Here is a 72,089-nt window from a genome sequence, read left to right as displayed (position 1 = left end):
CCGCCTCTGATTCCCCGTGTCTGATTCCCTGCCTTTGATTCCCCGCCTCTGATTCCCCGCCTCTGATTCCCTGCCACTGATTCCCTGCCCCTGATTCCCCACCTCTGATTCCCCACATCTGATTCCCCGCCTCTGTTTCCCCGCCTCTGATTCCCCGCCTCTGATTCCCCATATCTGATTCCCTGCCTCTGATTCCCCAACTCTGATTCCCCGCCTCTGATTCCCCAGCTCTGAATCCCCGCCTCTGATTCCCCGCGTCTGATTCCCTGCCTCTGATTCCCCGCCTTGATTCCCCATCTCTGATTCACAACCTCTGATTCCCCACCTCTGATTCCCTATATTTGATTCCCCGCCTCTGTTTCCCCGCCTCTGATTCCCCGCCTCTGATTCCCCATATCTGATTCCCCGCCTCTGATTGCCCACCTCTAATTCCCAGCCTCTGATTCGCCAGCTCTGATTCCCCGCCTCTGATTCCCCGCATCTGATTCCCTGCCTCTGATTCCCCGCCTCTGATTCCCCATCTCTGATTCACCGCCTTTGATTCGCCACCTCTGATTCCCCATATCTGATTCCCCACCTCTGATTCCCGGCCTCTTATTCCCAGCATCTGATTCCCGGCCTCTGATTCCCCACCTCTGATTCCCCATATCTGATTCCCCGCCTCTGTTTCCCCGCCTCTGATTCCCCGCCTCTGTTTCCCTATATCTAATTCCCCACCTCTGATGCCCCAACTCTGATTCCCCGCCTCTGATTCCCCAGCTCTGATTCCCCGCCTCTGATTCCCTGCATCCGATTCCCCATATCTGATTCCCCGCCTCTGTTTCACCGCCTCTGATTCCCCGCCTCTGTTTCCCCATATCTGATTCCCGCCTCTGATTCCCAACTATGAATCCCCTCCTCTGATTCCCCAGCTCTGATTCCCTGCCTCTGATTCCCCGCGTTCTATTCCCTGCCTCTGATTCCCCGCCTGTGATTCCCCATCACTGATTCACCACCTCTGATTCCCTACCTCTGATTCCCCATATCTAATTCCCCGCCTCTGTTTGCCCGCCTCTGATTCCCCGCCTCTGTTTCCCCATATCTGATTCCCCGCCTCTGAATCCCCAACTCTGATTCCCTGCCTCAGATTCCCCAGCTCTGATTCCCCGCCTTTGATTCCCCCCGTCTGATTCCCAGCCTCTGAATCCCCGTGTCTGATTTCCTGCCTCTGATTCCCCGCCTCTGATTCCCCATCTCTGATTCTCCGCCTCTGATTCCCCACCTCTGATTCCCCCTCTCTGATTCCGCACATCCAATTCCCTGCCTCTGATTCCCCAACTCTGATTACCCACCTCTGATTCCCCAGCTCTGATTCCCCGCCTCAGATTCCCCGCGTTTGATTCCCTGCCTCTGATTCCCCGCCTCTGATTCCCTGCCTCTGATTACCCATATCTGATTCCCCGCCTCTGATTCCCCAACTCTGATTCCCCGCTTCTGATTCCCCAGCTCTGAATCCCCGCCTCTGATTCCCCGCGTCTGATTCCCTGCCTCTGATTCCCCGCCTCTGATTCCCCATCTGTGATTCACAACCTCTGATGCCCCACCTCTGATTCCCCATATCTGATTCCCTGCCTCTGTTTCCCCGCCTCTGATTCCCCACCTCTGTTTCCCCATATCTGATTCCCCGCCTCTGATTCCCCAACTCTAATACCCCGCCTCTGATTCCCCAGCTCTGATTCCCCGCCTCTGATTCCCCGCATCTGATTCCCTGCCTCTGATTCCCCGCCTCTGATTCCAGGCCTCTGATTCCAAGCATCTGATTCCGGCCTCTGATTCCCGGCCTCTGATTCCCTGCTTCTGATTCTGATTCCCTGCCTCTGATTCCCCATCTCTGATTCCGCACATCTGATTCCCTGCCTCTGATTCCCCACCTCTGATTCCCCATATCTGATTCCCCGCCTCTGTTTCCCCGCCTCTGATTCCCCGCCTCTGTTTCCCAATATCTGTCCCCACCTCTGATTCCCCAAATCTGATTCCCCACCTCTGATTCCCCAGCTCTGATTCCCCGCCTCTGATTCCCCGCATCTGATACCCTGCATCTGATTCCAAGCCTGTGATTCCCTGCCTCTGATTCCCAACCTCTGATTCCCCACCTCTGATTCCCCATATCTGATTCCCCGCCTCTGTTTCCCTGCCTCGGATTCCCCGCCTCTGTTTCCCCATATCTGATTCCCGGCCTCTGATTCCCCGCCTCTGATTCCCCATATCTGATTCCCTGCCTCTGATTCCCCAACTCTGATTCCCCGCCTCAGATTCCCCAGCTCTGAATCCCCGCCTCTGATTCCCCGCATCTGATTCCCTGCCTCTGATTCCCCGCCTTGATTCCCCATCTCTGATTCACAACCTCTGATTCCCCGCCTCTGATTCCCTGCCTCTGATTCCCCATCTCCGATTCCGCACATCTGATTCCCTTCCTCTGATTCCCCGCCTCTGATTTTCCGCCTCTGATTCCCTGCCTCTGATTCCCAACCTCGGATTCCCCACCTCTGATTCCCCATATCTGATTCCCCGCCTCTGTTTCCCCGCCTCTGATTCCCCACCTCTGATTCCCAACTCTGATTCCCCGCCTCTGATTCCCCAGCTCTGATTCCCCGTGTTTGATTCCCTGCCTCTTATTCCCTGCCCTGATTCCCCATCTCTGTTTCACCGCCTTTGATTCGCCACCTCTGATTCCCAATATCTGATTCCCCGCCTCAGTTTCCCGGACTCTGATTCCCTGCCTCTGATTCCCAACCTCTGATTCCACACCTCTGATTCCCCATATCTGATTCCCCGCCTCTATTTCCCCATATCTGATTCCCCGCCTCTGATTCCCCAACTCTGATTCCCTGCCTCTGATTCCCCAGCTCTGATTCCCCGACTCTGATTCCCGGCATCCGATTCCCTGCCTCTGATTCCACGCCTCTGATTCCCCATCTCTGATTCCCCGCCTCTGATTCCCCGTGTCTGATTCCCTGCCTTTGATTCCCCGCCTCTGATTCCCCGCCTCTGATTCCCTGCCACTGATTCCCTGCCCCTGATTCCCCACCTCTGATTCCCCACATCTGATTCCCCGCCTCTGTTTCCCCGCCTCTGATTCCCCGCCTCTGATTCCCCATATCTGATTCCCTGCCTCTGATTCCCCAACTCTGATTCCCCGCCTCTGATTCCCCAGCTCTGAATCCCCGCCTCTGATTCCCCGCGTCTGATTCCCTGCCTCTGATTCCCCGCCTTGATTCCCCATCTCTGATTCACAACCTCTGATTCCCCACCTCTGATTCCCTATATTTGATTCCCCGCCTCTGTTTCCCCGCCTCTGATTCCCCGCCTCTGATTCCCCATATCTGATTCCCCGCCTCTGATTGCCCACCTCTAATTCCCAGCCTCTGATTCGCCAGCTCTGATTCCCCGCCTCTGATTCCCCGCATCTGATTCCCTGCCTCTGATTCCCCGCCTCTGATTCCCCATCTCTGATTCACCGCCTTTGATTCGCCACCTCTGATTCCCCATATCTGATTCCCCACCTCTGATTCCCGGCCTCTTATTCCCAGCATCTGATTCCCGGCCTCTGATTCCCGGCCTCTGATTTCCCGCTTCTGATTCTGTTTCCCTGCCTCTTATTCCCCATCTCTGATTCCGCACATCTGATTCCCTGCCTCTGATTCCCCACCTCTGATTCCCCATATCTGATTCCCCGCCTCTGTTTCCCCGCCTCTGATTCCCCGCCTCTGTTTCCCCGCCTCTGTTTCCCTATATCTAATTCCCCACCTCTGATGCCCCAACTCTGATTCCCCGCCTCTGATTCCCCAGCTCTGATTCCCCGCCTCTGATTCCCTGCATCCGATTCCCCATATCTGATTCCCCGCCTCTGTTTCACCGCCTCTGATTCCCCGCCTCTGTTTCCCCATATCTGATTCCCGCCTCTGATTCCCAACTATGAATCCCCTCCTCTGATTCCCCAGCTCTGATTCCCTGCCTCTGATTCCCCGCGTTCTATTCCCTGCCTCTGATTCCCCGCCTGTGATTCCCCATCACTGATTCACCACCTCTGATTCCCTACCTCTGATTCCCCATATCTAATTCCCCGCCTCTGTTTGCCCGCCTCTGATTCCCCGCCTCTGTTTCCCCATATCTGATTCCCCGCCTCTGAATCCCCAACTCTGATTCCCTGCCTCAGATTCCCCAGCTCTGATTCCCCGCCTTTGATTCCCCCCGTCTGATTCCCAGCCTCTGAATCCCCGTGTCTGATTTCCTGCCTCTGATTCCCCGCCTCTGATTCCCCATCTCTGATTCTCCGCCTCTGATTCCCCACCTCTGATTCCCCCTCTCTGATTCCGCACATCCAATTCCCTGCCTCTGATTCCCCAACTCTGATTACCCACCTCTGATTCCCCAGCTCTGATTCCCCGCCTCAGATTCCCCGCGTTTGATTCCCTGCCTCTGATTCCCCGCCTCTGATTCCCTGCCTCTGATTACCCATATCTGATTCCCCGCCTCTGATTCCCCAACTCTGATTCCCCGCTTCTGATTCCCCAGCTCTGAATCCCCGCCTCTGATTCCCCGCGTCTGATTCCCTGCCTCTGATTCCCCGCCTCTGATTCCCCATCTGTGATTCACAACCTCTGATGCCCCACCTCTGATTCCCCATATCTGATTCCCTGCCTCTGTTTCCCCGCCTCTGATTCCCCACCTCTGTTTCCCCATATCTGATTCCCCGCCTCTGATTCCCCAACTCTAATACCCCGCCTCTGATTCCCCAGCTCTGATTCCCCGCCTCTGATTCCCCGCATCTGATTCCCTGCCTCTGATTCCCCGCCTCTGATTCCAGGCCTCTGATTCCAAGCATCTGATTCCGGCCTCTGATTCCCGGCCTCTGATTCCCTGCTTCTGATTCTGATTCCCTGCCTCTGATTCCCCATCTCTGATTCCGCACATCTGATTCCCTGCCTCTGATTCCCCACCTCTGATTCCCCATATCTGATTCCCCGCCTCTGTTTCCCCGCCTCTGATTCCCCGCCTCTGTTTCCCAATATCTAAGTCCCCACCTCTGATTCCCCAAATCTGATTCCCCACCTCTGATTCCCCAGCTCTGATTCCCCGCCTCTGATTCCCCGCATCTGATACCCTGCATCTGATTCCAAGCCTGTGATTCCCTGCCTCTGATTCCCAACCTCTGATTCCCCACCTCTGATTCCCCATATCTGATTCCCCGCCTCTGTTTCCCTGCCTCGGATTCCCCGCCTCTGTTTCCCCATATCTGATTCCCGGCCTCTGATTCCCCGCCTCTGATTCCCCATATCTGATTCCCTGCCTCTGATTCCCCAACTCTGATTCCCCGCCTCAGATTCCCCAGCTCTGAATCCCCGCCTCTGATTCCCCGCATCTGATTCCCTGCCTCTGATTCCCCGCCTTGATTCCCCATCTCTGATTCACAACCTCTGATTCCCCGCCTCTGATTCCCTGCCTCTGATTCCCCATCTCCGATTCCGCACATCTGATTCCCTTCCTCTGATTCCCCGCCTCTGATTTTCCGCCTCTGATTCCCTGCCTCTGATTCCCAACCTCGGATTCCCCACCTCTGATTCCCCATATCTGATTCCCCGCCTCTGTTTCCCCGCCTCTGATTCCCCACCTCTGATTCCCAACTCTGATTCCCCGCCTCTGATTCCCCAGCTCTGATTCCCCGTGTTTGATTCCCTGCCTCTTATTCCCTGCCCTGATTCCCCATCTCTGTTTCACCGCCTTTGATTCGCCACCTCTGATTCCCAATATCTGATTCCCCGCCTCAGTTTCCCGGACTCTGATTCCCTGCCTCTGATTCCCAACCTCTGATTCCACACCTCTGATTCCCCATATCTGATTCCCCGCCTCTATTTCCCCATATCTGATTCCCCGCCTCTGATTCCCCAACTCTGATTCCCTGCCTCTGATTCCCCAGCTCTGATTCCCCGACTCTGATTCCCGGCATCCGATTCCCTGCCTCTGATTCCACGCCTCTGATTCCCCATCTCTGATTCCCCGCCTCTGATTCCCCGTGTCTGATTCCCTGCCTTTGATTCCCCGCCTCTGATTCCCCGCCTCTGATTCCCTGCCACTGATTCCCTGCCCCTGATTCCCCACCTCTGATTCCCCACATCTGATTCCCCGCCTCTGTTTCCCCGCCTCTGATTCCCCGCCTCTGATTCCCCATATCTGATTCCCTGCCTCTGATTCCCCAACTCTGATTCCCCGCCTCTGATTCCCCAGCTCTTAATCCCCGCCTCTGATTCCCCGCGTCTGATTCCCTGCCTCTGATTCCCCGCCTTGATTCCCCATCTCTGATTCACAACCTCTGATTCCCCACCTCTGATTCCCTATATTTGATTCCCCGCCTCTGTTTCCCCGCCTCTGATTCCCCGCCTCTGATTCCCCATATCTGATTCCCCGCCTCTGATTGCCCACCTCTAATTCCCAGCCTCTGATTCGCCAGCTCTGATTCCCCGCCTCTGATTCCCCGCATCTGATTCCCTGCCTCTGATTCCCCGCCTCTGATTCCCCATCTCTGATTCACCGCCTTTGATTCGCCACCTCTGATTCCCCATATCTGATTCCCCACCTCTGATTCCCGGCCTCTTATTCCCAGCATCTGATTCCCGGCCTCTGATTCCCGGCCTCTGATTTCCCGCTTCTGATTCTGTTTCCCTGCCTCTTATTCCCCATCTCTGATTCCGCACATCTGATTCCCTGCCTCTGATTCCCCACCTCTGATTCCCCATATCTGATTCCCCGCCTCTGTTTCCCCGCCTCTGATTCCCCGCCTCTGTTTCCCTATATCTAATTCCCCACCTCTGATGCCCCAACTCTGATTCCCCGCCTCTGATTCCCCAGCTCTGATTCCCCGCCTCTGATTCCCTGCATCCGATTCCCCATATCTGATTCCCCGCCTCTGTTTCACCGCCTCTGATTCCCCGCCTCTGTTTCCCCATATCTGATTCCCGCCTCTGATTCCCAACTATGAATCCCCTCCTCTGATTCCCCAGCTCTGATTCCCTGCCTCTGATTCCCCGCGTTCTATTCCCTGCCTCTGATTCCCCGCCTGTGATTCCCCATCACTGATTCACCACCTCTGATTCCCTACCTCTGATTCCCCATATCTAATTCCCCGCCTCTGTTTGCCCGCCTCTGATTCCCCGCCTCTGTTTCCCCATATCTGATTCCCCGCCTCTGAATCCCCAACTCTGATTCCCTGCCTCAGATTCCCCAGCTCTGATTCCCCGCCTTTGATTCCCCCCGTCTGATTCCCAGCCTCTGAATCCCCGTGTCTGATTTCCTGCCTCTGATTCCCCGCTTCTGATTCCCCATCTCTGATTCTCCGCCTCTGATTCCCCACCTCTGATTCCCCCTCTCTGTTTCCGCACATCCAATTCCCTGCCTCTGATTCCCCAACTCTGATTACCCACCTCTGATTCCCCAGCTCTGATTCCCCGCCTCAGATTCCCCGCGTTTGATTCCCTGCCTCTGATTCCCCGCCTCTGATTCCCTGCCTCTGATTACCCATATCTGATTCCCCGCCTCTGATTCCCCAACTCTGATTCCCCGCTTCTGATTCCCCAGCTCTGAATCCCCGCCTCTGATTCCCCGCGTCTGATTCCCTGCCTCTGATTCCCCGCCTCTGATTCCCCATCTGTGATTCACAACCTCTGATGCCCCACCTCTGATTCCCCATATCTGATTCCCTGCCTCTGTTTCCCCGCCTCTGATTCCCCACCTCTGTTTCCCCATATCTAATTCCCCGCCTCTGATTCCCCAACTCTAATACCCCGCCTCTGATTCCCCAGCTCTGATTCCCCGCCTCTGATTCCCCGCATCTGATTCCCTGCCTCTGATTCCCCGCCTCTGATTCCAGGCCTCTGATTCCAAGCATCTGATTCCGGCCTCTGATTCCCGGCCTCTGATTCCCTGCTTCTGATTCTGATTCCCTGCCTCTGATTCCCCATCTCTGATTCCGCACATCTGATTCCCTGCCTCTGATTCCCCACCTCTGATTCCCCATATCTGATTCCCCGCCTCTGTTTCCCCGCCTCTGATTCCCCGCCTCTGTTTCCCAATATCTAAGTCCCCACCTCTGATTCCCCAAATCTGATTCCCCACCTCTGATTCCCCAGCTCTGATTCCCCGCCTCTGATTCCCCGCATCTGATACCCTGCATCTGATTCCAAGCCTGTGATTCCCTGCCTCTGATTCCCAACCTCTGATTCCCCACCTCTGATTCCCCATATCTGATTCCCCGCCTCTGTTTCCCTGCCTCGGATTCCCCGCCTCTGTTTCCCCATATCTGATTCCCGGCCTCTGATTCCCCGCCTCTGATTCCCCATATCTGATTCCCTGCCTCTGATTCCCCAACTCTGATTCCCCGCCTCAGATTCCCCAGCTCTGAATCCCCGCCTCTGATTCCCCGCGTCTGATTCCCTGCCTCTGATTCCCCGCCTTGATTCCCCATCTCTGATTCACAACCTCTGATTCCCCACCTCTGATTCCCTATATTTGATTCCCCGCCTCTGTTTCCCCGCCTCTGATTCCCCGCCTCTGATTCCCCATATCTGATTCCCCGCCTCTGATTGCCCACCTCTGATTCCCCGCCTCTGATTCGCCAGCTCTGATTCCCCGCCTCTGATTCCCCGCCTCTGATTCCCCGCATCTGATTCCCTGCCTCTGATTCCCCGCCTCTGATTCCCCATCTCTGATTCACCGCCTTTGATTCGCCACCTCTGATTCCCCATATCTGATTCCCCACCTCTGTTTCCCCGCCTCTGATTCCCCGCCTCTGATTCTCCATATCTCATTCCCCGCCTCTGTTTCCCCGCCTCTGATTCCCCGCCTCTGATTCCCCAACTCTGATTCCCCGCCTCTGATTCCCCAGCTCTGAATCCCCGCCTCTGATTCCCCGCGTCTGATTCCCTGCCTCTGATTCCCCGCCTTGATTCCCCATCTCTGATTCACAACCTCTGATTCACCACCTCTGATTCCCTATATTTGATTCCCCACCTCTGATGCCCCAACTCTGATTCCCCGCCTCTGATTCCCCAGCTCTGATTCCCCGCCTCTGATTCCCCGCATCCGATTCCCCATATCTGATTCCCCGCCTCTGTTTCCCCGCCTCTGATTCCCCGCCTCTGTTTCCCCATATCTGATTCCCCGCCTCTGATTCCCAACTATGATTCCCCGCCTCTGATTCCCCAGCTCTGATTCCCTGCCTCTGATTCCCTGCGTTCTATTCCCTGCCTCTGATTCCCCGCCTGTGATTCCCCATCACTGATTCACCACCTCTGATTCCCCACATCTGATTCCCCATATCTAATTCCCCGCCTCTGTTTGCCCGCGTCTCATACCCCGCCTCTGTTTCCCCATATCTGATACCCCGTCTCTGAATCCCCAACTCTGATTCCCTGCCTCTGATTCCCCAGCTCTGATTCCCCGCCTTTGATTCCCCCCGTCTGATTCCCAGCCTCTGAATCCCCGTGTCTGATTTCCTGCCTCTGATTCCCCGCCTCTGATTCCCCATCTCTGATTCACCGCCTCTGATTCCCCACCTCTGATTCCCCATCTCTGATTCCGCACATCCGATTCCCTGCCTCTGAATCCCCAACTCTGATTCCCCGCCTCTGATTCCCCATCTCTGATTCCCCACCTCTGATTCCCCGTGTCTGATTCCCTGCCTCTGATTCCCCGCCTCTGAATACCAGCCTCTGATTCCCCATATCTGATTCCCCGCCTCTGATTCCCTGCCTCTGATTCCCCAGCTCTGATTCCCCGCCTTTGATTCCCCCCGTCTGATTCCCAGCCTCTGAATCCCCGTGTCTGATTTCCTGCCTCTGATTCCCCGCCTCTGATTCCCCATCTCTGATTCACCGCCTCTGATTCCCCATCTCTGATTCCCCACCTCTGATTCCCCGTGTCTGATTCCCCGTGTCTGATTCCCTGCCTCTGATTCCACGCCTCTGATTCCCCATATCTGATTCCCTGCCACTGATTCCCCGCCTCTGATTCCCCATCTCTGATTCACCACCTCTGATTCCCGGCCTCTGATTTCCCACCCCTGATTCCCCGCCTCTGATTCGCCAGCTATGATTCCCCCCCTCTGATTCCCCGCGTCTGATTCCCCGCCTCTGATTCCCCAACTCTAATACCCCGCCTCTGATTCCCCAGCTCTGATTCCCCTCCTCTGATTCCCCGCATCTGATTCCCTGCCTCTGATTCCACGCCTCTGATTCCAGGCCTCTGATTCCCAACCTCTGATTCCCCACCTCTGATTCCCAATATCTGATTCCCCGCCTCTGTTTCACCGCCTCTGATTCCCCGCCTCTGTTTCCCCATATCTGATTCCCCGCCTCTGATTCCCCAACTCTGATTCCCCGCCTGTGATTCCCCAGCTCTGATTCCCCGCCTCTGATTCCCCATATCTGATTCCCATCCTCTGATTGCCCACCTCTGATTCCCCGCCTCTGATTCGCCAGCTCTGATTCCCCGCCTCTGATTCCCCGCATCTGATTCCCTGCCTCTGATTCCCCGCCTCTGATTCCCCATCTCTGATTCCCCGCCTGTGATTCCCCAGCTCTGATTCCCCGCCTCTAATTCCCCAGCTCTGATTCCCAGCCTCTGATTCCCCGTGTTTGATCCCCTGCCTCTGATTACCTTCCTCTGATTCCCGGCCACTGATACCCCGCTTCTGATTCTGATTCCCTGCCTCTGATTCCCCATCTCTGATTCACCACATCTAATTCCCTGCCTCTGATTCCACGCCCCTGATTCCCCACCTCTGATTCCCCATATCTGAATCCCCGCCTCTGTTTCCACGCCTCTGATTCCCTGCCTCTGATTCCCAACCTCTGATTCCCCACCCCTGATTCCCCATATCTGATTCCCCGCCTCTGTTTCCCTGCCTCTGATTCCCCGCCCCTGTTTCCCCATATCTGATTCCCCGCCTCTGATTCCCCAACTCTGATTCCCCGCCTCTGATTCCCCAGCTCTGATTCCCCGCCTCTGATTCCCCGTGTTTGATTCCCTGCCTCTGATTCCCCGCCTCTGATTCCCCATCTCTGATTCACCGCCTTTGATTTGCCACCTCTGATTCCCCATATCTGATTCCCCACCTCTGTTACCCCGCCTCTGATTCCCCGCATCTGATTCCCCATATATCATTCCCCGCCTCTGAATCCCCATCTCTGATTCCCGGACTCTGATTCCCCACCTCTGATTCCCGGCCTCTTATTCCCGGCATCTGAATCCCGGCCTCTGATTCCCGGCCTCTGATTCCCCGCTTCTGATTCTGATTCCCTGCCTCTGATTCCCCATCTCTGATTCCGCACATCTGATTCCCTGCCTCTGATTCCACACCTCTGATTCCCCATATCTGATTCCTCGCCTCTGTTTCCCCGCCTCTGATTCCCCGCCTCTGTTTCCCCATATCTAATTCCCCACCTCAGATGCCCCAACTCTGATACCCCGCCTCTGATTCCCCAGCTCCCATTCCCCGCATCTGATTCCCCGCATCCGATTCCCCATATCTGATTCCCCGCCTCTGTTTCCCCGCCTTTGATTCCCCGCCTCTGTTTCCCCATATCTGATTCCCCGCCTCTGATTCCCAACTATGATTCCCCGCCTCTGATTCCCCAGCTCTGATTCCCCGCCTCTGATTCCCCGCGTTCTATTCCCTTCCTCTGATTCCCCGCCTGTGATTCCCCATCTCTGATTCACCACCTCTGATTCCCCACCTCTGATTCCCCATATCTAATTCCCCGCCTCTGTTTGCCCGCCTCTGATTCCCCGCCTCTGTTTCCCCATATCTGATTCCAAGTGTCTGATTCCCTGCCTCTGATTCCCCGCCTCTGTTTCCCCGCCTCTGATTCCCTGCCACTGATTCCCTGCCCCTGATACCCCACCTCTGATTCCCCATATCTGATTCCCTGCCTCTGTTTCCCCGCCTCTGATTCCCCGCCTCTGATTCCCCATATCTGATTCCCCGCCTCTGATTCCCCAACTCTGATTCCCCGCCTCTGATTCCCCAGCTCTGAATCCCCGCCTCTGATTCCCCGCGTCTGTTTCCCCGCCTCTGATTCCCCGCCTCTGTTTCCCCATATCTAAGTCCCCGACTCTGATTCCCCAACTCTGATTCCCCGCCTCTGATTCCCCGCATCTGATTCCCTGCATCTGATTCCCAGCCTCTGATTCCCTGCCTCTGATTCCCAACCTCTGATTCCCCACCTCTGATTCCCCATATCTGATTCCCCGCCTCTGTTTCCCCGCCTCTGATTCCCTGCCACTGATTCCCTGCCCCTGATACCCCACCTCTGATTCCCCATATCTGATTCCCTGCCTCTGTTTCCCCGCCTCTGATTCCCCGCCTCTGATTCCCCATATCTGATTCCCCGCCTCTGATTCCACAACTCTGATTCCCCGCCTCTGATTCCCCAGCTCTGAATCCCCGCCTCTGATTCCCCGCGTCTGTTTCCCCGCCTCTGATTCCCCGCCTCTGTTTCCCCATATCTAAGTCCCCGACTCTGATTCCCCAACTCTGATTCCCCACCTCTGATTCCCCAGCTCTGATTCCCCGCCTCTGATTCCCCGCATCTGATTCCCTGCATCTGATTCCCAGCCTCTGATTCCCTGCCTCTGATTCCCAACCTCTGATTCCCCACCTCTGATTCCCCATATCTGATTCCCCGCCTCTGTTTCCCCGCCTCTGATTCCCCGCCTCTGTTTCCCCATATCTGATTCCCGGCCTCTGATTCTCCGCCTCTGATTCCCCGCCTCTGATTCCCTGCCTCTGATTCCCCATCTCCGATTCCGCACATCGGATTCCCTGCCTCTGATTCCCCGCCTCTGATTCCCCGCCTCTGATTCCCTGCCCCTGATTCCCTGCCCCTGATACCCCACCTCTGATTCCCCATATCTGATTCCCTGCCTCTGTTTCCCCGCCTCTGATTCCCCGCCTCTGATTCCCCATATCTGATTCCCCGCCTCTGATTCCCCAACTCTGATTCCCCGCCTCTGATTCCCCAGCTCTGAATCCCCGCCTCTGATTCCCCGCATCTGTTTCCCCGCCTCTGATTCCCCGCCTCTGTTTCCCCATATCTAAGTCCCCGACTCTGATTCCCCAACTCTGATTCCCCACCTCTGATTCCCCAGCTCTGATTCCCCGCCTCTGATTCCCCGCATCTGATTCCCTGCATCTGATTCCCAGCCTCTGATTCCCTGCCTCTGATTCCCAACCTCTGATTCCCCACCTCTGATTCCCCATATCTGATTCCCCGCCTCTGTTTCCCCGCCTCTGATTCCCCGCCTCTGTTTCCCCATATCTGATTCCCGGCCTCTGATTCTCCGCCTCTGATTCCCCGCCTCTGATTCCCTGCCTCTGATTCCCCATCTCCGATTCCGCACATCGGATTCCCTGCCTCTGATTCCCCGCCTCTGATTCCCCGCCTCTGATTCCCTGCTTCTGATTCCCAACCTCTGATTCCCCACCTCTGATTCCCCAGCTCTGATTTCCTGCCTCTGATTCCCCGCGTTCTATTCCCTGCCTCTGATTCCCCGCCTGTGATTCCCCATCACTGATTCACCACCTCTGATTCCCTACCTCTGATTCCCCATATCTAATTCCCCGCCTCTGTTTGCCCGCCTCTGATTCCCCGCCTCTGTTTCCCCATATCTGATTCCCTGCCTCTGATTCCCCACTTCTGATTCCCCATATCTGATTCCTCGCCTCTGTTTCCCCGCCTCTGATTCCCCGCCTCTGTTTCCCCATATCTAATTCCCCACCTCAGATGCCCCAACTCTGATACCCCGCCTCTGATTCCCCAGCTCCCATTCCCCGCCTCTGATTCCCCGCATCCGATTCCCCATATCTGATTCCCCGCCTCTGTTTCCCCGCCTTTGATTCCCCGCCTCTGTTTCCCCATATCTGATTCCCCGCCTCTGATTCCCAACTATGATTCCCCGCCTCTGATTCCCCAGCTCTGATTCCCCGCCTCTGATTCCCTGCGTTCTATTCCCTGCCTCTGATTCCCCGCCTGTGATTCCCCATCTCTGATTCACCACCTCTGATTCCCCACCTCTGATTCCCCATATCTAATTCCCCGCCTCTGTTTGCCCGCCTCTGATTCCCCGCCTCTGTTTCCCCATATCTGATTCCCCGTGTCTGATTCCCTGCCTCTGATTCCCCGCCTCTGTTTCCCCGCCTCTGATTCCCTGCCACTGATTCCCTGCCCCTGATACCCCACCTCTGATTCCCCATATCTGATTCCCTGCCTCTGTTTCCCCGCCTCTGATTCCCCGCCTCTGATTCCCCATATCTGATTCCCCGCCTCTGATTCCCCAACTCTGATTCCCCGCCTCCGATTCCCCAGCTCTGAATCCCCGCCTCTGATTCCCCGCGTCTGTTTCCCCGCCTCTGATTCCCCGCCTCTGTTTCCCCATATCTAAGTCCCCGACTCTGATTCCCCAACTCTGATTCCCCACCTCTGATTCCCCAGCTCTGATTCCCCGCCTCTGATTCCCCGCATCTGATTCCCTGCATCTGATTCCCAGCCTCTGATTCCCTGCCTCTGATTCCCAACCTCTGATTCCCCACCTCTGATTCCCCATATCTGATTCCCCGCCTCTGTTTCCCCGCCTCTGATTCCCCGCCTCTGTTTCCCCATATCTGATTCCCGGCCTCTGATTCTCCGCCTCTGATTCCCCGCCTCTGATTCCCTGCCTCTGATTCCCCATCTCCGATTCCGCACATCGGATTCCCTGCCTCTGATTCCCCGCCTCTGATTCCCCGCCTCTGATTCCCTGCTTCTGATTCCCAACCTCTGATTCCCCACCTCTGATTCCCCATATCTGATTCCCCGCCTCTGTTTCCCCGCCTCTGATTCCCCGCCTCTGATTCCCCAACTCTGATTCCCCGCCTCTGATTCCCCAGCTCTGAATCCCCGCCTCTGATTCCCCGCGTCTGATTCCCTGCCTCTGATTCCCCGCCTTGATTCCCCATCTCTGATTCACAACCTCTGATTCACCACCTCTGATTCCCTATATTTGATTCCCCACCTCTGATGCCCCAACTCTGATTCCCCGCCTCTGATTCCCCAGCTCTGATTCCCCGCCTCTGATTCCCCGCATCCGATTCCCCATATCTGATTCCCCGCCTCTGTTTCCCCGCCTCTGATTCCCCGCCTCTGTTTCCCCATATCTGATTCCCCGCCTCTGATTCCCAACTATGATTCCCCGCCTCTGATTCCCCAGCTCTGATTCCCTGCCTCTGATTCCCTGCGTTCTATTCCCTGCCTCTGATTCCCCGCCTGTGATTCCCCATCACTGATTCACCACCTCTGATTCCCCACATCTGATTCCCCATATCTAATTCCCCGCCTCTGTTTGCCCGCCTCTGATACCCCGCCTCTGATTCCCTGCGTTCTATTCCCCAGCTCTGATTCCCCGCCTTTGATTCCCCCCGTCTGATTCCCAGCCTCTGAATCCCCGTGTCTGATTTCCTGCCTCTGATTCCCCGCCTCTGATTCCCCATCTCTGATTCACCGCCTCTGATTCCCCATCTCTGATTCCCCACCTCTGATTCCCCGTGTCTGATTCCCCGTGTCTGATTCCCTGCCTCTGATTCCACGCCTCTGATTCCCCATATCTGATTCCCTGCCACTGATTCCCCGCCTCTGATTCCCCATCTCTGATTCACCACCTCTGATTCCCGGCCTCTGATTGCCCACCCCTGATTCCCCGCCTCTGATTCGCCAGCTATGATTCCCCCCCTCTGATTCCCCGCGTCTCATTCCCCGCCTCTGATTCCCCAACTCTAATACCCCGCCTCTGATTCCCCAGCTCTGATTCCCCTCCTCTGATTCCCCGCATCTGATTCCCTGCCTCTGATTCCACGCCTCTGATTCCAGGCCTCTGATTCCCAACCTCTGATTCCCCACCTCTGATTCCCAATATCTGATTCCCCGCCTCTGTTTCACCGCCTCTGATTCCCCGCCTCTGTTTCCCCATATCTGATTCCCCGCCTCTGATTCCCCAACTCTGATTCCCCGCCTGTGATTCCCCAGCTCTGATTCCCCGCCTCTGATTCCCCATATCTGATTCCCATCCTCTGATTGCCCACCTCTGATTCCCCGCCTCTGATTCGCCAGCTCTGATTCCCCGCCTCTGATTCCCCGCATCTGATTCCCTGCCTCTGATTCCCCGCCTCTGATTCCCCATCTCTGATTCCCCGCCTGTGATTCCCCAGCTCTGATTCCCCGCCTCTAATTCCCCAGCTCTGATTCCCAGCCTCTGATTCCCCGTGTTTGATCCCCTGCCTCTGATTACCTTCCTCTGATTCCCGGCCACTGATACCCCGCTTCTGATTCTGATTCCCTGCCTCTGATTCCCCATCTCTGATTCACCACATCTAATTCCCTGCCTCTGATTCCACGCCCCTGATTCCCCACCTCTGATTCCCCATATCTGAATCCCCGCCTCTGTATCCACGCCTCTGATTCCCTGCCTCTGATTCCCAACCTCTGATTCCCCACCCCTGATTCCCCATATCTGATTCCCCGCCTCTGTTTCCCTGCCTCTGATTCCCCGCCCCTGTTTCCCCATATCTGATTCCCCGCCTCTGATTCCCCAACTCTGATTCCCCGCCTCTGATTCCCCAGCTCTGATTCCCCGCCTCTGATTCCCCGTGTTTGATTCCCTGCCTCTGATTCCCCGCCTCTGATTCCCCATCTCTGATTCACCGCCTTTGATTCGCCACCTCTGATTTCCCATATCTGATTCCCCACCTCTGTTACCCCGCCTCTGATTCCCCGCCTCTGATTCCCCATATATCATTCCCCGCCTCTGAATCCCCATCTCTGATTCCCGGACTCTGATTCCCCACCTCTGATTCCCGGCCTCTTATTCCCGGCATCTGAATCCCGGCCTCTGATTCCCGGCCTCTGATTCCCCGCTTCTGATTCTGATTCCCTGCCTCTGATTCCCCATCTCTGATTCCGCACATCTGATTCCCTGCCTCTGATTCCCCACCTCTGATTCCCCATATCTGATTCCTCACCTCTGTTTCCCCGCCTCTGATTCCCCGCCTCTGTTTCCCCATATCTAATTCCCCACCTCAGATGCCCCAACTCTGATACCCCGCCTCTGATTCCCCAGCTCCCATTCCCCGCATCTGATTCCCCGCATCCGATTCCCCATATCTGATTCCCCGCCTCTGTTTCCCCGCCTTTGATTCCCTGCCTCTGTTTCCCCATATCTGATTCCCCGCCTCTGATTCCCAACTATGATTCCCCGCCTCTGATTCCCCAGCTCTGATTCCCCGCCTCTGATTCCCCGCGTTCTATTCCCTGCCTCTGATTCCCCGCCTGTGATTCCCCATCTCTGATTCACCACCTCTGATTCCCCACCTCTGATTCCCCATATCTAATTCCCCGCCTCTGTTTGCCCGCCTCTGATTCCCCGCCTCTGTTTCCCCATATCTGATTCTACGTGTCTGATTCCCTGCCTCTGATTCCCCGCCTCTGTTTCCCCGCCTCTGATTCCCTGCCACTGATTCCCTGCCCCTGATACCCCACCTCTGATTCCCCATATCTGATTCCCTGCCTCTGTTTCCCCGCCTCTGATTCCCCGCCTCTGATTCCCCATATCTGATTCCCCGCCTCTGATTCCCCAACTCTGATTCCCCGCCTCTGATTCCCCAGCTCTGAATCCCCGCCTCTGATTCCCCGCGTCTGTTTCCCCGCCTCTGATTCCCCGCCTCTGTTTCCCCATATCTAAGTTCCCGACTCTGATTCCCCAACTCTGATTCCCCACCTCTGATTCCCCAGCTCTGATTCCCCGCCTCTGATTCCCCGCATCTGATTCCCTGCATCTGATTCCCAGCCTCTGATTCCCTGCCTCTGATTCCCAACCTCTGATTTCCCCACCTCTGATTCCCCATATCTGATTCCCCGCCTCTGTTTCCCCGCCTCTGATTCCCCGCCTCTGATTCCCCATATCTGATTCCCGGCCTCTGATTCTCCGCCTCTGATTCCCCGCCTCTGATTCCCTGCCTCTGATTCCCCATCTCCGATTCCGCACATCGGATTCCCTGCCTCTGATTCCCCGCCTCTGATTCCCCGCCTCTGATTCCCTGCCCCTGATTCCCTGCCCCTGATACCCCACCTCTGATTCCCCATATCTGATTCCCTGCCTCTGTTTCCCCGCCTCTGATTCCCCGCCTCTGATTCCCCATATCTGATTCCCCGCCTCTGATTCCCCAACTCTGATTCCCCGCCTCTGATTCCCCAGCTCTGAATCCCCGCCTCTGATTCCCCGCGTCTGATTCCCTGCCTCTGATTCCCCGCCTTGATTCCCCATCTCTGATTCACAACCTCTGATTCCCCACCTCTGATTCCCTATATTTGATTCCCCACCTCTGATGCCCCAACTCTGATTCCCCGCCTCTGATTCCCCAGCTCTGATTCCCCGCCTCTGATTCCCCGCATCCGATTCCCCATATCTGATTCCCCGCCTCTGTTTCCCCGCCTCTGATTCCCCGCCTCTGTTTCCCCATATCTGATTCCCCGCCTCTGATTCCCAACTATGATTCCCCGCCTCTGATTCCCCAGCTCTGATTCCCTGCCTCTGATTCCCTGCGTTCTATTCCCTGCCTCTGATTCCCCGCCTGTGATTCCCCATCACTGATTCACCACCTCTGATTCCCCACATCTGATTCCCCATATCTAATTCCCCGCCTCTGTTTGCCCGCCTCTGATTCCCCGCCTCTGTTTCCCCATATCTGATTCCCCGTCTCTGAATCCCCGCCTCTGATTCCCTGCCTCTGATTCCCCAGCTCTGATTCCCCGCCTTTGATTCCCCCCGTCTGATTCCCAGCCTCTGAATCCCCGTGTCTTATTTCCTGCCTCTGATTCCCCGCCTCTGATTCCCCATCTCTGATTCACCGCCTCTGATTCCCCATCTCTGATTCCCCACCTCTGATTCCCCGTGTCTGATTCCCCGTGTCTGATTCCCTGCCTCTGATTCCCCGCCTCTGTTTCCCCATATCTGATTCCCCGCCTCTGATTCCCAACTATGATTCCCCGCCTCTGATTCCCCAGCTCTGATTCCCTGCCTCTGATTCCCTGCGTTCTATTCCCTGCATCTGATTCCCCGCCTGTGATTCCCCATCACTGATTCACCACCTCTGATTCCCCACATCTGATTCCCCATATCTAATTCCCCGCCTCTGTTTGCCCGCCTCTGATACCCCGCCTCTGATTCCCTGCGTTCTATTCCCCAGCTCTGATTCCCCGCCTTTGATTCCCCCCGTCTGATTCCCAGCCTCTGAATCCCCGTGTCTGATTTCCTGCCTCTGATTCCCCGCCTCTGATTCCCCATCTCTGATTCACCGCCTCTGATTCCCCATCTCTGATTCCCCACCTCTGATTCCCCGTGTCTGATTCCCCGTGTCTGATTCCCTGCCTCTGATTCCACGCCTCTGATTCCCCATATCTGATTCCCTGCCACTGATTCCCCGCCTCTGATTCCCCATCTCTGATTCACCACCTCTGATTCCCGGCCTCTGATTGCCCACCCCTGATTCCCCGCCTCTGATTCGCCAGCTATGATTCCCCCCCTCTGATTCCCCGCGTCTGATTCCCCGCCTCTGATTCCCCAACTCTAATACCCCGCCTCTGATTCCCCAGCTCTGATTCCCCTCCTCTGATTCCCCGCATCTGATTCCCTGCCTCTGATTCCACGCCTCTGATTCCAGGCCTCTGATTCCCAACCTCTGATTCCCCACCTCTGATTCCCAATATCTGATTCCCCGCCTCTGTTTCACCGCCTCTGATTCCCCGCCTCTGTTTCCCCATATCTGATTCCCCGCCTCTGATTCCCCAACTCTGATTCCCCGCCTGTGATTCCCCAGCTCTGATTCCCCGCCTCTGATTCCCCATATCTGATTCCCATCCTCTGATTGCCCACCTCTGATTCCCCGCCTCTGATTCGCCAGCTCTGATTCCCCGCCTCTGATTCCCCGCATCTGATTCCCTGCCTCTGATTCCCCGCCTCTGATTCCCCATCTCTGATTCCCCGCCTGTGATTCCCCAGCTCTGATTCCCCGCCTCTAATTCCCCAGCTCTGATTCCCAGCCTCTGATTCCCCGTGTTTGATCCCCTGCCTCTGATTACCTTCCTCTGATTCCCGGCCACTGATACCCCGCTTCTGATTCTGATTCCCTGCCTCTGATTCCCCATCTCTGATTCACCACATCTAATTCCCTGCCTCTGATTCCACGCCCCTGATTCCCCACCTCTGATTCCCCATATCTGAATCCCCGCCTCTGTATCCACGCCTCTGATTCCCTGCCTCTGATTCCCAACCTCTGATTCCCCACCCCTGATTCCCCATATCTGATTCCCCGCCTCTGTTTCCCTGCCTCTGATTCCCCGCCCCTGTTTCCCCATATCTGATTCCCCGCCTCTGATTCCCCAACTCTGATTCCCCGCCTCTGATTCCCCAGCTCTGATTCCCCGCCTCTGATTCCCCGTGTTTGATTCCCTGCCTCTGATTCCCCGCCTCTGATTCCCCATCTCTGATTCACCGCCTTTGATTCGCCACCTCTGATTCCCCATATCTGATTCCCCACCTCTGTTACCCCGCCTCTGATTCCCCGCCTCTGATTCCCCATATATCATTCCCCGCCTCTGAATCCCCATCTCTGATTCCCGGACTCTGATTCCCCACCTCTGATTCCCGGCCTCTTATTCCCGGCATCTGAATCCCGGCCTCTGATTCCCGGCCTCTGATTCCCCGCTTCTGATTCTGATTCCCTGCCTCTGATTCCCCATCTCTGATTCCGCACATCTGATTCCCTGCCTCTGATTCCCCACCTCTGATTCCCCATATCTGATTCCTCGCCTCTGTTTCCCCGCCTCTGATTCCCCGCCTCTGTTTCCCCATATCTAATTCCCCACCTCAGATGCCCCAACTCTGATACCCCGCCTCTGATTCCCCAGCTCCCATTCCCCGCATCTGATTCCCCGCATCCGATTCCCCATATCTGATTCCCCGCCTCTGTTTCCCCGCCTTTGATTCCCCGCCTCTGTTTCCCCATATCTGATTCCCCGCCTCTGATTCCCAACTATGATTCCCCGCCTCTGATTCCCCAGCTCTGATTCCCCGCCTCTGATTCCCCGCGTTCTATTCCCTGCCTCTGATTCCCCGCCTGTGATTCCCCATCTCTGATTCACCACCTCTGATTCCCCACCTCTGATTCCCCATATCTAATTCCCCGCCTCTGTTTGCCCGCCTCTGATTCCCCGCCTCTGTTTCCCCATATCTGATTCTACGTGTCTGATTCCCTGCCTCTGATTCCCCGCCTCGGTTTCCCCGCCTCTGATTCCCTGCCACTGATTCCCTGCCCCTGATACCCCACCTCTGATTCCCCATATCTGATTCCCTGCCTCTGTTTCCCCGCCTCTGATTCCCCGCCTCTGATTCCCCATATCTGATTCCCCGCCTCTGATTCCCCAACTCTGATTCCCCGCCTCTGATTCCCCAGCTCTGAATCCCCGCCTCTGATTCCCCGCGTCTGTTTCCCCGCCTCTGATTCCCCGCCTCTGTTTCCCCATATCTAAGTCCCCGACTCTGATTCCCCAACTCTGATTCCCCACCTCTGATTCCCCAGCTCTGATTCCCCGCCTCTGATTCCCCGCATCTGATTCCCTGCATCTGATTCCCAGCCTCTGATTCCCTGCCTCTGATTCCCAACCTCTGATTCCCCACCTCTGATTCCCCATATCTGATTCCCCGCCTCTGTTTCCCCGCCTCTGATTCCCCGCCTCTGATTCCCCATATCTGATTCCCGGCCTCTGATTCTCCGCCTCTGATTCCCCGCCTCTGATTCCCTGCCTCTGATTCCCCACCTCCGATTCCGCACATCGGATTCCCTGCCTCTGATTCCCCGCCTCTGATTCCCCGCCTCTGATTCCCTGCCCCTGATTCCCTGCCCCTGATACCCCACCTCTGATTCCCCATATCTGATTCCCTGCCTCTGTTTCCCCGCCTCTGATTCCCCGCCTCTGATTCCCCATATCTGATTCCCCGCCTCTGATTCCCCAACTCTGATTCCCCGCCTCTGATTCCCCAGCTCTGAATCCCCGCCTCTGATTCCCCGCGTCTGATTCCCTGCCTCTGATTCCCCGCCTTGATTCCCCATCTCTGATTCACAACCTCTGATTCCCCACCTCTGATTCCCTATATTTGATTCCCCACCTCTGATGCCCCAACTCTGATTCCCCGCCTCTGATTCCCCAGCTCTGATTCCCCGCCTCTGATTCCCCGCATCCGATTCCCCATATCTGATTCCCCGCCTCTGTTTCCCCGCCTCTGATTCCCCGCCTCTGTTTCCCCATATCTGATTCCCCGCCTCTGATTCCCAACTATTATTCCCCGCCTCTGATTCCCCAGCTCTGATTCCCTGCCTCTGATTCCCTGCGTTCTATTCCCTGCCTCTGATTCCCCGCCTGTGATTCCCCATCACTGATTCACCACCTCTGATTCCCCACATCTGATTCCCCATATCTAATTCCCCGCCTCTGTTTGCCCGCCTCTGATTCCCCGCCTCTGTTTCCCCATATCTGATTCCCCGTCTCTGAATCCCCAACTCTGATTCCCTGCCTCTGATTCCCCAGCTCTGATTCCCCGCCTTTGATTCCCCCCGTCTGATTCCCAGCCTCTGAATCCCCGTGTCTGATTTCCTGCCTCTGATTCCCCGCCTCTGATTCCCCATCTCTGATTCACCGCCTCTGATTCCCCACCTCTGATTCCCCAACTCTGATTCCGCACATCCGATTCCCTGCCTCTGAATCCCCAACTCTGATTCCCCGCCTCTGATTCCCCATCTCTGATTCCCCACCTCTGATTCCCCGTGTCTGATTACCTGCCTCTGATTCCCCGCCTCTGAATACCAGCCTCTGATTCCCCATATCTGATTCCCCGCCTCTGATTCCCTGCCTCTGATTCCCCAGCTCTGATTCCCCGCCTTTGATTCCCCCCGTCTGATTCCCAGCCTCTGAATCCCCGTGTCTTATTTCCTGCCTCTGATTCCCCGCCTCTGATTCCCCATCTCTGATTCACCGCCTCTGATTCCCCATCTCTGATTCCCCACCTCTGATTCCCCGTGTCTGATTCCCCGTGTCTGATTCCCTGCCTCTGATTCCACGCCTCTGATTCCCCATATCTGATTCCCTGCCACTGATTCCCCGCCTCTGATTCCCCATCTCTGATTCACCACCTCTGATTCCCGGCCTCTGATTGCCCACCCCTGATTCCCCGCCTCTGATTCGCCAGCTATGATTCCCCCCCTCTGATTCCCCGCGTCTGATTCCCCGCCTCTGATTCCCCAACTCTAATACCCCGCCTCTGATTCCCCAGCTCTGATTCCCCTCCTCTGATTCCCCGCATCTGATTCCCTGCCTCTGATTCCACGCCTCTGATTCCAGGCCTCTGATTCCCAACCTCTGATTCCCCACCTCTGATTCCCAATATCTGATTCCCCGCCTCTGTTTCACCGCCTCTGATTCCCCGCCTCTGTTTCCCCATATCTGATTCCCCGCCTCTGATTCCCCAACTCTGATTCCCCGCCTGTGATTCCCCAGCTCTGATTCCCCGCCTCTGATTCCCCATATCTGATTCCCATCCTCTGATTGCCCACCTCTGATTCCCCGCCTCTGATTCGCCAGCTCTGATTCCCCGCCTCTGATTCCCCGCATCTGATTCCCTGCCTCTGATTCCCCGCCTCTGATTCCCCATCTCTGATTCCCCGCCTGTGATTCCCCAGCTCTGATTCCCCGCCTCTAATTCCCCAGCTCTGATTCCCAGCCTCTGATTCCCCGTGTTTGATCCCCTGCCTCTGATTACCTTCCTCTGATTCCCGGCCACTGATACCCCGCTTCTGATTCTGATTCCCTGCCTCTGATTCCCCATCTCTGATTCACCACATCTAATTCCCTGCCTCTGATTCCACGCCCCTGATTCCCCACCTCTGATTCCCCATATCTGAATCCCCGCCTCTGTTTCCACGCCTCTGATTCCCTGCCTCTGATTCCCAACCTCTGATTCCCCACCCCTGATTCCCCATATCTGATTCCCCGCCTCTGTTTCCCTGCCTCTGATTCCCAGCCCCTGTTTCCCCATATCTGATTCCCCGCCTCTGATTCCCCAACTCTGATTCCCCGCCTCTGATTCCCCAGCTCTGATTCCCCGCCTCTGATTCCCCGTGTTTGATTCCCTGCCTCTGATTCCCCGCCTCTGATTCCCCATCTCTGATTCACCGCCTTTGATTCGCCACCTCTGATTCCCCATATCTGATTCCCCACCTCTGTTACCCCGCCTCTGATTCCCCGCCTCTGATTCCCCATATATCATTCCCCACCTCTGAATCCCCATCTCTGATTCCCGGACTCTGATTCCCCACCTCTGATTCCCGGCCTCTTATTCCCGGCATCTGAATCCCGGCCTCTGATTCCCGGCCTCTGATTCCCCGTTTCTGATTCTGATTCCCTGCCTCTGATTCCCCACCTCTGATTCCCCACCTCTGATTCCCCAGCTCTGATTCCCCGCCTCTGATTCCCCGCATCTGATTCCCTGCATCTGATTCCCAGCCTCTGATTCCCTGCCTCTGATTCCCAACCTCTGATTCCCCGCCTCTGATTCCCCAGCTCTGATTCCCCGCCTCTGATTCCCCGCATCTGATTCCCTGCCTCTGATTCCCCGCCTCTGATTCCAGGCCTCTGATTCCCAGCATCTGATTCCGGCCTCTGATTCCCGGCCTCTGATTCCCTGCTTCTGATTCTGATTCCCTGCCTCTGATTCCCCATCTCTGATTCCGCACATCTGATTCCTTGCCTCTGATTCCCCACCTCTGATTCCCCATATCTGATTCCCCACCTCTGATTCCCCAGCTCTGATTCCCCGCCTCTGATTCCCCAGCTCTGATTCCCCGCCTCTGATTCCCCGCATCTGATTCCCTGCATCTGATTCCCAGCCTCTGATTCCCTGCCTCTGATTCCCAACCTCTGATTCCCCACCTCTGATTCCCCATATCTGATTCCCCGCCTCTGTTTCCCCGCCTCTGATTCCCCGCCTCTGTTTCCCCATATCTGATTCCCGGCCTCTGATTCTCCGCCTCTGATTCCCCGCCTCTGATTCCCTGCCTCTGATTCCCCATCTCCGATTCCGCACATCGGATTCCCTGCCTCTGATTCCCCGCCTCTGATTCCCCGCCTCTGATTCCCTGCTTCTGATTCCCAACCTCTGATTCCCCACCTCTGATTCCCCATATCTGATTCCCCGCCTCTGTTTCCCCACCTCTGATTCCCCGCCTCTGATTCCCCAACTCTGAATCCCCGCCTCTGATTCCCCAGCTCTGATTCCCCGCCTCTGATTCCCCGCATCTGATTCCCTGCCTCTGATTCCCCGCCTCTGATTCCAGGCCTCTGATTCCCAGCATCTGATTCCGGCCTCTGATTCCCGGCCTCTGATTCCCTGCTTCTGATTCTGATTCCCTGCCTCTGATTCCCCATCTCTGATTCCGCACATCTGATTCCTTGCCTCTGATTCCCCACCTCTGATTCCCCATATCTGATTCCCCGCCTGGGTTTCCCCGCCTCTGATTCCCCGCCTCTGTTTCCCAATATCTAAGTCCCCGCCTCTGATTCCCCAAATCTGATTCCCCACCTCTGATTCCCCACCTCTGATTCCCCATATCTGATTCCCCGCCTCTGTTTCCCCGCCTCGGATTCCCCGCCTCTGTTTCCCCATATCTGATTCCCTGCCTCTGATTCCCCATCTCCGATTCCGCACATCGGATTCTCTGCCTCTGATTCCCCGCCTCTGATTCCCCGCCTCTGATTCCCTGCTTCTGATTCCCAACCTCTGATTCCCCACCTCTGATTCCCCATATCTGATTCCCCGCCTCTGTTTCCCCGCCTCTGATTCCCCGCCTCTGATTCCCCAACTCTGAATCCCCGCCTCTGATTCCCCAGCTCTGATTCCCCGCCTCTGATTCCCCGCATCTGATTCCCTACCTCTGATTCCCCGCCTCTGATTCCAGGCCTCTGATTCCCAGCATCTGAGTCCGGCCTCTGATTCCCGGCCTCTGATTCCCTGCTTCTGATTCTGATTCCCTGCCTCTGATTCCCCATCTCTGATTCCGCACATCTGATTCCTTGCCTCTGATTCCCCACCTCTGATTCCCCATATCTGATTCCCAGCCTGGGTTTCCCCGCCTCTGATTCCCCGCCTCTGTTTCCCAATATCTAAGTCCCCGCCTCTGATTCCCCAAATCTGATTCCCCACCTCTGATTCCCCAGCTCTGATTCCCCGCATCTGATTCCCCGCATCTGATTCCCTGCATCTGATTCCAAGCCTCTGATTCCCTGCCTCTGATTCCCAACCTCTGATTCCCCACCTCTGATTCCCCATATCTGATTCCCCGCCTCTGTTTCCCCGCCTCGGATTCCCCGCCTCTGTTTCCCCATATCTGATTCCCGGCCTCTCATTCCCCGCCTCTGATTCCCCGCCTCTGATTCCCTGCCTCTGATTCCCCATCTCCGATTCCGCACATCTGATTCCCTTCCTCTGATTCCCCGCCTCTGATTTTCCGCCTCTGATTCCCTGCCTCTGATTCCCAACCTCGGATTCCCCACCTCTGATTCCCCATATCTGATTCCCCGCCTCTGTTTCCCCGCCTCTGATTCCCCACCTCTGATTCCCAACTCTGATTCCCCGCCTCTGATTCCCCAGCTCTGATTCCCCGTGTTTGATTCCCTGCCTCTTATTCCCTGCCCTGATTCCCCATCTCTGTTTCACCGCCTTTGATTCGCCACCTCTGATTCCCAATATCTGATTCCCCGCCTCAGTTTCCCGGACTCTGATTCCCTGCCTCTGATTCCCAACCTCTGATTCCACACCTCTGATTCCCCATATCTGATTCCCCGCCTCTATTTCCCCATATCTGATTCCCCGCCTCTGATTCCCCAACTCTGATTCCCTGCCTCTGATTCCCCAGCTCTGATTCCCCGACTCTGATTCCCGGCATCCGATTCCCTGCCTCTGATTCCCCGCCTCTGATTCCCCATCTCTGATTCCCCGCCTCTGATTCCCCGTGTCTGATTCCCTGCCTTTGATTCCCCGCCTCTGATTCCCCGCCTCTGATTCCCTGCCACTGATTCCCTGCCCCTGATTCCCCACCTCTGATTCCCCACATCTGATTCCCCGCCTCTGTTTCCCCGCCTCTGATTCCCCGCCTCTGATTCCCCATATCTGATTCCCTGCCTCTGATTCCCCAACTCTGATTCCCCGCCTCTGATTCCCCAGCTCTGAATCCTCGCCTCTGATTCCCCGCGTCTGATTCCCTGCCTCTGATTCCCCGCCTTGATTCCCCATCTCTGATTCACAACCTCTGATTCCCCACCTCTGATTCCCTATATTTGATTCCCCGCCTCTGTTTCCCCGCCTCTGATTCCCCACCTCTGATTCCCCAGATCTGATTCCCCGCCTCTGATTGCCCACCTCTAATTCCCAGCCTCTGATTCGCCAGCTCTGATTCCCCGCCTCTGATTCCCCGCATCTGATTCCCTGCCTCTGATTCCCCGCCTCTGATTCCCCATCTCTGATTCACCGCCTTTGATTCGCCACCTCTGATTCCCCATATCTGATTCCCCACCTCTGATTCCCGGCCTCTTATTCCCAGCATCCGATTCCCGGCCTCTGATTCCCGGCCTCTGATTCCCCGCTTCTGATTCTGATTCCCTGCCTCTTATTCCCCATCTCTGATTCCGCACATCTGATTCCCTGCCTCTGATTCCCCACCTCTGATTCCCCATATCTGATTCCCCGCCTCTGTTTCCCCGCCTCTGATTCCCCGCCTCTGTTTCCCTATATCTAATTCCCCACCTCTGATGCCCCAACTCTGATTCCCCGCCTCCGATTCCCCAGCTCTGATTCCCCGCCTCTGATTCCCTGCATCCGATTCCCCATATCTGATTCCCCGCCTCTGTTTCACCGCCTCTGATTCCCCGCCTCTGTTTCCCCATATCTGATTCCCGCCTCTGATTCCCAACTATGAATCCCCTCCTCTGATTCCCCAGCTCTGATTCCCTGCCTCTGATTCCCCGCGTTCTATTCCCTGCCTCTGATTCCCCGCCTGTGATTCCCCATCACTGATTCACCACCTCTGATTCCCTACCTCTGATTCCCCATTTCTAATTCCCCGCCTCTGTTTGCCCGCCTCTGATTCCCCGCCTCTGTTTCCCCATATCTGATTCCCCGCCTCTGAATCCCCAACTCTGATTCCCTGCCTCAGATTCCCCAGCTCTGATTCCCCGCCTTTGATTCCCCCCGTCTGATTCCCAGCCTCTGAATCCCCGTGTCTGATTTCCTGCCTCTGATTCCCCGCCTCTGATTCCCCATCTCTGATTCTCCGCCTCTGATTCCCCACCTCTGATTCCCCCTCTCTGATTCCGCACATCCAATTCCCTGCCTCTGATTCCCCAACTCTGATTACCCACCTCTGATTCCCCAGCTCTGATTCCCCGCCTCAGATTCCCCGCGTTTGATTCCCTGCCTCTGATTCCCCGCCTCTGATTCCCTGCCTCTGATTATCCATATCTGATTCCCCGCCTCTGATTCCCCAACTCTGATTCCCCGCTTCTGATTCCCCAGCTCTGAATCCCCGCCTCTGATTCCCCGCGTCTGATTCCCTGCCTCTGATTCCCCGCCTCTGATTCCCCATCTGTGATTCACAACCTCTGATGCCCCACCTCTGATTCCCCATATCTGATTCCCTGCCTCTGTTTCCCCGCCTCTGATTCCCCACCTCTGTTTCCCCATATCTGATTCCCCGCCTCTGATTCCCCAACTCTAATACCCCGCCTCTGATTCCCCAGCTCTGATTCCCCGCCTCTGATTCCCCGCATCTGATTCCCTGCCTCTGATTCCCCGCCTCTGATTCCAGGCCTCTGATTCCAAGCATCTGATTCCGGCCTCTGATTCCCGGCCTCTGATTCCCTGCTTCTGATTCTGATTCCCTGCCTCTGATTCCCCATCTCTGATTCTGCACATCTGATTCCCTGCCTCTGATTCCCCACCTCTGATTCCCCATATCTGATTCCCCGCCTCTGTTTCCCCGCCTCTGATTCCCCGCCTCTGTTTCCCAATATCTAAGTCCCCACCTCTGATTCCCCAAATCTGATTCCCCACCTCTGATTCCCCAGCTCTGATTCCCCGCCTCTGATTCCCCGCATCTGATACCCTGCATCTGATTCCAAGCCTGTGATTCCCTGCCTCTGATTCCCAACCTCTGATTCCCCACCTCTGATTCCCCATATCTGATTCCCCGCCTCTGTTTCCCTGCCTCGGATTCCCCGCCTCTGTTTCCCCATATCTGATTCCCGGCCTCTGATTCCCCGCCTCTGATTCCCCATATCTGATTCCCTGCCTCTGATTCCCCAACTCTGATTCCCCGCCTCAGATTCCCCAGCTCTGAATCCCCGCCTCTGATTCCCCGCGTATGATTCCCTGCCTCTGATTCCCCGCCTTGATTCCCCATCTCTGATTCACAACCTCTGATTCCCCACCTCTGATTCCCTATATTTGATTCCCCGCCTCTGTTTCCCCGCCTCTGATTCCCCGCCTCTGATTCCCCATATCTGATTCCCCGCCTCTGATTGCCCACCTCTGATTCCCCGCCTCTGATTCGCCAGCTGTGATTCCCCGCCTCTGATTCCCCGCCTCTGATTCCCCGCATCTGATTCCCTGCCTCTGATTCCCCGCCTCTGATTCCCCATCTCTGATTCACCGCCTTTGATTCGCCACCTCTGACTCCCCATATCTGATTCCCCACCTCTGTTTCCCCGCCTCTGATTCCCCGCCTCTGATTCTCCATATCTCATTCCCCGCCTCTGAATCCCCATCTCTGATTCCCGGACTCTGATTCCCCTCCTCTGATTCCCGGCCTCTTATTCCCAGCATCTGATTCCCGGCCTCTGATTCCCGGCCTCTGATTCCCCGCTTCTGATTCCCTGCCTCTGATTCCCCATCTCTGATTCCGCACATCTGATTCACTGCCTCTGATTCCCCACCTCTGATTCCCCATATCTGATTCCCCGCCTCTGTTTCCCCGCCTCTGATTCCCCGCCTCTGTTTCCCTATATCTAATTCCCCACCTCTGATGCCCCAACTCTGATTCCCCGCCTCTGATTCCCCAGCTCTGATTCCCCGCCTCTGATTCCCTGCATCCGATTCCCCATATCTGTTTCCCCGCCTCTGTTTCCTCGCCTCTGATTCCCCGCCTCTGTTTCCCCATATCTGATTCCCGCCTCTGATTCCCAACTATGATTCCCCGCCTCTGATTCCCCAGCTCTGATTTCCTGCCTCTGATTCCCCGCGTTCTATTCCCTGCCTCTGATTTCCCGCCTGTGATTCCCCATCACTGATTCACCACCTCTGATTCCCTACCTCTGATTCCCCATATCTAATTCCCCGCCTCTGTTTGCCCGCCTCTGATTCCCCGCCTCTGTTTCCCCATATCTGATTCCCTGCCTCTGATTCCTCACCTCTGATTCCCCATATCTGATTCCTCGCCTCTGTTTCCCCGCCTCTGATTCCCCGCCTCTGTTTCCCCATATCTAATTCCCCACCTCAGATGCCCCAACTCTGATACCCCGCCTCTGATTCCCCAGCTCCCATTCCCCGCCTCTGATTCCCCGCATCCGATTCCCCATATCTGATTCCCCGCCTCTGTTTCCCCGCCTTTGATTCCCCGCCTCTGTTTCCCCATATCTGATTCCCCGCCTCTGATTCCCAACTATGATTCCCCGCCTCTGATTCCCCAGCTCTGATTCCCCGCCTCTGATTCCCTGCATCCGATTCCCCATATCTGATTCCCCGCCTCTGTTTCACCGCCTCTGATTCCCCGCCTCTGTTTCCCCATATCTGATTCCCGCCTCTGATTCCCAACTATGAATCCCCTCCTCTGATTCCCCAGCTCTGATTCCCTGCCTCTGATTCCCCGCGTTCTATTCCCTGCCTCTGATTCCCCGCCTGTGATTCCCCATCACTGATTCACCACCTCTGATTCCCTACCTCTGATTCCCCATATCTAATTCCCCGCCTCTGTTTGCCCGCCTCTGATTCCCCGCCTCTGTTTCCCCATATCTGATTCCCCGCCTCTGAATCCCCAACTCTGATTCCCTGCCTCAGATTCCCCAGCTCTGATTCCCCGCCTTTGATTCCCCCCATCTGATTCCCAGCCTCTGAATCCCCGTGTCTGATTTCCTGCCTCTGATTCCCCGCCTCTGATTCCCCATCTCTGATTCACCGCCTCTGATTCCCCACCTCTGATTCCCCCTCTCTGATTCCGCACATCCAATTCCCTGCCTCTGATTCTCCAACTCTGATTACCCACCTCTGATTCCCCAGCTCTGATTCCCCGCCTCAGATTCCCCGCGTCTGATTCCCTGCCTCTGATTGCCCGCCTCTGATTCCCTGCCTCTGATTACCCATATCTGATTCCCCGCCTCTGATTCCCCAACTCTGATTCCCCGCTTCTGATTCCCCAGCTCTGAATCCCCGCCTCTGATTCCCCGCGTCTGATTCCCTGCCTCTGATTCCCCGCCTCTGATTCCCCATCTCTGATTCCCCGCCTGTGATTCCCCAGCTCTGATTCCCCGCCTCTAATTCCCCAGCTCTGATTCCCAGCCTCTGAATCCCCGTGTCTGATTTCCTGCCTCTGATTCCCCGCCTCTGATTCCCCATCTCTGATTCACCGCCTCTGATTCCCCACCTCTGAATCCCCCTCTCTGATTCCGCACATCCAATTCCCTGCCTCTGATTCCCCAACTCTGATTACCCACCTCTGATTCCCCAGCTCTGATTCCCCGCCTCAGATTCCCCGCGTCTGATTCCCTGCCTCTGATTCCCCGCCTCTGATTCCCTGCCTCTGATTACCCATATCTGATTCCCCGCCTCTGATTCCCCAACTCTGATTCCCCGCTTCTGATTCCCCAGCTCTGAATCCCCGCCTCTGATTCCCCGCGTCTGATTCCCTGCCTCTGATTCCCCGCCTCTGATTCCCCATCTGTGATTCACAACCTCTGATGCCCCACCTCTGATTCCCCATATCTGATTCCCTGCCTCTGTTTCCCCGCCTCTGATTCCCCACCTCTGTTTCCCCATATCTGATTCCCCGCCTCTGATTCCCCAACTCTAATACCCCGCCTCTGATTCCCCAGCTCTGATTCCCCGCCTCTGATTCCCCGCATCTGATTCCCTGCCTCTGATTCCCCGCCTCTGATTCCAGGCCTCTGATTCCAAGCATCTGATTCCGGCCTCTGATTCCCGGCCTCTGATTCCCTGCTTCTGATTCTGATTCCCTGCCTCTGATTCCCCATCTCTGATTCCGCACATCTGATTCCCTGCCTCTGATTCCCCACCTCTGATTCCCCATATCTGATTCCCCGCCTCTGTTTCCCCGCCTCTGATTCCCCGCCTCTGTTTCCCAATATCTAAGTCCCCACCTCTGATTCCCCAAATCTGATTCCCCACCTCTGATTCCCCAGCTCTGATTCCCCGCCTCTGATTCCCCGCATCTGATACCCTGCATCTGATTCCAAGCCTGTGATTCCCTGCCTCTGATTCCCAACCTCTGATTCCCCACCTCTGATTCCCCATATCTGATTCCCCGCCTCTGTTTCCCCGCCTCGGATTCCCCGCCTCTGTTTCCCCATATCTGATTCCCGGCCTCTGATTCCCCGCCTCTGATTCCCCATATCTGATTCCCTGCCTCTGATTCCCCAACTCTGATTCACCGCCTCAGATTCCCCAGCTCTGAATCCCCGCCTCTGATTCCCCGCGTCTGAATCCCTGCCTCTGATTCCCCGCCTTGATTCCCCATCTCTGATTCACAACCTCTGATTCCCCACCTCTGATTCCCTATATTTGATTCCCCGCCTCTGTTTCCCCGCCTCTGATTCCCCGCCTCTGATTCCCCATATCTGATTCCCCGCCTCTGATTGCCCACCTCTGATTCCCCGCCTCTGATTCGCCAGCTCTGATTCCCCGCCTCTGATTCCCAGCCTCTGATTCCCCATCTCTGATTCACCGCCTTTGATTCGCCACCTCTGATTCCCCATATCTGATTCCCCACCTCTGTTTCCCCGCCTCTGATTCCCCGCCTCTGATTCTCCATATCTCATTCCCCGCCTCTGAATCCCCATCTCTGATTCCCGGACTCTGATTCCCCTCCTCTGATTCCCGGCCTCTTATTCCCAGCATCTGATTCCCGGCCTCTGATTCCCGGCCTCTGATTCCACGCTTCTGATTCCCTGCCTCTGATTGCCCATCTCTGATTCCGCACATCTGATTCACTGCCTCTGATTCCCCACCTCTGATTCCCCATATCTGATTCCCCGCCTCTGTTTCCCCGCCTCTGATTCCCCGCCTCTGTTTCCCTATATCTAATTCCCCACCTCTGATGCCCCAACTCTGATTCCCCGCCTCTGATTCCCCAGCTCTGATTCCCCGCCTCCGATTCCCTGCATCCGATTCCCCATATCTGATTCCCCGCCTCTGTTTCCTCGCCTCTGATTCCCCGCCTCTGTTTCCCCATATCTGATTCCCGCCTCTGATTCCCAACTATGATTCCCCGCCTCTGATTCCCCAGCTCTGATTTCCTGCCTCTGATTCCCCGCGTTCTATTCCCTTCCTCTGATTCCCCGCCTGTGATTCCCCATCACTGATTCACCACCTCTGATTCCCTACCTCTGATTCCCCATATCTAATTCCCCGCCTCTGTTTGCCCGCCTCTGATTCCCCGCCTCTGTTTCCCCATATCTGATTCCCCGTGTCTGATTCCCTGCCTCTGATTCCCCGCCTCTGTTTCCCCGCCTCTGATTCCCTGCCACTGATTCCCTGCCCCTGATACCCCACCTCTGATTCCCCATATCTGATTCCCTGCCTCTGTTTCCCCGCCTCTGATTCCCCGCCTCTGATTCCCCATATCTGATTCCCCGCCTCTGATTCCCCAACTCTGATTCCCCGCCTCTGATTCCCCAGCTCTGAATCCCCGCCTCTGATTCCCCGCGTCTGTTTCCCCGCCTCTGATTCCCCGCCTCTGTTTCCCCATATCTAAGTCCCCGACTCTGATTCCCCAACTCTGATTCCCCACCTCTGATTCCCCAGCTCTGATTCCCCGCCTCTGATTCCCCGCATCTGATTCCCTGCATCTGATTCCCAGCCTCTGATTCCCTGCCTCTGATTCCCAACCTCTGATTCCCCACCTCTGATTCCCCATATCTGATTCCCCGCCTCTGTTTCCCCGCCTCTGATTCCCCGCCTCTGTTTCCCCATATCTGATTCCCGGCCTCTGATTCTCCGCCTCTGATTCCCCGCCTCTGATTCCCTGCCTCTGATTCCCCATCTCTGATTCCGCACATCGGATTCCCTGCCTCTGATTCCCCGCCTCTGATTCCCCGCCTCTGATTCCCTGCTTCTGATTCCCAACCTCTGATTCCCCACCTCTGATTCCCCATATCTGATTCCCCGCCTCTGTTTCCCCGCCTCTGATTCCCCGCCTCTGATTCCCCAACTCTGATTCCCCGCCTCTGATTCCCCAGCTCTGAATCCCCGCCTCTGATTCCCCGCGTCTGATTCCCTGCCTCTGATTCCCCGCCTTGATTCCCCATCTCTGATTCACAACCTCTGATTCACCACCTCTGATTCCCTATATTTGATTCCCCACCTCTGATGCCCCAACTCTGATTCCCCGCCTCTGATTCCCCAGCTCTGATTCCCCGCCTCTGATTCCCCGCATCCGATTCCCCATATCTGATTCCCCGCCTCTGTTTCCCCGCCTCTGATTCCCCGCCTCTGTTTCCCCATATCTGATTCCCCGACTCTGATTCCCAACTATGATTCCCCGCCTCTGATTCCCCAGCTCTGATTCCCTGCCTCTGATTCCCTGCGTTCTATTCCCTGCCTCTGATTCCCCGCCTGTGATTCCCCATCACTGATTCACCACTTCTGATTCCCCACATCTGATTCCCCATATCTAATTCCCCGCCTCTGTTTGCCCGCCTCTGATACCCCGCCTCTGTTTCCCCATATCTGATTCCCCGTCTCTGAATCCCCAACTCTGATTCCCTGCCTCTGATTCCCCAGCTCTGATTCCCCGCCTTTGATTCCCCCCGTCTGATTCCCAGCCTCTGAATCCCCGTGTCTGATTTCCTGCCTCTGATTCCCCGCCTCTGATTCCCCATCTCTGATTCACCGCCTCTGATTCCCCACCTCTGATTCCCCATCTCTGATTCCGCACATCCGATTCCCTGCCTCTGAATCCCCAACTCTGATTCTCCGCCTCTGATTCCCCATCTCTGATTCCCCACCTCTGATTCCCCGTGTCTGATTCCCTGCCTCTGATTCCCCGCCTCTGAATACCAGCCTCTGATTCCCCATATCTGATTCCCCGCCTCTGATTCCCTGCCTCTGATTCCCCAGCTCTGATTCCCCGCCTTTGATTCCCCCCGTCTGATTCCCAGCCTCTGAATCCCCGTGTCTGATTTCCTGCCTCTGATTCCCCGCCTCTGATTCCCCATCTCTGATTCACCGCCTCTGATTCCCCATCTCTGATTCCCCACCTCTGATTCCCCGTGTCTGATTCCCCGTGTCTGATTCCCTGCCTCTGATTCCACGCCTCTGATTCCCCATATCTGATTCCCTGCCACTGATTCCCCGCCTCTGATTCCCCATCTCTGATTCACCACCTCTGATTCCCGGCCTCTGATTGCCCACCCCTGATTCCCCGCCTCTGATTCGCCAGCTATGATTCCCCCCCTCTGATTCCCCGCGTCTGATTCCCCGCCTCTGATTCCCCAACTCTAATACCCCGCCTCTGATTCCCCAGCTCTGATTCCCCTCCTCTGATTCCCCGCATCTGATTCCCTGCCTCTGATTCCACGCCTCTGATTCCAGGCCTCTGATTCCCAACCTCTGATTCCCCACCTCTGATTCCCAATATCTGATTCCCCGCCTCTGTTTCACCGCCTCTGATTCCCCGCCTCTGTTTCCCCATATCTGATTCCCCGCCTCTGATTCCCCAACTCTGATTCCCCGCCTGTGATTCCCCAGCTCTGATTCCCCGCCTCTGATTCCCCATATCTGATTCCCATCCTCTGATTGCCCACCTCTGATTCCCCGCCTCTGATTCGCCAGCTCTGATTCCCCGCCTCTGATTCCCCGCATCTGATTCCCTGCCTCTGATTCCCCGCCTCTGATTCCCCATCTCTGATTCCCCGCCTGTGATTCCCCAGCTCTGATTCCCCGCCTCTAATTCCCCAGCTCTGATTCCCAGCCTCTGATTCCCCGTGTTTGATCCCCTGCCTCTGATTACCTTCCTCTGATTCCCGGCCACTGATACCCCGCTTCTGATTCTGATTCCCTGCCTCTGATTCCCCATCTCTGATTCACCACATCTAATTCCCTGCCTCTGATTCCACGCCCCTGATTCCCCACCTCTGATTCCCCATATCTGAATCCCCGCCTCTGTTTCCACGCCTCTGATTCCCTGCCTCTGATTCCCAACCTCTGATTCCCCACCCCTGATTCCCCATATCTGATTCCCCGCCTCTGTTTCCCTGCCTCTGATTCCCAGCCCCTGTTTCCCCATATCTGATTCCCCGCCTCTGATTCCCCAACTCTGATTCCCCGCCTCTGATTCCCCAGCTCTGATTCCCCGCCTCTGATTCCCCGTGTTTGATTCCCTGCCTCTGATTCCCCGCCTCTGATTCCCCATCTCTGATTCACCGCCTTTGATTCGCCACCTCTGATTCCCCATATCTGATTCCCCACCTCTGTTACCCCGCCTCTGATTCCCCGCCTCTGATTCCCCATATATCATTCCCCGCCTCTGAATCCCCATCTCTGATTCCCGGACTCTGATTCCCCACCTCTGATTCCCGGCCTCTTATTCCCGGCATCTGAATCCCGGCCTCTGATTCCCGGCCTCTGATTCCCCGCTTCTGATTCTGATTCCCTGCCTCTGATTCCCCACCTCTGATTCCCCACCTCTGATTCCCCAGCTCTGATTCCCCGCCTCTGATTCCCAGCATCTGATTCCCTGCATCTGATTCCCAGCCTCTGATTCCCTGCCTCTGATTCCCAACCTCTGATTCCCCGCCTCTGATTCCCCAGCTCTGATTCCCCGCCTCTGATTCCCCGCATCTGATTCCCTGCCTCTGATTCCCCGCCTCTGATTCCAGGCCTCTGATTCCCAGCATCTGATTCCGGCCTCTGATTCCCGGCCTCTGATTCCATGCTTCTGATTCTGATTCCCTGCCTCTGATTCCCCATCTCTGATTCCGCACATCTGATTCCTTGCCTCTGATTCCCCACCTCTGATTCCCCATATCTGATTCCCCACCTCTGAATCCCCAGCTCTGATTCCCCGCCTCTGATTCCCCAGCTCTGATTCCCCGCCTCTGATTCCCCGCATCTGATTCCCTGCATCTGATTCCCAGCCTCTGATTCCCTGCCTCTGATTCCCAACCTCTGATTCCCCACCTCTGATTCCCCATATCTGATTCCCCGCCTCTGTTTCCCCGCCTCTGATTCCCCGCCTCTGTTTCCCCATATCTGATTCCCGGCCTCTGATTCTCCGCCTCTGATTCCCCGCCTCTGATTCCCTGCCTCTGATTCCCCATCTCCGATTCCGCACATCGGATTCCCTGCCTCTGATTCCCCGCCTCTGATTCCCCGCCTCTGATTCCCTGCTTCTGATTCCCAACCTCTGATTCCCCACCTCTGATTCCCCATATCTGATTCCCCGCCTCTGTTTCCCCGCCTCTGATTCCCCGCCTCTGATTCCCCAACTCTGAATCCCCGCCTCTGATTCCCCAGCTCTGATTCCCCGCCTCTGATTCCCCGCATCTGATTCCCTGCCTCTGATTCCCCGCCTCTGATTCCAGGCCTCTGATTCCCAGCATCTGATTCCGGCCTCTGATTCCCGGCCTCTGATTCCCTGCTTCTGATTCTGATTCCCTGCCTCTGATTCCCCATCTCTGATTCCGCACATCTGATTCCTTGCCTCTGATTCCCCACCTCTGATTCCCCATATCTGATTCCCCGCCTGGGTTTCCCCGCCTCTGATTCCCCGCCTCTGTTTCCCAATATCTAAGTCCCCGCCTCTGATTCCCCAAATCTGATTCCCCACCTCTGATTCCCCACCTCTGATTCCCCATATCTGATTCCCCGCCTCTGTTTCCCCGCCTCGGATTCCCCGCCTCTGTTTCCCCATATCTGATTCCCTGCCTCTGATTCCCCATCTCCGATTCCGCACATCGGATTCTCTGCCTCTGATTCCCCGCCTCTGATTCCCCGCCTCTGATTCCCTGCTTCTGATTCCCAACCTCTGATTCCCCACCTCTGATTCCCCATATCTGATTCCCCGCCTCTGTTTCCCCGCCTCTGATTCCCCGCCTCTGATTCCCCAACTCTGAATCCCCGCCTCTGATTCCCCAGCTCTGATTCCCCGCCTCTGATTCCCCGCATCTGATTCCCTGCCTCTGATTCCCCGCCTCTGATTCCAGGCCTCTGATTCCCAGCATCTGAGTCCGGCCTCTGATTCCCGGCCTCTGATTCCCTGCTTCTGATTCTGATTCCCTGCCTCTGATTCCCCATCTCTGATTCCGCACATCTGATTCCTTGCCTCTGATTCCCCACCTCTGATTCCCCATATCTGATTCCCCGCCTGGGTTTCCCCGCCTCTGATTCCCCGCCTCTGTTTCCCAATATCTAAGTCCCCGCCTCTGATTCCCCAAATCTGATTCCCCACCTCTGATTCCCCAGCTCTGATTCCCCGCATCTGATTCCCCGCATCTGATTCCCTGCATCTGATTCCAAGCCTCTGATTCCCTGCCTCTGATTCCCAACCTCTGATTCCCCACCTCTGATTCCCCATATCTGATTCCCCGCCTCTGTTTCCCCGCCTCGGATTCGCCGCCTCTGTTTCCCCATATCTGATTCCCGGCCTCTGATTCCCCGCCTCTGATTCCCCGCCTCTGATTCCCTGCCTCTGATTCCCCATCTCCGATTCCGCACATCTGATTCCCTTCCTCTGATTCCCCGCCTCTGATTTTCCGCCTCTGATTCCCTGCCTCTGATTCCCAACCTCGGATTCCCCACCTCTGATACCCCATATCTGATTCCCCGCCTCTGTTTCCCCGCCTCTGATTCCCCACCTCTGATTCCCAACTCTGATTCCCCGCCTCTGATTCCCCAGCTCTGATTCCCCGTGTTTGATTCCCTGCCTCTTATTCCCTGCCCTGATTCCCCATCTCTGTTTCACCGCCTTTGATTCGCCACCTCTGATTCCCAATATCTGATTCCCCGCCTCAGTTTCACGGACTCTGATTCCCTGCCTCTGATTCCCAACCTCTGATTCCACACCTCTGATTCCCCATATCTGATTCCCCGCCTCTATTTCCCCATATCTGATTCCCCGCCTCTGATTCCCCAACTCTGATTCCCTGCCTCTGATTCCCCAGCTCTGATTCCCCGACTCTGATTCCCGGCATCCGATTCCCTGCCTCTGATTCCCCGCCTCTGATTCCCCATCTCTGATTCCCCGCCTCTGATTCCCCGTGTCTGATTCCCTGCCTTTGATTCCCCGCCTCTGATTCCCCGCCTCTGATTCCCTGCCACTGATTCCCTGCCCCTGATTCCCCACCTCTGATTCCCCACATCTGATTCCCCGCCTCTGTTTCCCCGCCTCTGATTCCCCGCCTCTGATTCCCCATATCTGATTCCCTGCCTCTGATTCCCCAACTCTGATTCCCCGCCTCTGATTCCCCAGCTCTGAATCCTCGCCTCTGATTCCCCGCGTCTGATTCCCTGCCTCTGATTCCCCGCCTTGATTCCCCATCTCTGATTCACAACCTCTGATTCCCCACCTCTGATTCCCTATATTTGATTCCCCGCCTCTGTTTCCCCGCCTCTGATTCCCCACCTCTGATTCCCCATATCTGATTCCCCGCCTCTGATTGCCCACCTCTAATTCCCAGCCTCTGATTCGCCAGCTCTGATTCCCCGCCTCTGATTCCCCGCATCTGATTCCCTGCCTCTGATTCCTCGCCTCTGATTCCCCATCTCTGATTCACCGCCTTTGATTCGCCACCTCTGATTCCCCATATCTGATTCCCCACCTCTGATTCCCGGCCTCTTATTCCCAGCATCTGATTCCCGGCCTCTGATTCCCGGCCTCTGATTCCCCGCTTCTGATTCTGATTCCCTGCCTCTTATTCCCCATCTCTGATTCCGCACATCTGATTCCCTGCCTCTGATTCCCCACCTCTGATTCCCCATATCTGATTCCCCGCCTCTGTTTCCCCGCCTCTGATTCCCCGCCTCTGTTTCCCTATATCTAATTCCCCACCTCTGATGCCCCAACTCTGATTCCCCGCCTCCGATTCCCCAGCTCTGATTCCCCGCCTCTGATTCCCTGCATCCGATTCCCCATATCTGATTCCCCGCCTCTGTTTCACCGCCTCTGATTCCCCGCCTCTGTTTCCCCATATCTGATTCCCGCCTCTGATTCCCAACTATGAATCCCCTCCTCTGATTCCCCAGCTCTGATTCCCTGCCTCTGATTCCCCGCGTTCTATTCCCTGCCTCTGATTCCCCGCCTGTGATTCCCCATCACTGATTCACCACCTCTGATTCCCTACCTCTGATTCCCCATATCTAATTCCCCGCCTCTGTTTGCCCGCCTCTGATTCCCCGCCTCTGTTTCCCCATATCTGATTCCCCGCCTCTGAATCCCCAACTCTGATTCCCTGCCTCAGATTCCCCAGCTCTGATTCCCCGCCTTTGATTCCCCCCGTCTGATTCCCAGCCTCTGAATCCCCGTGTCTGATTTCCTGCCTCTGATTCCCCGCCTCTGATTCCCCATCTCTGATTCTCCGCCTCTGATTCCCCACCTCTGATTCCCCCTCTCTGATTCCGCACATCCAATTCCCTGCCTCTGATTCCCCAACTCTGATTACCCACCTCTGATTCCCCAGCTCTGATTCCCCGCCTCAGATTCCCCGCGTTTGATTCCCTGCCTCTGATTCCCCGCCTCTGATTCCCTGCCTCTGATTATCCATATCTGATTCCCCGCCTCTGATTCCCCAACTCTGATTCCCCGCTTCTGATTCCCCAGCTCTGAATCCCCGCCTCTGATTCCCCGCGTCTGATTCCCTGCCTCTGATTCCCCGCCTCTGATTCCCCATCTGTGATTCACAACCTCTGATGCCCCACCTCTGATTCCCCATATCTGATTCCCTGCCTCTGTTTCCCCGCCTCTGATTCCCCACCTCTGTTTCCCCATATCTGATTCCCCGCCTCTGATTCCCCAACTCTAATACCCCGCCTCTGATTCCCCAGCTCTGATTCCCCGCCTCTGATTCCCCGCATCTGATTCCCTGCCTCTGATTCCCCGCCTCTGATTCCAGGCCTCTGATTCCAAGCATCTGATTCCGGCCTCTGATTCCCGGCCTCTGATTCCCTGCTTCTGATTCTGATTCCCTGCCTCTGATTCCCCATCTCTGATTCTGCACATCTGATTCCCTGCCTCTGATTCCCCACCTCTGATTCCCCATATCTGATTCCCCGCCTCTGTTTCCCCGCCTCTGATTCCCCGCCTCTGTTTCCCAATATCTAAGTCCCCACCTCTGATTCCCCAAATCTGATTCCCCACCTCTGATTCCCCAGCTCTGATTCCCCGCCTCTGATTCCCCGCATCTGATACCCTGCATCTGATTCCAAGCCTGTGATTCCCTGCCTCTGATTCCCAACCTCTGATTCCCCACCTCTGATTCCCCATATCTGATTCCCCGCCTCTGTTTCCCTGCCTCGGATTCCCCGCCTCTGTTTCCCCATATCTGATTCCCGGCCTCTGATTCCCCGCCTCTGATTCCCCATATCTGATTCCCTGCCTCTGATTCCCCAACTCTGATTCCCCGCCTCAGATTCCCCAGCTCTGAATCCCCGCCTCTGATTCCCCGCGTCTGATTCCCTGCCTCTGATTCCCCGCCTTGATTCCCCATCTCTGATTCACAACCTCTGATTCCCCACCTCTGATTCCCTATATTTGATTCCCCGCCTCTGTTTCCCCGCCTCTGATTCCCCGCCTCTGATTCCCCATATCTGATTCCCCGCCTCTGATTGCCCACCTCTGATTCCCCGCCTCTGATTCACCAGCTGTGATTCCCCGCCTCTGATTCCCCGCCTCTGATTCCCCGCATCTGATTCCCTGCCTCTGATTCCCCGCCTCTGATTCCCCATCTCTGATTCACCGCCTTTGATTCGCCACCTCTGATTCCCCATATCTGATTCCCCACCTCTGTTTCCCCGCCTCTGATTCCCCGCCTCTGATTCTCCATATCTCATTCCCCGCCTCTGAATCCCCATCTCTGATTCCCGGACTCTGATTCCCCTCCTCTGATTCCCGGCCTCTTATTCCCAGCATCTGATTCCCGGCCTCTGATTCCCGGCCTCTGATTCCCCGCTTCTGATTCCCTGCCTCTGATTCCCCATCTCTGATTCCGCACATCTGATTCACTGCCTCTGATTCCCCACCTCTGATTCCCCATATCTGATTCCCCGCCTCTGTTTCCCCGCCTCTGATTCTCCGCCTCTGTTTCCCTATATCTAATTCCCCACCTCTGATGCCCCAACTCTGATTCCCCGCCTCTGATTCCCCAGCTCTGATTCCCCGCCTCTGATTCCCTGCATCCGATTCACCATATCTGTTTCCCCGCCTCTGTTTCCTCGCCTCTGATTCCCCGCCTCTGTTTCCCCATATCTGATTCCCGCCTCTGATTCCCAACTATGATTCCCCGCCTCTGATTCCCCAGCTCTGATTTCCTGCCTCTGATTCCCCGCGTTCTATTCCCTGCCTCTGATTCCCCGCCTGTGATTCCCCATCACTGATTCACCACCTCTGATTCCCTACCTCTGATTCCCCATATCTAATTCCCCGCCTCTGTTTGCCCGCCTCTGATTCCCCGCCTCTGTTTCCCCATATCTGATTCCCTGCCTCTGATTCCTCACCTCTGATTCCCCATATCTGATTCCTCGCCTCTGTTTCCCCGCCTCTGATTCCCCGCCTCTGTTTCCCCATATCTAATTCCCCACCTCAGATGCCCCAACTCTGATACCCCGCCTCTGATTCCCCAGCTCCCATTCCCCGCCTCTGATTCCCCGCATCCGATTCCCCATATCTGATTCCCCGCCTCTGTTTCCCCGCCTTTGATTCCCCGCCTCTGTTTCCCCATATCTGATTCCCCGCCTCTGATTCCCAACTATGATTCCCCGCCTCTGATTCCCCAGCTCTGATTCCCCGCCTCTGATTCCCTGCATCCGATTCCCCATATCTGATTCCCCGCCTCTGTTTCACCGCCTCTGATTCCCCGCCTCTGTTTCCCCATATCTGATTCCCGCCTCTGATTCCCAACTATGAATCCCCTCCTCTGATTCCCCAGCTCTGATTCCCTGCCTCTGATTCCCCGCGTTCTATTCCCTGCCTCTGATTCCCCGCCTGTGATTCCCCATCACTGATTCACCACCTCTGATTCCCTACCTCTGATTCCCCATATCTAATTCCCCGCCTCTGTTTGCCCGCCTCTGATTCCCCGCCTCTGTTTCCCCATATCTGATTCCCCGCCTCTGAATCCCCAACTCTGATTCCCTGCCTCAGATTCCCCAGCTCTGATTCCCCGCCTTTGATTCCCCCCGTCTGATTCCCAGCCTCTGAATCCCCGTGTCTGATTTCCTGCCTCTGATTCCCCGCCTCTGATTCCCCATCTCTGATTCACCGCCTCTGATTCCCCACCTCTGATTCCCCCTCTCTGATTCCGCACATCCAATTCCCTGCCTCTGATTCCCCAACTCTGATTACCCACCTCTGATTCCCCAGCTCTGATTCCCCGCCTCAGATTCCCCGCGTCTGATTCCCTGCCTCTGATTCCCCGCCTCTGATTCCCTGCCTCTGATTACCCATATCTGATTCCCCGCCTCTGATTCCCCAACTCTGATTCCCCGCTTCTGATTCCCCAGCTCTGAATCCCCGCCTCTGATTCCCCGCGTCTGATTCCCTGCCTCTGATTCCCCGCCTCTGATTCCCCATCTGTGATTCACAACCTCTGATGCCCCACCTCTGATTCCCCATATCTGATTCCCTGCCTCTGTTTCCCCGCCTCTGATTCCCCACCTCTGTTTCCCCATATCTGATTCCCCGCCTCTGATTCCCCAACTCTAATACCCCGCCTCTGATTCCCCAGCTCTGATTCCCCGCCTCTGATTCCCCGCATCTGATTCCCTGCCTCTGATTCCCCGCCTCTGATTCCAGGCCTCTGATTCCAAGCATCTGATTCCGGCCTCTGATTCCCGGCCTCTGATTCCCTGCTTCTGATTCTGATTCCCTGCCTCTGATTCCCCATCTCTGATTCCGCACATCTGATTCCCTGCCTCTGATTCCCCACCTCTGATTCCCCATATCTGATTCCCCGCCTCTGTTTCCCCGCCTCTGATTCCCCGCCTCTGTTTCCCAATATCTAAGTCCCCACCTCTGATTCCCCAAATCTGATTCCCCACCTCTGATTCCCCAGCTCTGATTCCCCGCCTCTGATTCCCCGCATCTGATACCCTGCATCTGATTCAAAGCCTGTGATTCCCTGCCTCTGATTCCCAACCTCTGATTCCCCACCTCTGATTCCCCATATCTGATTCCCCGCCTCTGTTTCCCCGCCTCGGATTCCCCGCCTCTGTTTCCCCATATCTGATTCCCGGCCTCTGATTCCCCGCCTCTGATTCCCCATATCTGATTCCCTGCCTCTGATTCCCCAACTCTGATTCACCGCCTAAGATTCCCCAGCTCTGAATCCCCGCCTCTGATTCCCCGCGTCTGAATCCCTGCCTCTGATTCCCCGCCTTGATTCCCCATCTCTGATTCACAACCTCTGATTCCCCACCTCTGATTCCCTATATTTGATTCCCCGCCTCTGTTTCCCCGCCTCTGATTCCCCGCCTCTGATTCCCCATATCTGATTCCCCGCCTCTGATTGCCCACCTCTGATTCCCCGCCTCTGATTCGCCAGCTCTGATTCCCCGCCTCTGATTCCCAGCCTCTGATTCCCCATCTCTGATTCACCGCCTTTGATTCGCCACCTCTGATTCCCCATATCTGATTCCCCACCTCTGTTTCCCCGCCTCTGATTCCCCGCCTCTGATTCTCCATATCTCATTCCCCGCCTCTGAATCCCCATCTCTGATTCCCGGACTCTGATTCCCCTCCTCTGATTCCCGGCCTCTTATTCCCAGCATCTGATTCCCGGCCTCTGATTCCCGGCCTCTGATTCCCCGCTTCTGATTCCCTGCCTCTGATTCCCCATCTCTGATTCCGCACATCTGATTCACTGCCTCTGATTCCCCACCTCTGATTCCCCATATCTGATTCCCCGCCTCTGTTTCCCCGCCTCTGATTCCCCGCCTCTGTTTCCCTATATCTAATTCCCCACCTCTGATGCCCCAACTCTGATTCCCCGCCTCTGATTCCCCAGCTCTGATTCCCCGCCTCTGATTCCCTGCATCCGATTCCCCATATCTGATTCCCCGCCTCTGTTTCCTCGCCTCTGATTCCCCGCCTCTGTTTCCCCATATCTGATTCCCGCCTCTGATTCCCAACTATGATTCCCCGCCTCTGATTCCCCAGCTCTGATTTCCTGCCTCTGATTCCCCGCGTTCTATTCCCTGCCTCTGATTCCCCGCCTGTGATTCCCCATCACTGATTCACCACCTCTGATTCCCTACCTCTGATTCCCCATATCTAATTCCCCGCCTCTGTTTGCCCGCCTCTGATTCCCCGCCTCTGTTTCCCCATATCTGATTCCCCGTGTCTGATTCCCTGCCTCTGATTCCCCGCCTCTGTTTCCCCGCCTCTGATTCCCTGCCACTGATTCCCTGCCCCTGATACCCCACCTCTGATTCCCCATATCTGATTCCCTGCCTCTGTTTCCCCGCCTCTGATTCCAAGCCTCTGATTCCCCATATCTGATTCCCCGCCTCTGATTCCCCAACTCTGATTCCCCGCCTCTGATTCCCCAGCTCTGAATCCCCGCCTCTGATTCCCCGCGTCTGTTTCCCCGCCTCTGATTCCCCGCCTCTGTTTGCCCATATCTAAGTCCCCGACTCTGATTCCCCAACTCTGATTCCCCACCTCTGATTCCCCAGCTCTGATTCCCCGCCTCTGATTCCCCGCATCTGATTCCCTGCATCTGATTCCCAGCCTCTGATTCCCTGCCTCTGATTCCCAACCTCTGATTCCCCACCTCTGATTCCCCATATCTGATTCCCCGCCTCTGTTTCCCCGCGTCTGATTCCCCGCCTCTGTTTCCCCATATCTGATTCCCGGCCTCTGATTCTCCGCCTCTGATTCCCCGCCTCTGATTCCCTGCCTCTGATTCCCCATCTCTGATTCCGCACATCGGATTCCCTGCCTCTGATTCCCCGCCTCTGATTCCCCGCCTCTGATTCCCTGCTTCTGATTCCCAACCTCTGATTCCCCACCTCTGATTCCCCATATCTGATTCCCCGCCTCTGTTTCCCCGCCTCTGATTCCCCGCCTCTGATTCCCCAACTCTGATTCCCCGCCTCTGATTCCCCAGCTCTGAATCCCCGCCTCTGATTCCCCGCGTCTGATTCCCTGCCTCTGATTCCCCGCCTTGATTCCCCATCTCTGATTCACAACCTCTGATTCACCACCTCTGATTCCCTATATTTGATTCCCCACCTCTGATGCCCCAACTCTGATTCCCCGCCTCTGATTCCCCAGCTCTGATTCCCCGCCTCTGATTCCCTGCATCCGATTCCCCATATCTGATTCCCCGCCTCTGTTTCCCCGCCTCTGATTCCCCGCCTCTGTTTCCCCATATCTGATTCCCCGACTCTGATTCCCAACTATGATTCCCCGCCTCTGATTCCCCAGCTCTGATTCCCTGCCTCTGATTCCCTGCGTTCTATTCCCTGCCTCTGATTCCCCGCCTGTGATTCCCCATCACTGATTCACCACTTCTGATTCACCACTTCTGATTCCCCATATCTAATTCCCCGCCTCTGTTTGCCCGCCTCTGATACCCCGCCTCTGTTTCCCCATATCTGATTCCCCGTCTCTGAATCCCCAACTCTGATTCCCTGCCTCTGATTCCCCAGCTCTGATTCCCCGCCTTTGATTCCCACCGTCTGATTCCCAGCCTCTGAATCCCCGTGTCTGATTTCCTGCCTCTGATTCCCCGCCTCTGATTCCCCATCTCTGATTCACCGCCTCTGATTCCCCACCTCTGATTCCCCATCTCTGATTCCGCACATCCGATTCCCTGCCTCTGAATCCCCAACTCTGATTCTCCGCCTCTGATTCCCCATCTCTGATTCCCCACCTCTGATTCCCCGTGTCTGATTCCCTGCCTCTGATTCCCCGCCTCTGAATACCAGCCTCTGATTCCCCATATCTGATTCCCCGCCTCTGATTCCCTGCCTCTGATTCCCCAGCTCTGATTCCCCGCCTTTGATTCCCCCCGTCTGATTCCCAGCCTCTGAATCCCCGTGTCTGATTTCCTGCCTCTGATTCCCCGCCTCTGATTCCCCATCTCTGATTCACCGCCTCTGATTCCCCATCTCTGATTCCCCACCTCTGATTCCCCGTGTCTGATTCCCCGTGTCTGATTCCCTGCCTCTGATTCCACGCCTCTGATTCCCCATATCTGATTCCCTGCCACTGATTCCCCGCCTCTGATTCCCCATCTCTGATTCACCACCTCTGATTCCCGGCCTCTGATTGCCCACCCCTGATTCCCCGCCTCTGATTCGCCAGCTATGATTCCCCCCCTCTGATTCCCCGCGTCTGATTCCCCGCCTCTGATTCCCCAACTCTAATACCCCGCCTCTGATTCCCCAGCTCTGATTCCCCTCCTCTGATTCCCCGCATCTGATTCCCTGCCTCTGATTCCACGCCTCTGATTCCAGGCCTCTGATTCCCAACCTCTGATTCCCCACCTCTGATTCCCAATATCTGATTCCCCGCCTCTGTTTCACCGCCTCTGATTCCCCGCCTCTGTTTCCCCATATCTGATTCCCCGCCTCTGATTCCCCAACTCTGATTCCCCGCCTGTGATTCCCCAGCTCTGATTACCCGCCTCTGATTCCCCATATCTGATTCCCATCCTCTGATTGCCCACCTCTGATTCCCCGCCTCTGATTCGCCAGCTCTGATTCCCCGCCTCTGATTCCCCGCATCTGATTCCCTGCCTCTGATTCCCCGCCTCTGATTCCCCATCTCTGATTCCCCGCCTGTGATTCCCCAGCTCTGATTCCCCGCCTCTAATTCCCCAGCTCTGATTCCCAGCCTCTGAATCCCCGTGTCTGATTTCCTGCCTCTGATTCCCCGCCTCTGATTCCCCATCTCTGATTCACCGCCTCTGATTCCCCACCTCTGATTCCCCCTCTCTGATTCCGCACATCCAATTCCCTGCCTCTGATTCCCCAACTCTGATTACCCACCTCTGATTCCCCAGCTCTGATTCCCCGCCTCAGATTCCCCGCGTCTGATTCCCTGCCTCTGATTCCCCGCCTCTGATTCCCTGCCTCTGATTACCCATATCTGATTCCCCGCCTCTGATTCCCCAACTCTGATTCCCCGCTTCTGATTCCCCAGCTCTGAATCCCCGCCTCTGATTCCCCGCGTCTGATTCCCTGCCTCTGATTCCCCGCCTCTGATTCCCCATCTGTGATTCACAACCTCTGATGCCCCACCTCTGATTCCCCATATCTGATTCCCTGCCTCTGTTTCCCCGCCTCTGATTCCCCACCTCTGTTTCCCCATATCTGATTCCCCGCCTCTGATTCCCCAACTCTAATACCCCGCCTCTGATTCCCCAGCTCTGATTCCCCGCCTCTGATTCCCCGCATCTGATTCCCTGCCTCTGATTCCCCGCCTCTGATTCCAGGCCTCTGATTCCAAGCATCTGATTCCGGCCTCTGATTCCCGGCCTCTGATTCCCTGCTTCTGATTCTGATTCCCTGCCTCTGATTCCCCATCTCTGATTCCGCACATCTGATTCCCTGCCTCTGATTCCCCACCTCTGATTCCCCATATCTGATTCCCCGCCTCTGTTTCCCCGCCTCTGATTCCCCGCCTCTGTTTCCCAATATCTAAGTCCCCACCTCTGATTCCCCAAATCTGATTCCCCACCTCTGATTCCCCAGCTCTGATTCCCCGCCTCTGATTCCCCGCATCTGATACCCTGCATCTGATTCCAAGCCTGTGATTCCCTGCCTCTGATTCCCAACCTCTGATTCCCCACCTCTGATTCCCCATATCTGATTCCCCGCCTCTGTTTCCCCGCCTCGGATTCCCCGCCTCTGTTTCCCCATATCTGATTCCCGGCCTCTGATTCCCCGCCTCTGATTCCCCATATCTGATTCCCTGCCTCTGATTCCCCAACTCTGATTCACCGCCTCAGATTCCCCAGCTCTGAATCCCCGCCTCTGATTCCCCGCGTCTGAATCCCTGCCTCTGATTCCCCGCCTTGATTCCCCATCTCTGATTCACAACCTCTGATTCCCCACCTCTGATTCCCTATATTTGATTCCCCGCCTCTGTTTCCCCGCCTCTGATTCCCCGCCTCTGATTCCCCATATCTGATTCCCCGCCTCTGATTGCCCACCTCTGATTCCCCGCCTCTGATTCGCCAGCTCTGATTCCCCGCCTCTGATTCCCAGCCTCTGATTCCCCATCTCTGATTCACCGCCTTTGATTCGCCACCTCTGTTTCCCCATATCTGATTCCCCGCCTCTGATTCCCAACTATGATTCCCCGCCTCTGATTCCCCAGCTCTGATTCCCCGCCTCTGATTCCCTGCATCCGATACCCCATATCTGATTCCCCGCCTCTGTTTCACCGCCTCTGATTCCCCGCCTCTGTTTCCCCATATCTGATTCCCGCCTCTGATTCCCAACTATGAATCCCCTCCTCTGATTCCCCAGCTCTGATTCCCTGCCTCTGATTCCCCGCGTTCTATTCCCTGCCTCTGATTCCCCGCCTGTGATTCCCCATCACTGATTCACCACCTCTGATTCCCTTCCTCTGATTCCCCATATCTAATTCCCCGCCTCTGTTTGCCCGCCTCTGATTCCCCGCCTCTGTTTCCCCATATCTGATTCCCCGCCTCTGAATCCCCAACTCTGATTCCCTGCCTCAGATTCCCCAGCTCTGATTCCCCGCCTTTGATTCCCCCCGTCTGATTCCCAGCCTCTGAATCCCCGTGTCTGATTTCCTGCCTCTGATTCCCCGCCTCTGATTCCCCATCTCTGATTCACCGCCTCTGATTCCCCACCTCTGATTCCCCCTCTCTGATTCCGCACATCCAATTCCCTGCCTCTGATTCCCCAACTCTGATTACCCACCTCTGATTCCCCAGCTCTGATTCCCCGCCTCAGATTCCCCGCGTCTGATTCCCTGCCTCTGATTCCCCGCCTCTGATTCCCTGCCTCTGATTACCCATATCTGATTCCCCGCCTCTGATTCCCCAACTCTGATTCCCCGCTTCTGATTCCCCAGCTCTGAATCCCCGCCTCTGATTCCCCGCGTCTGATTCCCTGCCTCTGATTCCCCGCCTCTTATTCCCCATTTGTGATTCACAACCTCTGATGCCCCACCTCTGATTCCCCATATCTGATTCCCTGCCTCTGTTTCCCCGCCTCTGATTCCCCACCTCTGTTTCCCCATATCTGATTCCCCGCCTCTGATTCCCCAACTCTAATACCCCGCCTCTGATTCCCCAGCTCTGATTCCCCGCCTCGGATTCCCCGCATCTGATTCCCTGCCTCTGATTCCCCGCCTCTGATTCCAGGCCTCTGATTCCAAGCATCTGATTCCGGCCTCTGATTCCCGGCCTCTGATTCCCTGCTTCTGATTCTGATTCCCTGCCTCTGATTCCCCATCTCTGATTCCGCACATCTGATTCCCTGCCTCTGATTCCCCACCTCTGATTCCCCATATCTGATTCCCCGCCTCTGTTTCCCCGCCTCTGATTCCCCGCCTCTGATTCCCCATCTCTGATTCACCGCCTCTGATTCCCCATCTCTGATTCCCCACCTCTGATTCCCCGTGTCTGATTCCCCGTGTCTGATTCCCTGCCTCTGATTCCACGCCTCTGATTCCCCATATCTGATTCCCTGCCACTGATTCCCCGCCTCTGATTCCCCATCTCTGATTCACCACCTCTGATTCCCGGCCTCTGATTGCCCACCCCTGATTCCCCGCCTCTGATTCGCCAGCTATGATTCCCCCCCTCTGATTCCCCGCGTCTGATTCCCCGCCTCTGATTCCCCAACTCTAATACCCCGCCTCTGATTCCCCAGCTCTGATTCCCCTCCTCTGATTCCCCGCATCTGATTCCCTGCCTCTGATTCCACGCCTCTGATTCCAGGCCTCTGATTCCCAACCTCTGATTCCCCACCTCTGATTCCCAATATCTGATTCCCCGCCTCTGTTTCACCGCCTCTGATTCCCCGCCTCTGTTTCCCCATATCTGATTCCCCGCCTCTGATTCCCCAACTCTGATTCCCCGCCTGTGATTCCCCAGCTCTGATTACCCGCCTCTGATTCCCCATATCTGATTCCCATCCTCTGATTGCCCACCTCTGATTCCCCGCCTCTGATTCGCCAGCTCTGATTCCCCGCCTCTGATTCCCCGCATCTGATTCCCTGCCTCTGATTCCCCGCCTCTGATTCCCCATCTCTGATTCCCCGCCTGTGATTCCCCAGCTCTGATTCCCCGCCTCTAATTCCCCAGCTCTGATTCCCAGCCTCTGAATCCCCGTGTCTGATTTCCTGCCTCTGATTCCCCGCCTCTGATTCCCCATCTCTGATTCACCGCCTCTGATTCCCCACCTCTGATTCCCCCTCTCTGATTCCGCACATCCAATTCCCTGCCTCTGATTCCCCAACTCTGATTACCCACCTCTGATTCCCCAGCTCTGATTCCCCGCCTCAGATTCCCCGCGTCTGATTCCCTGCCTCTGATTCCCCGCCTCTGATTCCCTGCCTCTGATTACCCATATCTGATTCCCCGCCTCTGATTCCCCAACTCTGATTCCCCGCTTCTGATTCCCCAGCTCTGAATCCCCGCCTCTGATTCCCCGCGTCTGATTCCCTGCCTCTGATTCCCCGCCTCTGATTCCCCATCTGTGATTCACAACCTCTGATGCCCCACCTCTGATTCCCCATATCTGATTCCCTGCCTCTGTTTCCCCGCCTCTGATTCCCCACCTCTGTTTCCCCATATCTGATTCCCCGCCTCTGATTCCCCAACTCTAATACCCCGCCTCTGATTCCCCAGCTCTGATTCCCCGCCTCTGATTCCCCGCATCTGATTCCCTGCCTCTGATTCCCCGCCTCTGATTCCAGGCCTCTGATTCCAAGCATCTGATTCCGGCCTCTGATTCCCGGCCTCTGATTCCCTGCTTCTGATTCTGATTCCCTGCCTCTGATTCCCCATCTCTGATTCCGCACATCTGATTCCCTGCCTCTGATTCCCCACCTCTGATTCCCCATATCTGATTCCCCGCCTCTGTTTCCCCGCCTCTGATTCCCCGCCTCTGTTTCCCAATATCTAAGTCCCCACCTCTGATTCCCCAAATCTGATTCCCCACCTCTGATTCCCCAGCTCTGATTCCCCGCCTCTGATTCCCCGCATCTGATACCCTGCATCTGATTCCAAGCCTGTGATTCCCTGCCTCTGATTCCCAACCTCTGATTCCCCACCTCTGATTCCCCATATCTGATTCCCCGCCTCTGTTTCCCCGCCTCGGATTCCCCGCCTCTGTTTCCCCATATCTGATTCCCGGCCTCTGATTCCCCGCCTCTGATTCCCCATATCTGATTCCCTGCCTCTGATTCCCCAACTCTGATTCACCGCCTCAGATTCCCCAGCTCTGAATCCCCGCCTCTGATTCCCCGCGTCTGAATCCCTGCCTCTGATTCCCCGCCTTGATTCCCCATCTCTGATTCACAACCTCTGATTCCCCACCTCTGATTCCCTATATTTGATTCCCCGCCTCTGTTTCCCCGCCTCTGATTCCCCGCCTCTGATTCGCCATATCTGATTCCCCGCCTCTGATTGCCCACCTCTGATTCCCCGCCTCTGATTCGCCAGCTCTGATTCCCCGCCTCTGATTCCCAGCCTCTGATTCCCCATCTCTGATTCACCGCCTTTGATTCGCCACCTCTGTTTCCCCATATCTGATTCCCCGCCTCTGATTCCCAACTATGATTCCCCGCCTCTGATTCCCCAGCTCTGATTCCCCGCCTCTGATTCCCTGCATCCGATACCCCATATCTGATTCCCCGCCTCTGTTTCACCGCCTCTGATTCCCCGCCTCTGTTTCCCCATATCTGATTCCCGCCTCTGATTCCCAACTATGAATCCCCTCCTCTGATTCCCCAGCTCTGATTCCCTGCCTCTGATTCCCCGCGTTCTATTCCCTGCCTCTGATTCCCCGCCTGTGATTCCCCATCACTGATTCACCACCTCTGATTCCCTTCCTCTGATTCCCCATATCTAATTCCCCGCCTCTGTTTGCCCGCCTCTGATTCCCCGCCTCTGTTTCCCCATATCTGATTCCCCGCCTCTGAATCCCCAACTCTGATTCCCTGCCTCAGATTCCCCAGCTCTGATTCCCCGCCTTTGATTCCCCCCGTCTGATTCCCAGCCTCTGAATCCCCGTGTCTGATTTCCTGCCTCTGATTCCCCGCCTCTGATTCCCCATCTCTGATTCACCGCCTCTGATTCCCCACCTCTGATTCCCCCTCTCTGATTCCGCACATCCAATTCCCTGCCTCTGATTCCCCAACTCTGATTACCCACCTCTGATTCCCCAGCTCTGATTCCCCGCCTCAGATTCCCCGCGTCTGATTCCCTGCCTCTGATTCCCCGCCTCTGATTCCCTGCCTCTGATTACCCATATCTGATTCCCCGCCTCTGATTCCCCAACTCTGATTCCCCGCTTCTGATTCCCCAGCTCTGAATCCCCGCCTCTGATTCCCCGCGTCTGATTCCCTGCCTCTGATTCCCCGCCTCTTATTCCCCATTTGTGATTCACAACCTCTGATGCCCCACCTCTGATTCCCCATATCTGATTCCCTGCCTCTGTTTCCCCGCCTCTGATTCCCCACCTCTGTTTCCCCATATCTGATTCCCCGCCTCTGATTCCCCAACTCTAATACCCCGCCTCTGATTCCCCAGCTCTGATTCCCCGCCTCGGATTCCCCGCATCTGATTCCCTGCCTCTGATTCCCCGCCTCTGATTCCAGGCCTCTGATTCCAAGCATCTGATTCCGGCCTCTGATTCCCGGCCTCTGATTCCCTGCTTCTGATTCTGATTCCCTGCCTCTGATTCCCCATCTCTGATTCCGCACATCTGATTCCCTGCCTCTGATTCCCCACCTCTGATTCCCCATATCTGATTCCCCGCCTCTGTTTCCCCGCCTCTGATTCCCCGCCTCTGTTTCCCAATATCTAAGTCCCCACCTCTGATTCCCCAAATCTGATTCCCCACCTCTGATTCCCCAGCTCTGATTCCCCGCCTCTGATTCCCCGCATCTGATACCCTGCATCTGATTCCAAGCCTGTGATTCCCTGCCTCTGATTCCCAACCTCTGATTCCCCACCTCTGATTCCCCATATCTGATTCCCCGCCTCTGTTTCCCCGCCTCGGATTCCCCGCCTCTGTTTCCCCATATCTGATTCCCGGCCTCTGATTCCCCGCCTCTGATTCCCCATATCTGATTCCCTGCCTCTGATTCCCCAACTCTGATTCACCGCCTCAGATTCCCCAGCTCTGAATCCCCGCCTCTGATTCCCCGCGTCTGAATCCCTGCCTCTGATTCCCCGCCTTGATTCCCCATCTCTGATTCACAACCTCTGATTCCCCACCTCTGATTCCCTATATTTGATTCCCCGCCTCTGTTTCCCCGCCTCTGATTCCCCGCCTCTGATTCCCCATATCTGATTCCCCGCCTCTGATTGCCCACCTCTGATTCCCCGCCTCTGATTCGCCAGCTCTGATTCCCCGCCTCTGATTCCCAGCCTCTGATTCCCCATCTCTGATTCACCGCCTTTGATTCGCCACCTCTGATTCCCCATATCGGATTCCCCACCTCTGTTTCCCCGCCTCTGATTCCCCGCCTCTGATTCTCCATATCTCATTCCCCGCCTCTGAATCCCCATCTCTGATTCCCGGACTCTGATTCCCCTCCTCTGATTCCCGGCCTCTTATTCCCAGCATCTGATTCCCGGCCTCTGATTCCCGGCCTCTGATTCCCCGCTTCTGATTCCCTGCCTCTGATTCCCCATCTCTGATTCCGCACATCTGATTCACTGCCTCTGATTCCCCACCTCTGATTCCCCATATCTGATTCCCCGCCTCTGTTTCCCCGCCTCTGATTCCCCGCCTCTGTTTCCCTATATCTAATTCCCCACCTCTGATGCCCCAACTCTGATTCCCCGCCTCTGATTCCCCAGCTCTGATTCCCCGCCTCTGATTCCCTGCATCCGATTCCCCATATCTGATTCCCCGCCTCTGTTTCCTCGCCTCTGATTCCCCGCCTCTGTTTCCCCATATCTGATTCCCGCCTCTGATTCCCAACTATGATTCCCCGCCTCTGATTCCCCAGCTCTGATTTCCTGCCTCTGATTCCCCGCGTTCTATTCCCTGCCTCTGATTCCCCGCCTGTGATTCCCCATCTCTGATTCCCAACCTCTGATTCCCCACCCCTGATTCCCCATATCTGATTCCCCGCCTCTGTTTCCCTGCCTCTGATTCCCAGCCCCTGTTTCCCCATATCTGATTCCCCGCCTCTGATTCCCCAACTCTGATTCCCCGCCTCTGATTCCCCAGCTCTGATTCCCCGCCTCTGATTCCCCGTGTTTGATTCCCTGCCTCTGATTCCCCGCCTCTGATTCCCCATCTCTGATTCACCGCCTTTGATTCGCCACCTCTGATTCCCCATATCTGATTCCCCACCTCTGTTACCCCGCCTCTGATTCCCCGCCTCTGATTCCCCATATATCATTCCCCACCTCTGAATCCCCATCTCTGATTCCCGGACTCTGATTCCCCACCTCTGATTCCCGGCCTCTTATTCCCGGCATCTGAATCCCGGCCTCTGATTCCCGGCCTCTGATTCCCCGTTTCTGATTCTGATTCCCTGCCTCTGATTCCCCACCTCTGATTCCCCACCTCTGATTCCCCAGCTCTGATTCCCCGCCTCTGATTCCCCGCATCTGATTCCCTGCATCTGATTCCCAGCCTCTGATTCCCTGCCTCTGATTCCCAACCTCTGATTCCCCGCCTCTGATTCCCCAGCTCTGATTCCCCGCCTCTGATTCCCCGCATCTGATTCCCTGCCTCTGATTCCCCGCCTCTGATTCCAGGCCTCTGATTCCCAGCATCTGATTCCGGCCTCTGATTCCCGGCCTCTGATTCCCTGCTTCTGATTCTGATTCCCTGCCTCTGATTCCCCATCTCTGATTCCGCACATCTGATTCCTTGCCTCTGATTCCCCACCTCTGATTCCCCATATCTGATTCCCCACCTCTGATTCCCCAGCTCTGATTCCCCGCCTCTGATTCCCCAGCTCTGATTCCCCGCCTCTGATTCCCCGCATCTGATTCCCTGCATCTGATTCCCAGCCTCTGATTCCCTGCCTCTGATTCCCAACCTCTGATTCCCCACCTCTGATTCACCATATCTGATTCCCCGCCTCTGTTTCCCCGCCTCTGATTCCCCGCCTCTGTTTCCCCATATCTGATTCCCGGCCTCTGATTCTCCGCCTCTGATTCCCCGCCTCTGATTCCCTGCCTCTGATTCCCCATCTCCGATTCCGCACATCGGATTCCCTGCCTCTGATTCCCCGCCTCTGATTCCCCGCCTCTGATTCCCTGCTTCTGATTCCCAACCTCTGATTCCCCACCTCTGATTCCCCATATCTGATTCCCCGCCTCTGTTTCCCCACCTCTGATTCCCCGCCTCTGATTCCCCAACTCTGAATCCCCGCCTCTGATTCCCCAGCTCTGATTCCCCGCCTCTGATTCCCCGCATCTGATTCCCTGCCTCTGATTCCCCGCCTCTGATTCCAGGCCTCTGATTCCCAGCATCTGATTCCGGCCTCTGATTCCCGGCCTCTGATTCCCTGCTTCTGATTCTGATTCCCTGCCTCTGATTCCCCATCTCTGATTCCGCACATCTGATTCCTTGCCTCTGATTCCCCACCTCTGATTCCCCATATCTGATTCCCCGCCTGGGTTTCCCCGCCTCTGATTCCCCGCCTCTGTTTCCCAATATCTAAGTCCCCGCCTCTGATTCCCCAAATCTGATTCCCCACCTCTGATTCCCCACCTCTGATTCCCCATATCTGATTCCCCGCCTCTGTTTCCCCGCCTCGGATTCCCCGCCTCTGTTTCCCCATATCTGATTCCCTGCCTCTGATTCCCCATCTCCGATTCCGCACATCGGATTCTCTGCCTCTGATTCCCCGCCTCTGATTCCCCGCCTCTGATTCCCTGCTTCTGATTCCCAACCTCTGATTCCCCACCTCTGATTCCCCATATCTGATTCCCCGCCTCTGTTTCCCCGCCTCTGATTCCCCGCCTCTGATTCCCCAACTCTGAATCCCCGCCTCTGATTCCCCAGCTCTGATTCCCCGCCTCTGATTCCCCGCATCTGATTCCCTGCCTCTGATTCCCCGCCTCTGATTCCAGGCCTCTGATTCCCAGCATCTGAGTCCGGCCTCTGATTCCCGGCCTCTGATTCCCTGCTTCTGATTCTGATTCCCTGCCTCTGATTCCCCATCTCTGATTCCGCACATCTGATTCCTTGCCTCTGATTCCCCACCTCTGATTCCCCATATCTGATTCCCAGCCTGGGTTTCCCCGCCTCTGATTCCCCGCCTCTGTTTCCCAATATCTAAGTCCCCGCCTCTGATTCCCCAAATCTGATTCCCCACCTCTGATTCCCCAGCTCTGATTCCCCGCATCTGATTCCCCGCATCTGATTCCCTGCATCTGATTCCAAGCCTCTGATTCCCTGCCTCTGATTCCCAACCTCTGATTCCCCACCTCTGATTCCCCATATCTGATTCCCCGCCTCTGTTTCCCCGCCTCGGATTCCCCGCCTCTGTTTCCCCATATCTGATTCCCGGCCTCTCATTCCCCGCCTCTGATTCCCCGCCTCTGATTCCCTGCCTCTGATTCCCCATCTCCGATTCCGCACATCTGATTCCCTTCCTCTGATTCCCCGCCTCTGATTTTCCGCCTCTGATTCCCTGCCTCTGATTCCCAACCTCGGATTCCCCACCTCTGATTCCCCATATCTGATTCCCCGCCTCTGTTTCCCCGCCTCTGATTCCCCACCTCTGATTCCCAACTCTGATTCCCCGCCTCTGATTCCCCAGCTCTGATTCCCCGTGTTTGATTCCCTGCCTCTTATTCCCTGCCCTGATTCCCCATCTCTGTTTCACCGCCTTTGATTCGCCACCTCTGATTCCCAATATCTGATTCCCCGCCTCAGTTTCCCGGACTCTGATTCCCTGCCTCTGATTCCCAACCTCTGATTCCACACCTCTGATTCCCCATATCTGATTCCACGCCTCCATTTCCCCATATCTGATTCCCCGCCTCTGATTCCCCAACTCTGATTCCCTGCCTCTGATTCCCCAGCTCTGATTCCCCGACTCTGATTCCCGGCATCCGATTCCCTGCCTCTGATTCCCCGCCTCTGATTCCCCATCTCTGATTCCCCGCCTCTGATTCCCCGTGTCTGATTCCCTGCCTTTGATTCCCCGCCTCTGATTCCCCGCCTCTGATTCCCTGCCACTGATTCCCTGCCCCTGATTCCCCACCTCTGATTCCCCACATCTGATTCCCCGCCTCTGTTTCCCCGCCTCTGATTCCCCGCCTCTGATTCCCCATATCTGATTCCCTGCCTCTGATTCCCCAACTCTGATTCCCCGCCTCTGTTTCCCTATATCTAATTCCCCACCTCTGATGCCCCAACTCTGATTCCCCGCCTCCGATTCCCCAGCTCTGATTCCCCGCCTCTGATTCCCTGCATCCGATTCCCCATATCTGATTCCCCGCCTCTGTTTCACCGCCTCTGATTCCCCGCCTCTGTTTCCCCATATCTGATTCCCGCCTCTGATTCCCAACTATGAATCCCCTCCTCTGATTCCCCAGCTCTGATTCCCTGCCTCTGATTCCCCGCGTTCTATTCCCTGCCTCTGATTCCCCGCCTGTGATTCCCCATCACTGATTCACCACCTCTGATTCCCTACCTCTGATTCCCCATTTCTAATTCCCCGCCTCTGTTTGCCCGCCTCTGATTCCCCGCCTCTGTTTCCCCATATCTGATTCCCCGCCTCTGAATCCCCAACTCTGATTCCCTGCCTCAGATTCCCCAGCTCTGATTCCCCGCCTTTGATTCCCCCCGTCTGATTCCCAGCCTCTGAATCCCCGTGTCTGATTTCCTGCCTCTGATTCCCCGCCTCTGATTCCCCATCTCTGATTCTCCGCCTCTGATTCCCCACCTCTGATTCCCCCTCTCTGATTCCGCACATCCAATTCCCTGCCTCTGATTCCCCAACTCTGATTACCCACCTCTGATTCCCCAGCTCTGATTCCCCGCCTCAGATTCCCCGCGTTTGATTCCCTGCCTCTGATTCCCCGCCTCTGATTCCCTGCCTCTGATTATCCATATCTGATTCCCCGCCTCTGATTCCCCAACTCTGATTCCCCGCTTCTGATTCCCCAGCTCTGAATCCCCGCCTCTGATTCCCCGCGTCTGATTCCCTGCCTCTGATTCCCCGCCTCTGATTCCCCATCTGTGATTCACAACCTCTGATGCCCCACCTCTGATTCCCCATATCTGATTCCCTGCCTCTGTTTCCCCGCCTCTGATTCCCCACCTCTGTTTCCCCATATCTGATTCCCCGCCTCTGATTCCCCAACTCTAATACCCCGCCTCTGATTCCCCAGCTCTGATTCCCCGCCTCTGATTCCCCGCATCTGATTCCCTGCCTCTGATTCCCCGCCTCTGATTCCAGGCCTCTGATTCCAAGCATCTGATTCCGGCCTCTGATTCCCGGCCTCTGATTCCCTGCTTCTGATTCTGATTCCCTGCCTCTGATTCCCCATCTCTGATTCTGCACATCTGATTCCCTGCCTCTGATTCCCCACCTCTGATTCCCCATATCTGATTCCCCGCCTCTGTTTCCCCGCCTCTGATTCCCCGCCTCTGTTTCCCAATATCTAAGTCCCCACCTCTGATTCCCCAAATCTGATTCCCCACCTCTGATTCCCCAGCTCTGATTCCCCGCCTCTGATTCCCCGCATCTGATACCCTGCATCTGATTCCAAGCCTGTGATTCCCTGCCTCTGATTCCCAACCTCTGATTCCCCACCTCTGATTCCCCATATCTGATTCCCCGCCTCTGTTTCCCTGCCTCGGATTCCCCGCCTCTGTTTCCCCATATCTGATTCCCGGCCTCTGATTCCCCGCCTCTGATTCCCCATATCTGATTCCCTGCCTCTGATTCCCCAACTCTGATTCCCCGCCTCAGATTCCCCAGCTCTGAATCCCCGCCTCTGATTCCCCGCGTATGATTCCCTGCCTCTGATTCCCCGCCTTGATTCCCCATCTCTGATTCACAACCTCTGATTCCCCACCTCTGATTCCCTATATTTGATTCCCCGCCTCTGTTTCCCCGCCTCTGATTCCCCGCCTCTGATTCCCCATATCTGATTCCCCGCCTCTGATTGCCCACCTCTGATTCCCCGCCTCTGATTCGCCAGCTGTGATTCCCCGCCTCTGATTCCCCGCCTCTGATTCCCCGCATCTGATTCCCTGCCTCTGATTCCCCGCCTCTGATTCCCCATCTCTGATTCACCGCCTTTGATTCGCCACCTCTGATTCCCCATATCTGATTCCCCACCTCTGTTTCCCCGCCTCTGATTCCCCGCCTCTGATTCTCCATATCTCATTCCCCGCCTCTGAATCCCCATCTCTGATTCCCGGACTCTGATTCCCCTCCTCTGATTCCCGGCCTCTTATTCCCAGCATCTGATTCCCGGCCTCTGATTCCCGGCCTCTGATTCCCCGCTTCTGATTCCCTGCCTCTGATTCCCCATCTCTGATTCCGCACATCTGATTCACTGCCTCTGATTCCCCACCTCTGATTCCCCATATCTGATTCCCCGCCTCTGTTTCCCCGCCTCTGATTCCCCGCCTCTGTTTCCCTATATCTAATTCCCCACCTCTGATGCCCCAACTCTGATTCCCCGCCTCTGATTCCCCAGCTCTGATTCCCCGCCTCTGATTCCCTGCATCCGATTCCCCATATCTGTTTCCCCGCCTCTGTTTCCTCGCCTCTGATTCCCCGCCTCTGTTTCCCCATATCTGATTCCCGCCTCTGATTCCCAACTATGATTCCCCGCCTCTGATTCCCCAGCTCTGATTTCCTGCCTCTGATTCCCCGCGTTCTATTCCCTGCCTCTGATTTCCCGCCTGTGATTCCCCATCACTGATTCACCACCTCTGATTCCCTACCTCTGATTCCCCATATCTAATTCCCCGCCTCTGTTTGCCCGCCTCTGATTCCCCGCCTCTGTTTCCCCATATCTGATTCCCTGCCTCTGATTCCTCACCTCTGATTCCCCATATCTGATTCCTCGCCTCTGTTTCCCCGCCTCTGATTCCCCGCCTCTGTTTCCCCATATCTAATTCCCCACCTCAGATGCCCCAACTCTGATACCCCGCCTCTGATTCCCCAGCTCCCATTCCCCGCCTCTGATTCCCCGCATCCGATTCCCCATATCTGATTCCCCGCCTCTGTTTCCCCGCCTTTGATTCCCCGCCTCTGTTTCCCCATATCTGATTCCCCGCCTCTGATTCCCAACTATGATTCCCCGCCTCTGATTCCCCAGCTCTGATTCCCCGCCTCTGATTCCCTGCATCCGATTCCCCATATCTGATTCCCCGCCTCTGTTTCACCGCCTCTGATTCCCCGCCTCTGTTTCCCCATATCTGATTCCCGCCTCTGATTCCCAACTATGAATCCCCTCCTCTGATTCCCCAGCTCTGATTCCCTGCCTCTGATTCCCCGCGTTCTATTCCCTGCCTCTGATTCCCCGCCTGTGATTCCCCATCACTGATTCACCACCTCTGATTCCCTACCTCTGATTCCCCATATCTAATTCCCCGCCTCTGTTTGCCCGCCTCTGATTCCCCGCCTCTGTTTCCCCATATCTGATTCCCCGCCTCTGAATCCCCAACTCTGATTCCCTGCCTCAGATTCCCCAGCTCTGATTCCCCGCCTTTGATTCCCCCCATCTGATTCCCAGCCTCTGAATCCCCGTGTCTGATTTCCTGCCTCTGATTCCCCGCCTCTGATTCCCCATCTCTGATTCACCGCCTCTGATTCCCCACCTCTGATTCCCCCTCTCTGATTCCGCACATCCAATTCCCTGCCTCTGATTCTCCAACTCTGATTACCCACCTCTGATTCCCCAGCTCTGATTCCCCGCCTCAGATTCCCCGCGTCTGATTCCCTGCCTCTGATTCCCCGCCTCTGATTCCCTGCCTCTGATTACCCATATCTGATTCCCCGCCTCTGATTCCCCAACTCTGATTCCCCGCTTCTGATTCCCCAGCTCTGAATCCCCGCCTCTGATTCCCCGCGTCTGATTCCCTGCCTCTGATTCCCCGCCTCTGATTCCCCATCTCTGATTCCCCGCCTGTGATTCCCCAGCTCTGATTCCCCGCCTCTAATTCCCCAGCTCTGATTCCCAGCCTCTGAATCCCCGTGTCTGATTTCCTGCCTCTGATTCCCCGCCTCTGATTCCCCATCTCTGATTCACCGCCTCTGATTCCCCACCTCTGAATCCCCCTCTCTGATTCCGCACATCCAATTCCCTGCCTCTGATTCCCCAACTCTGATTACCCACCTCTGATTCCCCAGCTCTGATTCCCCGCCTCAGATTCCCCGCGTCTGATTCCCTGCCTCTGATTCCCCGCCTCTGATTCCCTGCCTCTGATTACCCATATCTGATTCCCCGCCTCTGATTCCCCAACTCTGATTCCCCGCTTCTGATTCCCCAGCTCTGAATCCCCGCCTCTGATTCCCCGCGTCTGATTCCCTGCCTCTGATTCCCCGCCTCTGATTCCCCATCTGTGATTCACAACCTCTGATGCCCCACCTCTGATTCCCCATATCTGATTCCCTGCCTCTGTTTCCCCGCCTCTGATTCCCCACCTCTGTTTCCCCATATCTGATTCCCCGCCTCTGATTCCCCAACTCTAATACCCCGCCTCTGATTCCCCAGCTCTGATTCCCCGCCTCTGATTCCCCGCATCTGATTCCCTGCCTCTGATTCCCCGCCTCTGATTCCAGGCCTCTGATTCCAAGCATCTGATTCCGGCCTCTGATTCCCGGCCTCTGATTCCCTGCTTCTGATTCTGATTCCCTGCCTCTGATTCCCCATCTCTGATTCCGCACATCTGATTCCCTGCCTCTGATTCCCCACCTCTGATTCCCCATATCTGATTCCCCGCCTCTGTTTCCCCGCCTCTGATTCCCCGCCTCTGTTTCCCAATATCTAAGTCCCCACCTCTGATTCCCCAAATCTGATTCCCCACCTCTGATTCCCCAGCTCTGATTCCCCGCCTCTGATTCCCCGCATCTGATACCCTGCATCTGATTCCAAGCCTGTGATTCCCTGCCTCTGATTCCCAACCTCTGATTCCCCACCTCTGATTCCCCATATCTGATTCCCCGCCTCTGTTTCCCCGCCTCGGATTCCCCGCCTCTGTTTCCCCATATCTGATTCCCGGCCTCTGATTCCCCGCCTCTGATTCCCCATATCTGATTCCCTGCCTCTGATTCCCCAACTCTGATTCACCGCCTCAGATTCCCCAGCTCTGAATCCCCGCCTCTGATTCCCCGCGTCTGAATCCCTGCCTCTGATTCCCCGCCTTGATTCCCAATCTCTGATTCACAACCTCTGATTCCCCACCTCTGATTCCCTATATTTGATTCCCCGCCTCTGTTTCCCCGCCTCTGATTCCCCGCCTCTGATTCCCCATATCTGATTCCCCGCCTCTGATTGCCCACCTCTGATTCCCCGCCTCTGATTCGCCAGCTCTGATTCCCCGCCTCTGATTCCCAGCCTCTGATTCCCCATCTCTGATTCACCGCCTTTGATTCGCCACCTCTGATTCCCCATATCTGATTCCCCACCTCTGTTTCCCCGCCTCTGATTCCCCGCCTCTGATTCTCCATATCTCATTCCCCGCCTCTGAATCCCCATCTCTGATTCCCGGACTCTGATTCCCCTCCTCTGATTCCCGGCCTCTTATTCCCAGCATCTGATTCCCGGCCTCTGATTCCCGGCCTCTGATTCCCCGCTTCTGATTCCCTGCCTCTGATTGCCCATCTCTGATTCCGCACATCTGATTCACTGCCTCTGATTCCCCACCTCTGATTCCCCATATCTGATTCCCCGCCTCTGTTTCCCCGCCTCTGATTCCCCGCCTCTGTTTCCCTATATCTAATTCCCCACCTCTGATGCCCCAACTCTGATTCCCCGCCTCTGATTCCCCAGCTCTGATTCCCCGCCTCCGATTCCCTGCATCCGATTCCCCATATCTGATTCCCCGCCTCTGTTTCCTCGCCTCTGATTCCCCGCCTCTGTTTCCCCATATCTGATTCCCGCCTCTGATTCCCAACTATGATTCCCCGCCTCTGATTCCCCAGCTCTGATTTCCTGCCTCTGATTCCCCGCGTTCTATTCCCTTCCTCTGATTCCCCGCCTGTGATTCCCCATCACTGATTCACCACCTCTGATTCCCTACCTCTGATTCCCCATATCTAATTCCCCGCCTCTGTTTGCCCGCCTCTGATTCCCCGCCTCTGTTTCCCCATATCTGATTCCCCGTGTCTGATTCCCTGCCTCTGATTCCCCGCCTCTGTTTCCCCGCCTCTGATTCCCTGCCACTGATTCCCTGCCCCTGATACCCCACCTCTGATTCCCCATATCTGATTCCCTGCCTCTGTTTCCCCGCCTCTGATTCCCCGCCTCTGATTCCCCATATCTGATTCCCCGCCTCTGATTCCCCAACTCTGATTCCCCGCCTCTGATTCCCCAGCTCTGAATCCCCGCCTCTGATTCCCCGCGTCTGTTTCCCCGCCTCTGATTCCCCGCCTCTGTTTCCCCATATCTAAGTCCCCGACTCTGATTCCCCAACTCTGATTCCCCACCTCTGATTCCCCAGCTCTGATTCCCCGCCTCTGATTCCCCGCATCTGATTCCCTGCATCTGATTCCCAGCCTCTGATTCCCTGCCTCTGATTCCCAACCTCTGATTCCCCACCTCTGATTCCCCATATCTGATTCCCCGCCTCTGTTTCCCCGCCTCTGATTCCCCGCCTCTGTTTCCCCATATCTGATTCCCGGCCTCTGATTCTCCGCCTCTGATTCCCCGCCTCTGATTCCCTGCCTCTGATTCCCCATCTCTGATTCCGCACATCGGATTCCCTGCCTCTGATTCCCCGCCTCTGATTCCCCGCCTCTGATTCCCTGCTTCTGATTCCCAACCTCTGATTCCCCACCTCTGATTCCCCATATCTGATTCCCCGCCTCTGTTTCCCCGCCTCTGATTCCCCGCCTCTGATTCCCCAACTCTGATTCCCCGCCTCTGATTCCCCAGCTCTGAATCCCCGCCTCTGATTCCCCGCGTCTGATTCCCTGCCTCTGATTCCCCGCCTTGATTCCCCATCTCTGATTCACAACCTCTGATTCACCACCTCTGATTCCCTATATTTGATTCCCCACCTCTGATGCCCCAACTCTGATTCCCCGCCTCTGATTCCCCAGCTCTGATTCCCCGCCTCTGATTCCCCGCATCCGATTCCCCATATCTGATTCCCCGCCTCTGTTTCCCCGCCTCTGATTCCCCGCCTCTGTTTCCCCATATCTGATTCCCCGACTCTGATTCCCAACTATGATTCCCCGCCTCTGATTCCCCAGCTCTGATTCCCTGCCTCTGATTCCCTGCGTTCTATTCCCTGCCTCTGATTCCCCGCCTGTGATTCCCCATCACTGATTCACCACTTCTGATTCCCCACATCTGATTCCCCATATCTAATTCCCCGCCTCTGTTTGCCCGCCTCTGATACCCCGCCTCTGTTTCCCCATATCTGATTCCCCGTCTCTGAATCCCCAACTCTGATTCCCTGCCTCTGATTCCCCAGCTCTGATTCCCCGCCTTTGATTCCCCCCGTCTGATTCCCAGCCTCTGAATCCCCGTGTCTGATTTCCTGCCTCTGATTCCCCGCCTCTGATTCCCCATCTCTGATTCACCGCCTCTGATTCCCCACCTCTGATTCCCCATCTCTGATTCCGCACATCCGATTCCCTGCCTCTGAATCCCCAACTCTGATTCTCCGCCTCTGATTCCCCATCTCTGATTCCCCACCTCTGATTCCCCGTGTCTGATTCCCTGCCTCTGATTCCCCGCCTCTGAATACCAGCCTCTGATTCCCCATATCTGATTCCCCGCCTCTGATTCCCTGCCTCTGATTCCCCAGCTCTGATTCCCCGCCTTTGATTCCCCCCGTCTGATTCCCAGCCTCTGAATCCCCGTGTCTGATTTCCTGCCTCTGATTCCCCGCCTCTGATTCCCCATCTCTGATTCACCGCCTCTGATTCCCCATCTCTGATTCCCCACCTCTGATTCCCCGTGTCTGATTCCCCGTGTCTGATTCCCTGCCTCTGATTCCACGCCTCTGATTCCCCATATCTGATTCCCTGCCACTGATTCCCCGCCTCTGATTCCCCATCTCTGATTCACCACCTCTGATTCCCGGCCTCTGATTGCCCACCCCTGATTCCCCGCCTCTGATTCGCCAGCTATGATTCCCCCCCTCTGATTCCCCGCGTCTGATTCCCCGCCTCTGATTCCCCAACTCTAATACCCCGCCTCTGATTCCCCAGCTCTGATTCCCCTCCTCTGATTCCCCGCATCTGATTCCCTGCCTCTGATTCCACGCCTCTGATTCCAGGCCTCTGATTCCCAACCTCTGATTCCCCACCTCTGATTCCCAATATCTGATTCCCCGCCTCTGTTTCACCGCCTCTGATTCCCCGCCTCTGTTTCCCCATATCTGATTCCCCGCCTCTGATTCCCCAACTCTGATTCCCCGCCTGTGATTCCCCAGCTCTGATTCCCCGCCTCTGATTCCCCATATCTGATTCCCATCCTCTGATTGCCCACCTCTGATTCCCCGCCTCTGATTCGCCAGCTCTGATTCCCCGCCTCTGATTCCCCGCATCTGATTCCCTGCCTCTGATTCCCCGCCTCTGATTCCCCATCTCTGATTCCCCGCCTGTGATTCCCCAGCTCTGATTCCCCGCCTCTAATTCCCCAGCTCTGATTCCCAGCCTCTGATTCCCCGTGTTTGATCCCCTGCCTCTGATTACCTTCCTCTGATTCCCGGCCACTGATACCCCGCTTCTGATTCTGATTCCCTGCCTCTGATTCCCCATCTCTGATTCACCACATCTAATTCCCTGCCTCTGATTCCACGCCCCTGATTCCCCACCTCTGATTCCCCATATCTGAATCCCCGCCTCTGTTTCCACGCCTCTGATTCCCTGCCTCTGATTCCCAACCTCTGATTCCCCACCCCTGATTCCCCATATCTGATTCCCCGCCTCTGTTTCCCTGCCTCTGATTCCCAGCCCCTGTTTCCCCATATCTGATTCCCCGCCTCTGATTCCCCAACTCTGATTCCCCGCCTCTGATTCCCCAGCTCTGATTCCCCGCCTCTGATTCCCCGTGTTTGATTCCCTGACTCTGATTCCCCGCCTCTGATTCCCCATCTCTGATTCACCGCCTTTGATTCGCCACCTCTGATTCCCCATATCTGATTCCCCACCTCTGTTACCCCGCCTCTGATTCCCCGCCTCTGATTCCCCATATATCATTCCCCGCCTCTGAATCCCCATCTCTGATTCCCGGACTCTGATTCCCCACCTCTGATTCCCGGCCTCTTATTCCCGGCATCTGAATCCCGGCCTCTGATTCCCGGCCTCTGATTCCCCGCTTCTGATTCTGATTCCCTGCCTCTGATTCCCCACCTCTGATTCCCCACCTCTGATTCCCCAGCTCTGATTCCCCGCCTCTGATTCCCAGCATCTGATTCCCTGCATCTGATTCCCAGCCTCTGATTCCCTGCCTCTGATTCCCAACCTCTGATTCCCCGCCTCTGATTCCCCAGCTCTGATTCCCCGCCTCTGATTCCCCGCATCTGATTCCCTGCCTCTGATTCCCCGCCTCTGATTCCAGGCCTCTGATTCCCAGCATCTGATTCCGGCCTCTGATTCCCGGCCTCTGATTCCCTGCTTCTGATTCTGATTCCCTGCCTCTGATTCCCCATCTCTGATTCCGCACATCTGATTCCTTGCCTCTGATTCCCCACCTCTGATTCCCCATATCTGATTCCCCACCTCTGAATCCCCAGCTCTGATTCCCCGCCTCTGATTCCCCAGCTCTGATTCCCCGCCTCTGATTCCCCGCATCTGATTCCCTGCATCTGATTCCCAGCCTCTGATTCCCTGCCTCTGATTCCCAACCTCTGATTCCCCACCTCTGATTCCCCATATCTGATTCCCCGCCTCTGTTTCCCCGCCTCTGATTCCCCGCCTCTGTTTCCCCATATCTGATTCCCGGCCTCTGATTCTCCGCCTCTGATTCCCCGCCTCTGATTCCCTGCCTCTGATTCCCCATCTCCGATTCCGCACATCGGATTCCCTGCCTCTGATTCCCCGCCTCTGATTCCCCGCCTCTGATTCCCTGCTTCTGATTCCCAACCTCTGATTCCCCACCTCTGATTCCCCATATCTGATTCCCCGCCTCTGTTTCCCCGCCTCTGATTCCCCGCCTCTGATTCCCCAACTCTGAATCCCCGCCTCTGATTCCCCAGCTCTGATTCCCCGCCTCTGATTCCCCGCATCTGATTCCCTGCCTCTGATTCCCCGCCTCTGATTCCAGGCCTCTGATTCCCAGCATCTGATTCCGGCCTCTGATTCCCGGCCTCTGATTCCCTGCTTCTGATTCTGATTCCCTGCCTCTGATTCCCCATCTCTGATTCCGCACATCTGATTCCTTGCCTCTGATTCCCCACCTCTGATTCCCCATATCTGATTCCCCGCCTGGGTTTCCCCGCCTCTGATTCCCCGCCTCTGTTTCCCAATATCTAAGTCCCCGCCTCTGATTCCCCAAATCTGATTCCCCACCTCTGATTCCCCACCTCTGATTCCCCATATCTGATTCCCCGCCTCTGTTTCCCCGCCTCGGATTCCCCGCCTCTGTTTCCCCATATCTGATTCCCTGCCTCTGATTCCCCATCTCCGATTCCGCACATCGGATTCTCTGCCTCTGATTCCCCGCCTCTGATTCCCCGCCTCTGATTCCCTGCTTCTGATTCCCAACCTCTGATTCCCCACCTCTGATTCCCCATATCTGATTCCCCGCCTCTGTTTCCCCGCCTCTGATTCCCCGCCTCTGATTCCCCAACTCTGAATCCCCGCCTCTGATTCCCCAGCTCTGATTCCCCGCCTCTGATTCCCCGCATCTGATTCCCTGCCTCTGATTCCCCGCCTCTGATTCCAGGCCTCTGATTCCCAGCATCTGAGTCCGGCCTCTGATTCCCGGCCTCTGATTCCCTGCTTCTGATTCTGATTCCCTGCCTCTGATTCCCCATCTCTGATTCCGCACATCTGATTCCTTGCCTCTGATTCCCCACCTCTGATTCCCCATATCTGATTCCCCGCCTGGGTTTCCCCGCCTCTGATTCCCCGCCTCTGTTTCCCAATATCTAAGTCCCCGCCTCTGATTCCCCAAATCTGATTCCCCACCTCTGATTCCCCAGCTCTGATTCCCCGCATCTGATTCCCCGCATCTGATTCCCTGCATCTGATTCCAAGCCTCTGATTCCCTGCCTCTGATTCCCAACCTCTGATTCCCCACCTCTGATTCCCCATATCTGATTCCCCGCCTCTGTTTCCCCGCCTCGGATTCGCCGCCTCTGTTTCCCCATATCTGATTCCCGGCCTCTGATTCCCGGCCTCTGATTCCCCGCCTCTGATTCCCTGCCTCTGATTCCCCATCTCCGATTCCGCACATCTGATTCCCTTCCTCTGATTCCCCGCCTCTGATTTTCCGCCTCTGATTCCCTGCCTCTGATTCCCAACCTCGGATTCCCCACCTCTGATTCCCCATATCTGATTCCCCGCCTCTGTTTCCCCGCCTCTGATTCCCCACCTCTGATTCCCAACTCTGATTCCCCGCCTCTGATTCCCCAGCTCTGATTCCCCGTGTTTGATTCCCTGCCTCTTATTCCCTGCCCTGATTCCCCATCTCTGTTTCACCGCCTTTGATTCGCCACCTCTGATTCCCAATATCTGATTCCCCGCCTCAGTTTCCCGGACTCTGATTCCCTGCCTCTGATTCCCAACCTCTGATTCCACACCTCTGATTCCCCATATCTGATTCCCCGCCTCTATTTCCCCATATCTGATTCCCCGCCTCTGATTCCCCAACTCTGATTCCCTGCCTCTGATTCCCCAGCTCTGATTCCCCGACTCTGATTCCCGGCATCCGATTCCCTGCCTCTGATTCCCCGCCTCTGATTCCCCATCTCTGATTCCCCGCCTCTGATTCCCCGTGTCTGATTCCCTGCCTTTGATTCCCCGCCTCTGATTCCCCGCCTCTGATTCCCTGCCACTGATTCCCTGCCCCTGATTCCCCACCTCTGATTCCCCACATCTGATTCCCCGCCTCTGTTTCCCCGCCTCTGATTCCCTATATTTGATTCCCCGCCTCTGTTTCCCCGCCTCTGATTCCCCACCTCTGATTCCCCATATCTGATTCCCCGCCTCTGATTGCCCACCTCTAATTCCCAGCCTCTGATTCGCCAGCTCTGATTCCCCGCCTCTGATTCCCCGCATCTGATTCCCTGCCTCTGATTCCCCGCCTCTGATTCCCCATCTCTGATTCACCGCCTTTGATTCGCCACCTCTGATTCCCCATATCTGATTCCCCACCTCTGATTCCCGGCCTCTTATTCCCAGCATCTGATTCCCGGCCTCTGATTCCCGGCCTCTGATTCCCCGCTTCTGATTCTGATTCCCTGCCTCTTATTCCCCATCTCTGATTCCGCACATCTGATTCCCTGCCTCTGATTCCCCACCTCTGATTCCCCATATCTGATTCCCCGCCTCTGTTTCCCCGCCTCTGATTCCCCGCCTCTGTTTCCCTATATCTAATTCCCCACCTCTGATGCCCCAACTCTGATTCCCCGCCTCCGATTCCCCAGCTCTGATTCCCCGCCTCTGATTCCCTGCATCCGATTCCCCATATCTGATTCCCCGCCTCTGTTTCACCGCCTCTGATTCCCCGCCTCTGTTTCCCCATATCTGATTCCCGCCTCTGATTCCCAACTATGAATCCCCTCCTCTGATTCCCCAGCTCTGATTCCCTGCCTCTGATTCCCCGCGTTCTATTCCCTGCCTCTGATTCCCCGCCTGTGATTCCCCATCACTGATTCACCACCTCTGATTCCCTACCTCTGATTCCCCATATCTAATTCCCCGCCTCTGTTTGCCCGCCTCTGATTCCCCGCCTCTGTTTCCCCATATCTGATTCCCCGCCTCTGAATCCCCAACTCTGATTCCCTGCCTCAGATTCCCCAGCTCTGATTCCCCGCCTTTGATTCCCCCCGTCTGATTCCCAGCCTCTGAATCCCCGTGTCTGATTTCCTGCCTCTGATTCCCCGCCTCTGATTCCCCATCTCTGATTCTCCGCCTCTGATTCCCC

The sequence above is a fragment of the Narcine bancroftii genome, chromosome 4, assembly GCF_036971445.1.
Source record: "Narcine bancroftii isolate sNarBan1 chromosome 4, sNarBan1.hap1, whole genome shotgun sequence".
In the NCBI taxonomy this organism is placed as follows: Eukaryota; Metazoa; Chordata; class Chondrichthyes; order Torpediniformes; family Narcinidae; genus Narcine; species Narcine bancroftii.
This window is presented reverse-complemented; position numbering follows the sequence as displayed.